Genomic DNA, 72,089 nt, shown 5'->3' on the forward strand with positions numbered 1-72,089 from the left:
AAACAGACAAACTAAACGGACTAAACAAAACACGGTGAGCAGATATTTTACTACTACTACTATTATTATTATTCATATTACCTCCGTCTCCAGTCCCGTTCTCCGCTCACCGAACACACAACCCCAAGTACGTGAAAACATGTTGCTCTTATGCAGCTGTACTGAGACTCGACTGCTAATCAATCATTCAATTGGAGTCGCGGTACAACTGCACGTGAATTAATAAAGTGAAATTCCCCGTGCTCACATATTATTACTTTTTACTTGCACGTGAAGTGCTGTGAAATCCTCATGCCTAAATAGAAATATACATTTTAAACACTCATGTTACACAGACCCGTTTATATCCCGTGTACCAATGACTATACACCAACATTAACACACAACATATAATACACACAGGGGCAGGCACTTTGCCACAGCAGCCCAGTCAGAGCCCCGACCTAAATCCAATCGAAAATTTGTGGCATTACTTGATTGCTGTAAATCAACGTTCCCCAAGGAACTTGACAGAGCTTGAACAGTTTTGTAAAGAGGAATGGTCAAATATTGCCAAATCTAGGTGTGCAAAGTTGGTAGAGACCTATCCAAACAAACTCACAGCTGTAATTGCTGCCAAAGGTGCTTCCAACAAGTATTAACTCAGGGGGGTAGAGACTTATCCAATTATGATCTTTCAGTTTTGTATTTTTAATATATAATCTCAATAAAAATATTTTTCCCCAGTGTGGAGTATGGTGTGTAGATAAGTGGGGAAAACATCCTCAATTAAATGCATGAAACTGATGCTCTGACTGAAAAAAGTTCAAGGGGGTGTAGACTTTCTATAGGCACTGTAGAATATTTTAATTAAATGCGGTACTGTATTAAATTATTTACGCCGCAACTGGAAGTAGCCTGAACAGACCACAGATGTTTTTTTGAGAAAACCACATTACTCATGGAATACTGAGGTAAATGCTTAGCAACACAAACTAGTTCTTCATAAAATCAGGATAAAACTATTATACTTTTTTTATTATTATTATTTAGTTTAACATATCTATATTATAATAGCATTTGAGCCCTCAGGAGCCTTCTCGCATTTGGCTCGGCCACGTAACTGCACGAAGCAGACATTACCGCTCCTTCAGGCTCAAATGCTTAATTTAAATCTCAAATCAGGAATTTTAATTTTAGTCACAACCTTCATCCATAAATAAAACACAATTATTGAAACAATTCTAGGATCAAATGTTAAAAATGTAAAATCCTGTTTTGAAACTGCTTGTAGATTCCTATTGCTCTTCTAAACTACTTTTAAAAGGTCTCTGGTTAGGTATCAAAATACTATGTCAAAGTAAGCAGACACTGCGCATGCGGCTCTGTTTTACCCAGTCAGAATCCTGGCCAGCGCAAGAGTCTGTGTGCTGAAAGAACGAGTAACGAGATGCTTCTGGGAAATGTAGTGGAGTAAAAAGTACAATATTTTCGAAACAAATTTACTTGAGTAAAAGTACAAGTGTCCCAAAAATAAAGTACTTAAGTACAGATCCCGAAAACAAATACTTAAGTAGTGTAACAGGGTATTTCTACTTTGATACTTTCCAGCCCTGATTATGAATTGAGCTTTCTACTCTACATCTGTGCATTAACTGGATATTTTACATTAATTTGTGGCCTGGAGATTTGTTTTACATCAAACTGGTTCTACAAGCCTGTAACCTAACTAAACAATTCTGATTAAATCTTGGCCTGCTGACAATTTAAAAAAAAATCTACATAATAAGTCTCTAATATGGATTTCAAGCAGGTTAAATAATAATAATAATAATAATAATAATAATAATAATAATAATAATAATAATAATAATCTGAATATTTACCATGCACCTCCTGAATTCCCAGCAGCTCTGAGTTTTTCTATCTGTGCGCTAGGAATCAGAATTCCATTAACTCTTTAGATTCTGTAAAACTGATGGTTCCCACAAAAATGTGTCATCATACTTGATTTGAGAAAATAATCTAAATCATGGGTTGTTGGAAATGATGCATATTTGTTTTGTTTGAAGCCACAAGAGGGTGCTACAGCACTTATTACAACTGCTTGTGTACAGCTATGGCCAAATGTTTTGCATCACCCTTGCATTTTAGGATTGAGACATCATTTTAAATTATATCTAACACTGCTTGGAAAAAACAACCTCTGATTGGTTAAACTGCATCACATGACAGTGCATATATATATATATATATATATATATATATATATATATATATATATATATATATATATATATATATATATATATATATATGTATATATATATATGTGTGTGTGTGTGTGTGTGTGTGTGTGTGTGTGTGTGTATATATATATATATATATATATATATATATATATATATATATATATATATACACACACACACACACACACTTTCACAGACCAAGAGCCAAGGAAATAAAATGTACAATGACAAAGCGCCAAAAAGTGCTTAATTTAGCATTGCACTGATATTTTTTATTACAATTACTATCACACACACTATTAAATGAAGCTTACCTTTATTTATTTTTTCCAGTGCATACGTAATATTGATATCCAAACAAATACATTTCACTAAATATAAAACCATAGTTTTGTTTTTGTTTCTTGTTTGGGTGAGTAGCTAAATATCGTTTATTTTCTTATACCACATACTGGCAGGATCTGTACTCAGTGTGACTTTTGGCATTCTTTTACTACGCACATTGTTCGGAACGCTGCTGTAGTTCAATGTCACTATTTAGATCTGTGATGGTTAAGTTCTACCATGTGATGTGAGAGCTGCAGGTCTGAAATTTGCTTTTGCAGTTGATTGTTGTTTGGACATAGGATAGTAATATCATCCCTAAGGCAAGTTCTCACAAACTCACCTTATGAGTAGGGTTAGGAGTAGGCTAGAGTCGCGGTCTCAGATTGTTTGGGAAATTTGGTCAACATTTGCGTCTGTTTATCCATTTGCATTTTACTGACAGCAGTCATTTTGACGGGTACATTTTAATCAGTTCTGATATGAAAATGAAATGCAAACTTTCAGACACAACTCAAAATAGGTATTCATGAACATAATATCTAACATTTGCATAGCAGAAACACAATATTTAAATAGAAATTAGCACACATAACGTATGACTATTGTGGCGGTTCTAGCGTTAACTTTTAAAGACAGAAGTTCAGAATCTTTTGGAAATTCTTTGTGAATGCGGGCATGGTTTGTAGTGAAATAACGCAAGTGCCCGGTTGCATAACACCTTAAGTGAAATTCTTCCTAGTTTACCCAAATGTTCTACTTAAGTAATATTTGTATTTATATATTCCCATTAAGTTAGTTAACCATTGCACAAAATGACTTTAGGGGATAACTAAGTGAAAATATTTAGATGTCCTATTGAGGCCCCTTAAAAAGGTATGGCAGCGTTTTTGGAAATTGGAGAGGACAGAGCCACACTTAGCTGAAGGATTTGCTGAGAGAAAATCCTTTGGATATAATGGATGACAAGCAATTAATAACAAACTATTGATTTGACCAAAGTACTGTCTTTTATATGTCTGTATAAGGCTGGAAGCAGTTTGACCACAAAAGAGCCTCATGCGGCTCTGGAGACACCGGTTGGCCACGCCGGATTTATTTATATATATATATATATATATAATTATATATATATATATATATTATACTTATATATATATATATATATATATATATATATATATATATATATATATATATACACACACACACACACACACACACACACACACACACACACACACACACATATATAGAAAGTCTACACCCCCTTGAACTTTTTCACATTTTGTTGTGTCAGTGCCTCAGAGTTTCATGCATTTAAATGAGGATTTTTTTTCCACTTATCTACACACCATACTCCACACTGTTAAGGGGAAAAAAGTTTTTATTGAGAAAAAAAATATATATATATATTAAATATAAAACTGAAAGATCATAATTGGATAAGTCTCCACAACCCCTGAGTAATACTTGGTGGGTGCACCTTTGGCAGCAATTACAGCTGTGAGTCTGTTGGGATAGGTCTCTACCAACTTTGCACACCTAGATTTGGCAATATTTGACCATTCTTCTTTACAAAACTGTTCAAGCTCTGTCAAGTTCCTTGGGGAGCGTTGATGGACAGCAATCTTCAAAAATCTGTGGCATGACTTGATTGGATTTAGGTCGGGGCTCTGACTGGGCCACTGAACGACACTGACCTTTTTGTTCCTTAGCAACTCAGGTTGTCGCGAACTTCCACCAGATGGCGATGTGTGGTCCGGTTCGTCCAGTTCCTCTACGGACAGGTTTGTACTCACAACTGCCCCCCGGTGGTCCTTCGCAAAATTGCATGGCCTACAGCACCCAGCCAACCTTTCCTGAAGGTAAACAATACTGCTGTGCAGATTAGTATTAGTTAGTGGTAGGGTTGCCACCTGGCCCCATAATTCCGGAACACTGTGAGTCAGAACAGGATTTTGAAGTTGCCTTTAAACTGAAGGAAATCAACATGTGAATTGAGCCCTAAACCTTTGCTAAATTGATTCTGGTGATTAATTATCTTGAGGTAGCATGACAATAATAGCTTTTAACAAATGAAATAAATAAATAAGTACATCATCAATATTTATTTATTTTATTAATAGTTTTAAAAATATATATTTTAAAGTTTCTTTATAGTTTCTAATAGTATATCACCTTCTCCCACTGAAATCATTAATACTGAGCAGCTGTTCACTATTCCTGACACCTGACAGCATGAACACTGGATCAGTGTTGTTATTTAATTGGGAGAGTCAATGTAAATTAGGGCTATATATTACTAATTAATAGGATATAAATAGCATCTTTTAAATATTGAGAACTGAAATATAATTTTGTACAAAATAAAAATAAATATCTTGAATAAACCTACACACGTTTATTCAAGATGCTTTTTTTTATTTTGTAAGATTTGTATTATCACAATGATTTGGAAAATTAAGAAGCAGTATAAATAAAGCAAGTGCTTAGTGCTCAATTTACGTGTTTATTGCTTTCAGTTTAAGGACAACTTAAAAACCATGTCCTGTCCCAAAGTGTTCCGGAATTATGGGGCTAGGTGGCAACCCTAGTTAGTGGTGTTGTAACAATGTGCAGTGTACTTTACATAACCCCCAACTCTCTTCTTTTACAGGTTCCACTTTTATCTGGACATACAAATAAAGTTTTTATTTTTTTAAATAACCCAGTTGACGCCCCTGAGTTTCTATTACGCTGTTCATTGCTTTCATATACACACACAGTTCGCATGCCTTGTTTGGAATGTCCCATCCTTTGTGGGCTTTTGTTAGTCATTAAGCACCCTGGCTTGAACCAGGTCCCTTGTTCTACTTTTAAACACACACAAGTCCCGTACCTCAATAACTCTGTGAATAAAGGGTAAACGATGCACTCACTATCCAGGTGCTGTCTGTATTGCTACGATGAAGTAGTCCCGTCTTGCGGTGATTGGAGTCTGCAGTGTTGCTTCGACGTATTACCACACTCTGCCATACCACTTTAATAACAAGTGCTGTATCCGCCCTGTAAAGCTGTATTTTTATTTGTATTCCTGTTTCACCACTGGTCAATGTAACAGACTCTGGCAGAGTGCAGCATTCCACTCTCATCTTGTATTTGTATCCCCATAGTCGTATTTATGGCTTTGTACCTGATCTCGCTCTCTCCTTCTCGCTATTGGAATCAAGCATTTTTTTTTTAAAGCTGCCACTGTACCAGTCAAGCAGTGTGGGGTTTACTCATTGCTGTTGGGAAATGTAGTCCCGGGCTGGCCTGTATTTTGCTTCTGTCCTGATTGAGTCTTCCTGACTACAGAGAGAACCACAAACTGCGTTTTCTTTGGGGTTACTCCCTGTACCTGCTGTTTATAACCCCATTCAGAACTCTTTTTATATCACAACCCTAACCCTAACCCTTTGGCAGCAATTACAGTTGTGAGTCTGTTGGGAAAGGTCTCTACCAACTTTGCATACTTAGATTTGGCATTATTTGACCATTATTCTTTACAAAACTGTTCAAGCTCTGTCAAGTTCCTTGGGGAGCATTGATGGACAGCAATCTTTAAGTCATGCCACACATTTTCAATTGGATTTAGGTCAGGGCTGTGACTGGGCCACTCAAGGACATTGACCGTTTTGTAATCCTTGCTTCAGCAGGATGCAGCAGAATCCCACTCTCACACCAAATGTGGCAGGCTGGTGAGTGGATAGAGACCCAGAGACAGTCTGGAGTTCAAAAAAATAACTATTTTATTATAAACACAAAAATGAAAGGGCACAAGGGCCAAAACAAAGCAATTTAAACACAAAATAAACAAAATAAAGCAAAAATACACTCACAAAAATAAAGGTTTCCAGGCTGGGTAATGCCTTCACTGGATTCAAAACATTCAAAAATCACAAACACCAACCTGCTTCCTCAGCTCCCTCCTCAATGAAAAGCAGAGGCCTCCTTTTATGTCAGGTGGCTGGGCGCTGATTGATCGTTAATTAAACTAATCATCTAATCAACCCCAGCCACCTGAACACAATGAACCAAGGCAGGTAGGGGAATTTAACCCCATCCCTGCCAATTTCTAAAGAGCAGAGCTGTGCTCTGCCACAATAAGTTATAAAACAGTTTGTGTAATATTATAGGCACATTTTTTTAGCCGTTGCCTCTGACTGGTTCCAGTTGGATTTGTAACTGGACTGGGGTGTTTACGTTTCAACTTGTGTAGCTTCAAATTTCTTATTCTTACTGTGATTGGCTGCAAAGACAACAGGGCTAGCCAGAGATTGTATGTTTGTTGGGTTGATTTTTCTTGTGTAGTTTCCTAGTAACTGAAGACATTATATTCTGGGAGATGTAGTTAGTGGAAGTTTTAGGGGAGGCGGGAGGGGAGGCAGACAAGCTGTGCAGCAAAATTGCAGAATTTTGCATTTTTGAGTGTGTTAGTTAAGTGTACCGTATTTTAAGAGGCAATTCATTAAAGTAGTACTGAAATCCAACTTTAAATAAAACCAGAAGCACATCATGTTAAGTCATAGTACAATAGATTATTGTTAAATGCATAACCCAGGTGCCTAAACGTTTTATGCAATTAAGCCAAGTATGCAATTACCAGTAACATATACAGTGTATTACATTTAATTGTATAGCTGGTAATTGAATACAATTGTGAAGCACATTTCTGATACAAATGTTCCCTGTAATGGCATTATTCTGGTTAAATGCATAAAACTGTTAGACACATGGGATATGCAATCAACAGGAATCTACGGCATGTGCATTTTCATAATAACCTGCTTAACATTTATTTTAAGTTAACAGGAATATGCAATTATAAGGTATGCAATTAACTAGTATGCATTATTATTCTTAAACGTCCAAATGAATTTTATATTACTGTATATCTGCACACCATGGCTAAATTGTTAATCACTGGCATAAAACAAGCTAGACAATAATGTTGGCAAGTTATGTACCTCTCATCAATAGCATTCATGTTGTTTTAGTGTTTTTCCTTCATACAATCAAATAGAAATAGATAAAGACATCTGCTAAATAAACTAATAATACTACTACTACTACTACTACTACTACTACTAATAATAATAATAATAATAATAATAATAATAATAATAATAATAATAATAATAAAATGTAATTTCCATCTCTGACATTACTGACAACTAAATTAACTTCCTGTGCAACAAGTATTATGGCACCTGTGCCCTCAGTAACATAACCCGTCTCTCGCCGTATTTGACAGACTTGTCAGAAATGGCGCCTTACACAGAACAGACACTGTGTGGGCCTACAGGCCCCAGTATCTGCTGCAGGAACTGGTCCTATAATGTTGCGTTCGCCAAAGCATTGTGATCTGTGGTCGCGGTTGTCTGGAAGAATGATGTCACAGCCCACCCATATTTTAAGTAAATAGATCTTAGAGAGGAAAAACTGATTTCAGACAGAAAATAAATCCTCTAGAAAATATTCTAAACTTATAAATGTACCTTTAAAAAAAGCCGCTGCCTATTTAGTACCTCCAGATTGCCCTGAGTAGAAACACAAACCTCTTCTGGTTATCACTAGTAACCCGCAGTAGCTGACCTGCCCCTAGTTACCGACTGCTATACATCCGGGTCTGCTCAGGCTAAGGCTGTGTGTCAGAGTGGTACGCTCGCAAAGATGGCAGTTATGGACAAAACCGGTTCCTCGTCTTCCACCTCAAGCATAAATAACAACACCCAGGAAATCCGAAACGGGGAAGATGATGACCTGTGGTACGTACAGTCATATGATGGCATGCATATTTTATTTTGCAGGAAAAGTGTAAAATGGGGTATATTGTGTAAACATATTATTTCCAAAGCTCTGGTTTATCTCTGCCAGGCTGATTTCCAAATCAATCAGAGTATACAAAATGACAGTTAACGTTCAGGAGGCTCTTTGTAAACAATATTTGTATATCAATTTCCACGTACAGGTCGGCTATTTTGAGTGAAGTTACAACGCACTCCCGCTCGAAATTGCCGTTAGGGAAAAATGTTTTCGTCATGGGTGAGTATTTGTGTAAAGACTTGATGGTGGCTTGCGTGTTCGAGTGGCCCTACTGTGTCATGTGTGCTTGCGCTGGGAGGGTCTGTGTTTGTTTCTGTTCTAGTGTTGTGTCTAGAGTGGGACTGACGATGATGATTGTGACTGGTGCTTTTGTTGTTATCCCATAAAATACTGTAGTACTTCTAAGATTTGATTATCTATTTTGCAAAGAGACCGCAAAGAACCAGTGTTGACCATCATCACAGACAATGTCGTTTGGTTTTCGAATAATCACTGTTTATTAGACTAGTTTAAAGTGTACAATTTCTCCTAATACTTAAGACCGTGCTCAAAAGCTATACTCCAGCACACACCAGAGCCCAGATATTTTGAATTTTGTATAAAATGGGGTATATTGTGTAAACATATTTTTCCTGTCATGTCGCAAAAAGCAGTTTGACACTGCATCTGTATTCCGTAACAGTATGAATTGTTTCTGGCGTTTTTTATTCTGAATGAATATGATATAAAGAAAGAATGAATATAATATAAAGAATTATATTTTTTTTTTTAACCTATCTGGAAGTCATGGCATAGTTGAGCCGAATAACAGTTGAAATCGGTGTACATCATAGTTATGCAATGTGTAAAATAAGTACATTTCGTAATAAGCAAAAACAAAAATAATAAATAGAATCTTGTTCAGCATATGTTTGCAAGACGGGAACAATTACGTTTCACAAGCATGGTATCAGCAGTGATGACTCGAGTGCATTCTGGAAAACCGTCATAGCTGTAGATTTCAACACCCAATTTGAATGAAGATTTAGCGTTAGCAATTACAGAGGAATGGTCGGGATATTTCAGTGCAATTTAAACACCTTGCAGTAGTGTGCATTAATGACACCATGGCTGCCCTGGCCTTATACAGTGTTTACTGGGGGAGTGGTTTGCAATTATTTGGGGAGTTGTAGATACTTTTTTTCTGCAAGTCCTTTTTGCGAAAAAAGATGCGCTTTTGAGTGAGATTCAAAGTGGTTTATGCGTTGGAAAACATGGGTTTGTGAGTTGTTGTCTTGCAAGTGCTTTTCCCTCAAATTTGGGGGAGGTGTCATGAATAATCCCACAAGTTCACCACCAGGAGCTAAATTCAAAAGTTAAGTTGCTTGCAAATCACTATGTTGCATGAAAATCATTTAAGACTGTTTACACTCCTCTTAATTATTTCACAGGAAGTATTTCAGGATATATATATATATATATATATATATATATATACACACATACACACACACACACACACACACACACACACACACACACACACACACACACACACACATTTGTTTCTGCGTGGGGGGTAGGGGTACAAGCAGGCATGAACATGTTTAAGCTCAACACCAACCCTAAATAAAATGTTGTTCCTGTTAATTGGAAGCAGTGGTATGTAAAACAGAAGCCAGTTTTCACTTTAGTGAAGTAGGCTACAATATTTATTTTCATTAAAAACTTGTTGTTTATTTATATGAATGTTCAGGCTTTCATATTGAAGCTTGTTGTGTACTACTCATTCAATCAAACCAAGTAATAGGAATTTGCTTGTATCGTTCAAGAAGTTTTTCGAATCAAGCAAGCTTATTTCTTTTGTGTATAAAAAGCGATAAGTCACAGTCCTTGTTTCGCAGCCAGTGTCAATTTTATGGCACGTAAATGGAAAAGTAATTAAATGCCCCTGGCAGTGGACTGTCTCTGTTTAGCGCACGCAGGAACTTGCAGAATGGATAAAACAGTGTTGAGAATTGTAAGAGAACATATTTGAGAACAAAACCTTTAATGACATGTTTAACTTTCATAGCTGAAGAGGTGCCGGGGCTATGCCTTGTCAAGCCCAAATAATGTGTCTTCATTTTGCTAAAAGTTTTGATGGTTATATACCTCGAGAGTTGCGGTTGACTTCCTGTGTTAATTTATTAATTTCCGCAGAGCTAATTGCAGTTTCTCCAATTAGATTTCGCTCACTTGCGAGTTTATGTAAAACATTTGCAGTGCAAGAAGTGTTGCGAGAAGATGAGAAAAGTCGCAAGACCTTTTAAATATTTGTTCCTAGGTTTTTCAAAAGTGAAGTGAATTTTACATTTTAGGGTATTATTTTTGCTGTTATTAAGGATCCCCCATCAGGGGAGCTTGTTTGAGTTTGTCAACCTACCGCCACTGCAACTACTACTGCGAATATCTCATAAATCATTTAAGCCGACAACTTCAAAATACAGGGAAACTGTGGGCAAAATTAAATGTGCTATTAACTTTGACTTGTGACCTAAGATGGCCACCACATTGTGTTTTGTGACTTTGGTTTACAGATGATAAAGATACTGGCTTCATTACTGGCTTTGTGATTCCTTAGGTCAAGTTCAGTCAAATCAAATGTAAACATGCACAATTAATTGCAGTCATCAACTGCATAGATTAACCATTTAACAGAACGTGTCATCAACCAAGTGAATAGAAGCATTGTTACTGTTTTAGTATCACTTTAGGGTCTTAGCAAGTTGTTGTATTCTAAGCAGTTGAATATGGTAGCAACCAAAGTGGTTGGCAACCAAATTCTTTTTGGCTTAGGAGCCATTGGTTCCCATTTCTTTTTCTTCTTTTCTTTTTTACTCTTTCTGTTATCTCCTACAGGAGAAGATGGGGTCGGTAAAACCGCTTTGCTAGCAAGGCTCCAGGGTATAGAAGAATATATGAAAGGAAGAGGACTAGAATACCTGTACTTTAATGTACATGATGAAGACATTGACGGTAAGTGTGTCATTTAAATACTGTACTGTTATGTAATGTTGTGTGTTTTGCTATTTTGCTAAATACTGAAAGTTATTCAGTTGGTGTACAGTAGGTGTACAGTAGTCCCTCGATAAACCTGTCATCTGAATACAGACATGGTGTCTGAAATAATGAGGTTTAAAAAAAAAAAGTTTGCACGCACACACATTTTTATAGTGTTTATTTTAAATGTGTAAATCATTGTGTTGAAATAACATTAATTTGTTCTGTGTGCCCATTACATTATGTGAAAATATAAATCTGTACAGTAGGCCAATACAGTAGTAAACTGAAATGAATACCTAGCCCACTTGTTTTTTACTATAGGCTACCAGCAACACAAAATAAATCATGCTGCGGCATTGCACACATTACAGTGCAATTCTAAAATGCCATAGTAAAATGAAACTAAAAGATTTTAATGCATTTTCTTTTTATACCATAGCCAACTTAGTACACAATTAACCAAAATCGATCACGGTACCATATTGACACGTTATGATAATATACAGCACCTTACATATATATTACTCACTTGCAGAGTTTTTTACTTTTTTATTTACTTATACATAGTATACAATGTACAAGTAAAACACATAGCCTACCTGTTACTTCTGTTTTCTGTTTGTATGAGTCAGACTTTCTTCTCATTGCAATAAGCTGTTAAAGACTTGATTCAGAATTGTGATTGACCTCTACATCTTGTTTTGAACCACTGGTGTCCGTCAGTTTTTGTGAAAGCTTCTTGTCATTTTCCAACTGTTCGATCACATTTAGTTTAAACTGTAGTATGAGATTATATGCCCTCTTCTAGTCGTGTTCTACATTTTGATGATTTAGTAGGCTGCTTGTATGTGTTACGTTTATTTTCGTCCTGTCTTTGGTGTCAGTATAACGTATATGTTGTGTCCAGCATATCCGAATGTATAGCATAAGTGTCTGTATTAACGAGGGACTACTGAATGTGATATTTGTTAACCACTCGACCATGGAGCTTGGATTTGTTTGATCTTAGAAGTGGATAGTATCTGGAAGGAACATTGTGTGCTGCAGGAAATGGTCTTAGTGTAGTTTCTTAGTTGCCCTGTACCCTTGCCAAATCCAGATCAATAAGAGTGTGAACCAGTTATTTAAAATGCATTTCTTACCTCCCATTAGCTTTGTTAACATTATTACTGGAAACCATTTCAGTGTGCTGAGAATCTTTTGGTTCCTATTTTGTTTAATGTTAATTCATAGATAAACTGCTTTATGGTATTCAGCTAGACTATTGATGGTCTATTTGAGCATACAGATTCTCAACAGTGTGCTTCACAAAATTATTTATTTGCAGTGCTTCACAATTCTTTCCTCAGATCATGCACGCTGTAATGCTTGGATTTTGGATGGTGACCTGTACCATAAGGGTCTCCTGAAATTTGCCTTATCAGCTAGCAACATAAAGGACACTTTAGCAGTACTGGTTGTAGACATGGCAAGACCCTGGACTGTCTTGGATTCTTTGCAGAAGTGGTCAAGTGTGCTCCGAGAGTATATTGATAAGCTGAAAATCCCCCCAGAGGAGATAAAGGAAATGGAGCACAGGTGTAAGTATGAGAAATTCCTATATTTGCATTACAGTGGAATTCAAATTGAAACAGTGTGTACAACCATTCACTGTATGTAAAACAAAGAATATTTATAGTGCTGACTTATGCTGCTTGCTTTACATGATTGCTTATAAAATACAATCAAATTCAACTCAACGATTGTATAGCTAAAATGAATTATATGAAACATCAGTTCTTATTTTACTCCTTCCCAAAATCAGCATATGCAATATTTTTTTTTTTTTTTTTTTTTTTTAAATGTCCATTTCTTTCATAAATCAGGATTTTCAATACATTTTTGGCGATTTGCATGCGAATGAAATAATGCTTGCTTATTGATTTGATCCAACTATCTTCCTGTGGCTGGGTTGCCGGGAGCTGATTCGCTGCCCTACACTAACAGGCATGTCAGTCAAACAGCGGATTGTTAAAAGATATCAAATCTGCATCAAAATAAACTGACAGATTCTGTCATGTGGGTGGGAGCAGACAGCGACCAATACAGGACGAGAAATTAACTGTCCAATAATAAACAGAACTAATACCTGAAATCTAAGTAAAAAATAATGTGTGTGAGTTTGTAGTTAATGTTACAGTGCTTTCTAATCAAGCTTTCAGCAGGTGAATTGGAGAGACGAGTATTTTAACAGTAGCAGATGTCTCTTGCAACTAATTGTAAACTATCCCCTCTTGTGTTTGCATTCAAGTAAAGGTATATCATTAATGTAGCAAATTAATTAATTTATATATATATATATATATATATATATATATATATATATATATATATATATATATATATATATATATATATATATATATAGCAAAAAGTAAACAAACTAGATCAGCGACCTCAATGGAACGCCATCTGGGACTACACTGCGTTGTGCTGCTTTAGAGTGAGCTAGAATCTCATGGGACAGAAAAATGACAAGCACGTCATTCTGAAATGTCTCGCTTAAACAACACCCAACTTAAAGAAAATGTTATTTAGTGATTTTTATATAGATTGGAATGTAATAAATGAGAACCAAAACAGTGAGTTTTTTTCCCCTTCACTTTACAACGCCATTTACATGTTTGTTTTATTTAAAGTGTTTAAAGTTACATTTCCGTTTTCGACAGCTGCAGAAAGGCACAAGTAAACTTCACGTTATTACTTTATGAAAACGTGTCGATCGCCACTTTGAAGAAACGGCAATGACAAGGAATGGTTGTACTATTTATTTCGGGAATAAACAAGACAACGTTTATCTTGAACTGCTCTTTGGCATCCTTTGTTTTGTAGTTTGTTTGTTTTTAAGTCCTACACAACTTATTCTTTACTCCTGGGATATTTTTCTAGTTTAACATGTTAGATATTGTAAGGTCTTGCTGTAATATAAATGCACACATGCAGGGGCCATGGCCACGCCCCCAGCCCCTGCTGCTATGCTATCTCTGCCTGCGTACAGAGCAATATAATGGCATTTACTACTTTCTGAAAAACGAACAACTCTTTAAATTGAGTGAATATCTGAACATGAAAATCTTGTGGTCGTCCCAGCACTAAAATTAATGTAATTCAGTAAAACTTTAACACCTACAGTTAAGGTAATGAAATACTGTAATTTAACATGACAGACTTTGAAAATCATCAAAGAATACAATTCAGTACAACATTGACACATTACAGAACATTAGCGATCATTAAACTTCAAAAATTCAGTAAAATGTTTCTATAATTTGATACTTGCTGTTAAGGCATTGTAATAATGTGCAGTTGAAATTAAATACAAGTTCTTAGCTGCTCAATAACATAGAGAACAAGGTGACTCTTAATTTGCTTAACTGCAACAAGTTAAAGCACACAGTTCTTCATCTAAGGTTTTGGTGGTCTGAATAATTCTGTAACTTTCATTTGTCTCAGTTTTCTGGTCCTTTTTTTGGCGGCTAATCTGTGTTCAGTCGATGGCACGGTGAGGAGGGAGGGGGTGTTGCGGAGCTTTGCATCTCCGCTTGGTGAAAAACTGGGATTTACATCGCAACTGAAAATAAGCCACAGATGCTTAAATGCAGTGGTAGTCATGACTGTACAGTAATACTGTATTGTAATGTCATTTTAATTCAAAGGCCATTGCACATAACATCGGAGGGCAGTTAAACTAGGCACCCTCACGAGACGATCGCTCCTCAAGCATACTGTAGTAAAATAGGATTTTGCAGCCTTGAGTAAACATAATCGTGATCATATAACAAGTTGCTTACCCACGAGGACTTTTGATATATTGTCCTCGGTGTTTGAGCACCATTGACATTTGTATACTGTATTTAAACTGCTGATGCATGGAGGCACGCTTTTGCTAACTGTAATGTGACGTGGCTGAGGGCAGTGTAAATGATCAGGCTGGGGTCTTGATTTTCATGGCTGATTTACTGCGACTACGGGTGGAGCACTAACTAAACAATACTTTGTGTGGTCCCTGTCTGACGTCAGGACAGACAAGACGTTTACCCAACTAAACAAATACAAATCAAAACAGTTCATACATTCCCCCCACAACTACAGATATACTGTGACTACTTTACTTATTTAAGAACATAAGAAAGTTTACAAACGAGAGGAGGCCATTCGGCCCATCTTGCTCGTTTGATTGTTAGTAGCTTATTGATCCCAATATCTCATCAAGCAGCTTCTTGAAGGATCCCAGGGTGTCAGCTTTAACAACATTACTGGGGAGTTGATTCCAGACCCTCACAATTCTCTGTGTAAAAAAGTGTCTCCTATTTTCTGTTCTGAATGCCCCTTTTTCTAAACTCCATTTGTGACCCCTGGTCCTTGTTTCTTTTTTCAGGCTGAAAAAGTCCCTTGGGTCGACACTGTCAATACCTTTTAGAATTTTGAATGCTTGAATTAGGTCGCCACGTAGTCTTCTTTGTTCAAGACTGAACAGATTCAATTCTTTTAGCCTGTCTGCATATGACATGCCTTTTAAGCCCGGAATAATTCTGGTCGCTCTTCTTTGCACTCTTTCTAGAGCAGCAATATCTTTTTTATAGCGAGGTGACCAGAACTGCACACAATATTCAAGATGAGGTCTTACTAGTGCATTGTACAGTTTTAACATTACTTCCCTTGATTTAAATTCAACACTTTTCACAATGTATCCGAGCATCTTGTTGGCCTTTTTTATAGCTTCCCCACATTGTCTAGATGAAGACATTTCAACAAAAACAAAAACTCCTAGGTCTTTTTCATAGATTCCTTCTCCAATTTCAATATCTCCCATATTATATTTATAATGTACATTTTTATTTCCTGCGTGCAGTACCTTACACTTTTCTCTATTAAATGTCATTTGCCATGTGTCTGCCCAGTTCTGAATCTTGTCTAGATCATTTTGAATGACCTTTGCTGCTGCAACAGTGTTTGCCACTCCTCCTACTTTTGTGTCGTCTGCAAATTTAACAAGTTTGCTTACTATACCAGAATCTAAATCATTAATGTAGATTAGGAATAGCAGAGGACCTAATACTGATCCCTGTGGTACACCGCTGGTTACCACACTCCATTCTGAGGTTTTTCCTCTAATCAGTACTTCTGGTTTTCTACATGTTAACCACTCCCTAATCCATGTACATGTGTTTCCTTGAATCCCAACTGCGTTCAGTTTGAGAATTAATCTTTTGTGCGGGACTTTGTCAAAAGCTTTCTGGAAATCTAAATAAACCATGTCATATGCTTTGCAATTATCCATTATCGATGTTGCATCCTCAAAAAAATCAAGCAAGTTAGTTAGGCATGATCTCACTTTCCTAAAACCATGTTGACTGTCTCCCAGTACCCTGTTACCATATAGGTAATTTTCCATTTTGGATCTTATTATAGTTTCCATAAGTTTGCATATAATAGAAGTCAGGCTTACTGGTCTGTAGTTACCTGGTTCAGTTTTGTTTCCCTTTTTGTGGATCGGTATTACGTTTGCAATTTTCCAGTCTGTCGGTACCACCCCTGTGTCAAGAGACTGCTGCATGATCTTGGTTAGCGGTTTGTAAATTACTTCTTTCATTTCTTTGAGTACTACTGGGAGGATCTCATCCGGCCCAGGGGATTTGTTTATTTTAAGAGCTCCTAGTCCCTTTAACACTTCTGCCTCAGTTATGCTAAAGTTATTTAAAACTGGATAGGAACTGGATGACATGTGGGGCATGTTGTCAGTATCTTCCTTTGTAAAAACTTGTGAAAAGTAATCATTTAATATATTTGCTATTTTTTTTCTTCATCTACGATTTTGCCATTTGTATCTCTTAAACATTTAATCTCCTCTTTGAATGTTTTCTTGCTGTTGTAATATTGGAAAAACATTTTGGAATTGGTTTTAGCTCCCTTAGCAATGTTCATTTCTATTTCTCTCTTGGCCTTTCTAACTTCCTTTTTGACTTGCATTTGCAGTTCTGTGTACTCTTTCTGCATACTTTCTTTTTGGTCCTTTTTTAATGCTCTGTAAAGTGCCATTTTTCGCTGAATATTTTTTTTAATTGATCTATTAAACCATTTTGGCAATTTAGTTTTACATTTAGATTTGTCTACTTTAGGGATATAATTGTTTTGCGCCTCTAGTACTACATTACATAAGAACAACCATCCTTCTTCTGTGGGTGTTTTCTCTATTTTACTCCAGTCTACTTCTGTTAGTCTCTGTTTCATACCTTCATAGTTTGCTTTTCTAAAATTGTAAACCTTAGCTTTAGTCATTACTTTTGGGGATTTAAAAAACACTTCAAATGAGACCATGTTGTGGTCTGAGTTTGCCAGTGGTTCTCTGACCTCTGTTTTAGTTATTCTATCTTCGTTATTTGAAAAGACTAAATCAAGGCATGCCTCCCCTCTAGTGGGTGCCTTGACAAATTGTGTCAAGGCACCCACTAGAGGGGAGGCATGTTATAGTATTTGCACAGTATAGTACTGGAACAAACAGATCTCTTACTGTTTGGTTTTTGTTTCTTTCTCTTCTGCTTCCGCAGTGCATGCACACTTCTACTTCCTTATTCCTCTAAACCCCCATGGGAACTCATGACATCTAGTGGTCAACCCATCACACTGCAGGGAACAAAGCTCTTATTCTCAAACCTAACATACTGATTCTGGAGCACTTCACAGTAATCATATCGATCTGCTTTTAAGAATCAACCGCTTATAAGAATCAAACCATCTGGGACGGATGTGAGTCTTATAAATGAAGTGCAATGTATAATATTACGTTGAACTACTGTACAAAGATGGTCCTACCATAAAAACAAAAAACAACAATTATTCTTATTTGCTTTATTGCTCACAAACAATATGGCTTTGAAGCAAGTAAGCACAGAAACAGACATACACACACACACACCCCCACTATGCTGCAGGTGGAATATACTTAACAAAAGGTCTGCATGCACATACTATATATTTCTAATCTTTTTCAAAATCTACCGATACGGCATTAATGTAAATAAAGAAGCCATAGTATTGTATACTTATATAGATTCACCTTTCCCAAAATTCAGTTAACAGATAGATAAATTGGTAGGTTGGGTTGAGGGGGGATGAAGACAGCACCGAGAAAGCCTAAGAGTCAAGAATAATTTACTTATTCATCAGTCACAAACACACATTGGAAGTGAGTGTATTTAACCATACGTTTAAAAAAATTTAAAAAAAAAAAACACTCTGAACTTATTGGCCACGTGTTTCTGTGTTTCTGGCAATTACCAGGCAGGCTACAATTAGCTGTCCAGGCATTTCTATGATCTATTCTCTAGCTACTGCATGCAGTATATTCATAATTGACCATTGAGATGCCAGGAACCAATGAGGTACAACAAGCTTGATAACATGCGAACTCAAGTTGTGCAGCAAAAATGCTTTGCATATTCTTAATGCATTAAATTAGAGTCCACTTCTTTCAAGCATTTCAGTTATATTTGTTCTGTGGTACTTCTTGATTATTGCTCTGATTTATGGATTTTGGTATTCCATATTTCTTTGATACTGCTTTGTAGCCATTTCCTTTGCTGTAACTTGCTGCCAGTGCTTTACTCAAACGTGAATCCAACTGCTGTGTTGCCAAAATGTTCTCCTTCAAAAGATGTTGGAAATAATTACCTTTTTTTCTAGCTATTGACTTTATAATGCAGCTTATGTTACTGTGTAATGGTTTTCAATTAATTAATGTTTTTTTTTTTTTAGTTGGTTCTATTAAATGTTTACAGACTTTTAATTGAAAGGTGCCAATTAACAAATATTTGAAATTGCTAAAGTACGTTTGTTTCATGATAAAGATTGTTTGTTAAACTACCAGAAATTCTGTATTTCAATCTTTGCCATATTAATTAGTGGCTAACGTTCACTAGGTGCTTGTTTTTTTTTTTTTTTTTTTTATTATTATATTGAGTGTAGGGTGCCAATACTTTTCTCTGTGACTACATATAAAGCTAAAATGAATAATCTGTGCCAACAAATACGCTTGGATATTTTTAAATATTATTTTCAGTGAATAAAATACATTCAGTAATAAAGCTGAATTGTGTTTTTTAGTTATGAACAAAAAGTCGCACAAAAGCACCTGACAATAATAAAAAATACATGTCCTGCTACATCAAAGAAAAGAAGCAATTGAACCTGACAGCGAGAATGAAACAGAAGTAGCACCCGAGACTTGTATTCTTGCACATATGTCTTCCTGATTTATGTCTGATGGGAGAGAAAGAATCATTGTAAGAATATGGCCTTAACTTGGCTACTACTTTTAGAATTTGGCTGTTTTTCAAATTAAAAAAATAAAAGGCTATTGTTTTTTTAGTGCCGAAATAAGCCCTAAAAAAAAAATGTAAGTTAGTAACACTGGTTACAAAAGATCTGTTTAATGATTATGAAGTCTAAATTAGGTACTGTAGAACCATCTAAATTGAGCCCAATTCCAAATCTTTAATTTTGCTTTTCCTGTAGTGCTGAGACAGTTCCAGGAGTATACAGACCCTGGCGAGGACCTTGGCACTCCTCAGAGACGAAACACATCCCTCCATGAAGAGGAAGATGAGACCGTCGTATTGCCTCTGGGTGAAAATACGCTTACACACAATCTAGGCGTTCCACTTCTGGTAATTTGCACAAAGGTGGGTGTGCCTTCTCTTAACCTCTTGTTCAGGGCGATGACTTTCTTTGTCAACATATCCTGATGACTAAAACTCATAAGTTTAACCCTTTGCAATCCTGTGTGGGACCCTGTCCGACATCATCAAAGACGTAAAGCACAGGTCTCCGTTTTTTCTCTGGAAAAAGCTAAGAAAGCCATTGAATGGTTAAGTGAGACTGATGGGAGCCGAATGAAACACAAAAAAAAGGGGGCGTGTGAGCAATAGAGCTAGCAGCTGCACCACATAGATAATGATGGACACAAACAATGGAGATAGCTGCTTCCGCATCCAATGCTCAAAGAATATCACATTTGCAGAGCTTTTTGAGATGTTATAGTAATAAAATAATGACTTGGATCGCATTATTGAGGAGTTTGATGATAAAACGGGTGATCAGGAGAGGATTCATCAGTATGCACGTCTATAAAAAGTTATGTGAAAAATACAGCAAATAAGGGATGAGGCTTGGCTGGAGATGCAGTATTGGTGTAGTTTTGCCATGCAATGTGTTTTAAACCTGTTTTATCCTGAAAAAAAAAATAAAATAAACAGCGCGTGTAAAATAAACAGTGCGTGTGAAAATTAATTGGACCCGACGTGCCTGACAAGCGCTGAATAAATGGACTGCAAAGAGTTAAAGCACTCGGGTAGCCTCTGTGGAGACCGTAGATTACATTGGTACTCTGAAGAGTAACCATTCACCTGTCCTACAGCGCTCCGCCCCTAGTGGATATAAGAAACGCTGCATTTGTTTTTAGTGGTTAATGAGGCAGAGTGCTACAGGCAGCATGTTAATAATAATAATAATAATAATAATAATAATAATAATAATAATAATAATAATTCTGGTCTACAGGTATACATGGAGGCGAGACATGATTGAGAGCTACATTGAGGCCCCAAGGGAATACATAAGATAATTGGTATTTCACATCATGCCAAGTTCCTCTTTAAGTGCACTAGCTAGAGGGTGCCTCTCGGTTTCAGCTGCAGTCTGATTTTTTTTTCATGTTGATTTTGCTTTGCATATCAACAGCTGGTTTCACAGACCACAATTCGCACTAATTTAGGACTACTTCCCAATAGCTAAAGTAAGAATGTCCAAGATAAAGCAAACCACCAGTCATTCTATTAACACCACTGTCCACTGTTCTATTTTTTTTTTTTTTTTTTTAACTTTTTTTTTTTTTTCTCTCCCTTTCCAGTGTGATGCTATTAGTGGTCTGGAAAAAGAACACGATTATAGAGATGAACACTTTGACTTTATTCAGTCACATATCAGACGGTTTTGCCTACAATGTATCCTTTTACCTTTGTGATTATCATTTTTTATAACTAATGCAATAACTTTAGTGCTCGTGACTGAACAAAAGCGTTGTCATGCATTTAAGCTGGTCTGTTTTATTATTTCTGCACCTGAAATCTCAAAATCCATTCAGACTTAAAACAACTGTGGAAACTGACCTTGAACTGCACTGCTGTCTGTCATTTTCTATTAGTTATGTGACTTTTCGGTTTCCTGATAACAGACCAAACACATTTTGTTAGGTTCAAATTTTGAACAGAGCTGTACTCTGTGATAGTTGCCAGAGAATTGCAGTAATCTACTTTATAATGCAATATGGTTTATATTGAAATATTATATGAGCCAGATCTGGACCTACTTATATTATTTTGTCTTTTTAAACTGACACAAATATTTTTAAGTAGCCTATTTATCATAACTTGTTTTAATTTTTTGTGTAGAATTGTTATATCCCTTAACTTGGAGCTTCAGATGGTGCAGCACTTGTATACACTTCAATAAAGGAAAATAAAAACATAGATTTGTTATACAAATACATTGTCTATAGATTATATGGATTTACTTTTAATTTTCCTGCTCAAGTTGTGGAAAAAGATGCAGTATTTATGTAAGTTTTGATTTAAAATGTACAGTAACGTATTATTATTATTATTATTATTATTATATATTATTATTATTATTATTATTATTATTATTTATTATTATTATTATTATTTTATCTGGGACCTCATCATCCTATGATAAAATAGGATAGGGGGTTTTGTACTATTTCCCGGAACATACACATAAATTGCCATGTATGTGTGTGTAACTGTATCTTCATGTCGTTTTCAGTGACATAGAAAAACATAAGTGTCGGACTGTATAATTTGTAAATAAGCTGTTTATACATTTATTTACGTCGTCTTGCAGCAGAATAAACTAGATATATCTATTTATATATATATATATATATATATATATATATATATATATATATATATATATATATATATATATATATTTAAGAAATTGTATACTTCATTCTGATACTATTTTGTCTTTAGTCCATCAGGTTGGGACAATGAAAAGAAGATTGGAATCTTGCATGAGAACTTTCAGACACTAAAAGCAGAGGACAGCTTTGAAGATGTGATAATTAAGCCACCTGTTAGAAAGGTAACTTCAGATTTAAAGTTTTTTTTTTCTGACAAATTTGTTTTTTAGGCATTCTTTTTTATTATTATTATTTTCATTGTTACCCATAGTCCCGGTTTTCTTGTAAATTCTTGGGCTTATAAACTGCTTACATATTTTGAGTGATACCAGCTGTGTACAGTATATATTACAGTAAGTGTCAGAATATTGGTCCATCTCAAGATTTACTGGTAAATGTTGTCATTTAACGGTAACAAATAAAACGGTAAATGTCCAAAATAATATCTTAATAATATAATAATCTTTATTTCTGACATTTACCAGGAAACCCAAAGAATAGCCAAGTGTCTGTTGAAAAAACAGGTCCCAAATGATTTAATTTGCATTTAACAGAACATTGTTTTTCATGAAAATTCTATGTATTTGGAGTACAATATCCTTAAACACCATTGTGAATTGTTGTATACGCAACTTTACCAGAATGAGGGTTGTTCTAAATAAGTGGATCACAGTAATGTTCAGTACCATGTTGAATTGCTCAATTGTGCATTACTGTAAGCTCATTAATGATTATTTTGTTAATGGAAAATGTGTATCTAGAAGTAAATATATTTTCCAACATTAATGATTGTTTTATAAATTGACAATTTATATGCAGGAATAAATTCATTCATTGGTATACATGCATTTACCAATAAGATTTGGTTTATCATAAGATTAACAGGTAAATGTCCGAAAAGCAATTTATTTCTACATAATTTCAGGCATTTACTGATAAAATTTAAGATTGACCAGATTTGGGCTTTTACCATAATTATCACATGTGCGCTGACATCCAATTCAGTGGAAGAATTGTATGTATTTGAATTTAAATAGGGTCCGAATTCAGTACTATTACTAATACTTCTTTCTCACTGAGCGATTTTCTTAGGTTTAAAAACACATTTTGTGACTGGTTTATTATATGTAATTCAGTCAATATTGGGCAGGGGGCATAAGAGACCAATAAAAGGTGTTACAGAAACTTAGTGTTGCAATATTATGTTTTTTTAGGCTCAGTAATTCAAGTTTAAAGTTGCAAAACATACCAGTATGTTCAAACTAGGGGTTAAGGAAATAAGCCCAAAAGATATCAACAACATTAAGGGAAATTTATGCCAGTTCAAGAAGTTCAACTGGTGATCAGCATTCAGTCTCCAGTTTTATAACGCTGAGCTGGACAGTAAATAGATATTTTAACAGTAGAAATTTTAACATCTCTGCTGACAGTGAGTTTAAAACTAACAATAACATATTCCTTATCAGTCATGAAAACTTTTAAAAAAGCAGGTCTTGGATTTGAAGCGTCTGCGGGAAACTGAGGCACTGTCCCCTCTCACCGCGGTCGGATCGATCTTCAACTTAATCTGGCACGATTTGGACGAGAGGGTGACTGACAAAAACATCTTTTGAGATCCAAAAATATGAAGACGGACTTGAATATGTGTGCCTGACATATAACGAAGACACACAAACTCACCCCAAGATCCAACTTCAGCCTCCATCTCAGTAGCTCCCCTGCCTTCCACAGTGTCATTTGAAACTCCGCCCATAATCAGCTTGAGCTCTCTCCTCTAGTTTCAAGTGAGGTGCCACTTTTGATGCAGAAATTCACAATAAACAGATGTGCAATTTATTTTTAATAAGTGAACAATACATTAAATGACATTACATTTGGGACTGTACTACACAGTGGTTGTATACACAATAAAAGTTTCTGGTTTTGTCTTAATTTAACATGTTTTCATTGTTTTTCCAAATGACAGGTAGCCGTGTTATAAGCGATATAAACCACTTTGGGCCATGCGGTTTCCGATGATATATACAACTTCTGGGGTGGTTAAAGGCCCTTGGCTTACATCTTGGGCTATATAGTGAAATAAGCTGATTGCAAAGCATTTAATCATAGCACACTTGACCATTGTTTAAAACGTGTTAATACATGTGTTTTGTTATATTTCTTTATTAACAGTTTGTTCATGAAAAAGAAATTGTAGCAGAAGATGATCAAGTGTTCCTTATAAAGCTGCAGGTAATAAAAATAATATCCCCCTGCCCTGTTTAGGTAGGGTTCTGTTTAACAAGTACAAATTACAAATGCACATTTTCTTGTAGAAATAAAATAATTTTAATGATATAAAACTAGCAAGAGATAGAATGATCTGGAGCCTTTGTTGTGAGTCCTCCCTGCTTACTTGATGTGTTTGATGGTAATGGTAAAGTGGACAAGGTCTGAGCTTATGTTACCAGCCACATTTGACTTTAGCCCAGTTGGAACACTGTGGTCATTATCTTGATACGGTAATCTATTTGATTTTGTATGTTTTGCTTCGTTCTCCCTTGTTTTGTATTCTAAATGTGCTTAAGATCCAATTGAAAGCTGCAGTTTTAATAAAAGCTATATCTTTTTTTTTTTTCTCCAGTCGCTACTAGCAAAACAGCCACCTGTTGCTGCTGGAAGACCAGTGGTCAGTATATTTTTCTTTAATGGTGAACCAAAGTATTATTTCACTAGTTTTCACCTCTATTGCGTAGACTTAAAGTAACTGTAGCTAACAAAACATAGTTATATACATTTTCTCTGCCATCACATCCATTCATTATGTAGGTCTCAAATGTGCAATTTCAAAATAAGCACAAGAAGGGTGTGGCTTGCAAAGAGAATTTCCCCCCAGCTAAAACATGTGTTACTTATTATAACAAAAAATAAATCATTTGGAACTATGTCGCTAATGAAAGTGCAGAATTGGTAGGATTTATGGAATTATTTTGTTAGCTACAATTATTGGTTTAGAACTAAACCAATAATTTGGTATGTAATTCAATTGAATATTTTTATTTTAAAGCATTCTGTGTTACTTACTACATGGTGGAGCAATCACGCAAATTCTGAATATTGGTTTTACTTTTAGGTTGTTATTGGCCCCTAGTTTGTGCTTTATGAATTTGGCACAATCTAAGTGTAATAGGATATTGCAGTTACTATGTTTTGAATTTACAAACCTTACTTAATACCTCAGAAATTGGATACTCTTTGTTTTGTCTATTAAGTGATATACAGTGTAATCGTAACCACGATCACTTCATGAGGATTTAAATACTTGTCTTGATTTTTATTAGGATGCTTCAAACAGAGTTCCTGGTTCTCCAAGAACACCAAACCGATCTAGCACCACAAATGTTGCCAGCGTGACACCTGTTCCAGCTGGAACTAAGAAAATTGACCCCAATATGAAAGGTATGTAAATAAAATCTAAACCCTATTTTTAAGTCCTGTGTTGTCAAGGGATATCAACTTTTTCACTATATCCCAGGGTTGTTCAATTTCATTACTAATGTTCTGTGGGCCTCGGTTCTTTTTCAGTGGTTTAATTCCCAGCTTGCCCTTTTACAGTCTAACACCCAATTCATTGATAATCCAGCTCTTATGCCTTACAAAAAAAGTCATAAATGCATTTTTGCCACTTGAAGTACTACATATTCCTAGATGATTAGGTGTGACATCAGAGGAAGGGTTTATTTAAAAAGGGTTTATAAATAAAAAGGGTTTATTTTTTTTTAAATAAAAAATGTTATGTTCTGAATAATGTTTTAAGGTACTGTGTTATATACCACCGGTCTTGTATGACTAGTAACCTTGAATTAAAATTGCATATAAAAAAGGAAAAAAAAAAATAAAAAAAAAATAAACATGTTGTAGGACTGACTACTCCTATATAAAAAGGACAATTTCACCCAAAACAAAGTGTGGTCCTATAGGACAGCGTTTACCTCCAAAGTCTATTTTAAATTATTGTGGGTTTTTTGTTTTTTGGATTGCAGCTGGAACTACAAGTGAAGGTGTCCTAGCAAACTTCTTCAACAGCTTGCTGAGTAAAAAGACAGGATCTCCTGGGAGTGGAGGCAGTGTTCCTGGGGGAGATGGAGGCAATCTGTCAGGCTCTGCAAAGAAATCAGGTAACATGGTTAGCTTTTTATCGTACCAAGTCAACCAAAAACAGCTCAAGTGTTTAAAATGTACTAACATGTTAAAAAATAGTTTGTAGTTTGTCAACAAAGTTGAGCATGCATGATTTGAGCGTGCAGATCATTGCATTATTTTCTGTTCTTTTTTCAGCTCCTAAAACTTTTCCTGTGATCATAATGCATGTCTTCCGTATGTGCATTTATTTTTTATATTGATATTATATTTATAATGAGTTTAATATAACTACATTCACACGTTCTTTTAGTTTTATTAAACTACATCTGCTTTGTCAAAGTCTAAATACTGTATATACTGATAGTGACGTTATCTCTATTTGTGGTTAATGATACATAAAAGGTTTATTTGTGGATGACCTTTTGCTTATTTTTTTCATGTGGGGGGTATTGTTTAGATACATTGCATGAGTGTCATTTTAAATTTAAAAAAGAGGAATCTGCTGCAAACATACAGGAAATTCCAGTTCAAGTACATGACCATTTTTCTAACATTTATTATATATGTATATATTTTTCAAGATATGCATTTATCAGGAATGTTTCACTTCTGAATTTGATGATGTATTTCAGAGATGAAAAATCTCCACTGATTGGCGGTTTTTCGCTTTTACTCAGTCCCTGATCCTGTTGTTTTTATTTATTATTATCTTTTTTAATCTTTCATTTTTTCAAGCTATTAACACATTTGTGACAGTTGGTGAGGTTCATATATATATATATATATATATATATATATATATATATATATATATATATATATATATATGTGTGTGTGTGTGTGTATTTTTTTTTTATTTTTTACATAAATTAACAATAAATAAGGCACAGTTTCATTAAGGCGGTTATTTTTACATTACGTACCCCTTTGGTGCTTGCAGATGGCTGACTGTCTTGACAAGTTGCTATTTCTTTGGTCCACAAACAAGTACTGTGAATCTAACAGTTGTGGTTCAGTTCTACAGTTAACATTGCAGGAAATGACGAAAATTATGGATTGAAAGGAAGGTGCTGGCGAACAATTAAGATACATATATATTTATTTTCTGTTTCATTTGTGGAGCGAGCAAGCAAAGGGGGGGGGGGGGGGGGGGGGGTGATCGTGGACATTGCTGACAAAGCCTGTAGACCCCCACTCTACCAGAATAATCCATACATTAGGCATATGTAGCTCACCTTCAAACCATGAGCACTGTCTCTGCCTTTATTATAAATACTTTCCGGTTAATAATATACTGACGATACACTTGCGTCTTATACAGTCGGCACTCGGATATCTGTTACCCAGATACACGTCAGTCGCGTTTTACCACCCTTGTATTAAGAATAAAGTCAATCCCCATTTGTTTTATGATACAAAGCCCATCTCTTCAGTGTTACAGTTTATCTGAATATCTGGCACAGCCTGCATGTTGTTTTTTTTTTTTTTTTTTTTTTTTTTTTTTTTCTCTTTCTAATGCCAAATCAGTCTGCCTTGTATTGTGCAGTTACACAGCGCTTCCTCCAGTTTCACCTGATGAAAATGCAGCCAGAACAAAGCAAACGAGACAAGCTAGGGTAATGTAACAGCTGATCATTAAACAGTTTTATTTATTTAAAATCTTTTTTTGCTTTTGTGCATTTTTGTTTGCAAGTGAACTGTGGCATTAGGGCCTTATCGAGCACTATATTCTACAGTTTTGAATACTGACTTGGGATATTGTTTTAATACTTTTTTTTTTTTTTTTTTTTTTTTTTTAAATATCTTGGTTTTGCAAAATAGCACTGCCTTTTACATTTTACGCATTTCTGTGCATGGATAACATTTAGATTTAATTTTGCTGTTAGGTCATAAATTTTACGTAGTTCTTTTTTCACCTTTAACAATTAAAAGGGAGTGACATTCTTATGTAAACAAGTTGCATTCGAGTTCCAAAGGAACAAGAACATTAAAAGAAAAGACATTCTGTACATCATTTATTTTAGCCCTTTATTTGGCTGGATACTTGCATCAGGTTTCACAGACCCTATTTTACCATCCTACCTCCTGTCTGAAAAAAAAAAAGCAATTACCTAATTTTGCTTGGCAGGTGTTGTTTTGTTTACTCTCAAGTATTAGCATCTTGGTTTGTGAAACCAGCAGTTACAGTTCACTTATTGTTTGGTATACATTCTAATTTCAGGTGTAATCTGAATCCATGGGTGAAAGTTTTCCATCTGTAGAAATCTGTCAAAATGGGTCCATGGAAATGTCATCAAAATTGGGGTGGGGGAGGAAGGTATATATATATATATATATATATATATATATATATATATATATATATATATATATATATATATATATATATTTTTTTTTTTTTTTTATCGTGGTAAACTAAAATGTTTTCGCACATACTTGATTTTTTTGACCTTTAACGGTTTTCTTTTTCTCCTGTTGAACTGTAACTTGATTGGGACCATAGGTGCCTACCCATAAGGCACAGGGGAGAATGTTTTTTGATCAGTGTTTGCACACTATTATTGTTTTGTTATGGTTTTGCCTTTTAAACGATTTACATTGTAATACAAAAACGGAGAGTCATTCTGAAGACGCCAGAAGTCTACTACTCGAACATTGGTTTGACCTATAGTCCGCACTCCACCATTTACAACAGCTAACATGGACAGCGGTTTGCAGTGTGTGGAGACAGCAGAAATGGTGAATTAAATATAGGCTAGGTGGTTTAGTTTGTTTTTATTCTCTATTAATTAAATATAGGCTAGGTAGTTGTTAGTTTTGTTTTTATTCTCTATTAGTTAAATGACATTCATTGAAAAAAAGGTAAGAGCGAACCATACAGTTATTTTATTTTTTAAATAAATTAAGTTTTAAGTTCAACACAAAGTTAAAATAAAATGTTGTTACTGTTATTAAGCACTAGTAATAATATGAAGCTGTGGTTTTTCAAAATAACAGAAGCCTGTTTTTACTTTAGTGAAGTAGACTAGACTGTTTTTTTTGTTTGTTTGTTTGTTTTTTTTTTTTTTTTTTTTTCCATTAAAAAATCATGTCGTTGTTCCTTTATTGAAATAAGCAAGTAAACAATACGTGTATCGATGCCCCGGAAGCAGCTTGCATTATTGTTAAGTTATTTTATTATGGGCAAACTTTGCCCACTAACTCAGTAGACCATATTTTGAAGCAAGCACAAAGTCAGACACACACTTTCTTAGAGGAGTACTAAAACAATAAACAACTCTTGACTGGTCCTTCCTGCAACTATGTTAATGCAGTTAAAAAATATATACTGCTGACATTGTTTTATTCAGCAAAACAAAAGCAAAAAATTCATCAGAATGAAGTCTTTTTTTATGTAGTAAAGCAGTGCTTCTGACATGGCAAGTATTGTGAACTGCCTTACTCGGGGAATACTTGCCTTCGAAGGAACAGTACTTGCTTCCGTTTGTTCTTTCCTTTAATAAACTGTATGTAGGAGTTCTAGGTGTAGCACTGTGCAGAGATGCCATTGGTCCTGGTTGTGCCATGTGGTGGTACTTGCATGTGTTTGTAATTAATGCATGCTCAGTAAGTGAAAATGTTATGCTGAAACAGTTTGCAATTACTAAAACCATAACATTTCAAAAACTATGTTTGTTAACTAGCTTCATGTATGACTTTGTCAGGTTGATCCATCTGGTAAAATCAAGTTTTAAGTAAATATATTTTAGAATTTCTTTTTGTACAGTCAAATTCAATTTTGCTTCTGAAAGGGGTCCAAAGTGGCTCAGAATGCATCTGAGGGCATGTACAACCACAGACCCTGGCCAAAAAATTGATTTTGCCACAGGTGTTTGTCAAAATGATCCATTGGCCACTTTCACCCATGTTACTCTTAACATCATTCAATTTGGGTTCCTGAGCAAAACATTCAACACAGCAGTGGATCCCAGATTCCTGCCATGTTTTTCAGCTTTTTTTTTTTTAGTTCTCCTCACTTTCATCTCTGGTATTTATCCAGGTGTATATAATTTTACAGTATACAATGAAGTCCTATATATGGCTTTCAAACCTTCTGTCTGTTTCCCTTCCTAAACTTTATTTTCTCTGTTTTGTTACATGGTACACGTTTTTTTCTGTTTCTTTTTTCTTCATATATGTCTGTAAGAAATCATGTGTCTTCCCATGCTCTCTCTTTATTTACTTTGTGCTTTTTGTGGTTTTCCTTCAACTGAGAGCTCTCATAGAAAACATCTCTGGGTGATAGAACTCTGTAATGTGGATGTCACAAAATGCATGTTTTACACAGGTACATGTAAAAATTCGAATATCACGGTGTAGGTATTCATTATTTCTATTTATAATTCTGATTCACTTTTGCAGCATGAGCACAAAAGAAAACTTGTATGTCTTTTTGTGGAACATTTTTAGTTATGATGTATTCTGAACTGTCATAGACACTGCTCCAAACAATTAAGGGTTAAATGCAAGTATTTAAACCTTACAGGTATTACAGTATATGCCTAGAAAGAGGTTCCCAGTTGTCCACCCTCTATATCAATCCGTTCGTCTATATAGTTTGTGATCACCTTGTACACTATTATGATTCCGTTATAGATTATACATACTGGAAAGGAGTATGTTGATGAGTGCCTATATAGACATACATTTATACACATCTCTGAATATCTAATAGTTTGAAGCCATTTCAGATTCATTGTGTGTGTGTGTGTATGTATGTATGTAAATGTGGATTCGTCTTCTGTGTGGTAACTTTCAGCTTTGACCTGGTACTGCTAATCCTTATAATAGGTCTGTGCTGCACGAGCAGCTGTCTGCTTATAAACCTGAAATAGAGTATCACTTTTCATAATGGTATCCTTGTCTAAAGCATATACATTCTAGTTAAATTGCTTATGCTAGGTTTCCCCTGTGCTTTTTCTTTATGTAACTCTTTTAAAATATCAGAGTACTATTCATAAAGCCTTTGTTTACTGGATAGCAATGTATTTATTGGCAAGCTAATGAATATGGCCTTTAAGTACTCTATACTTATGATTCTTATGATGGGAGGGGAGGGGGATTATAGTTTATATACGTACTAATGTGATTTCTGTGTTACATAAGTTGCCTTCTTTTGACCAAGTGCTGCAATTACGCTTTCTTTGAAAAATATTTTGTCTTCACGCAGTAGCTGCATGTCATCATGCAGCCAGAGTCTAAAAGGGAGCTGTATAATGCAGTTTGAATAGAAATACATAGATTGAAAGGGATATATTCAGTTTCTTCAAACAGCTGCCACATACACTAAGTTTGAATTTTTTCTTGTCCTAGGGCAAAGGCTTGGCTTAACAGATGTACAAGCAGAACTTGATCGAATTTCAAATAAACCAGAAATTGAAGTGTCATCCCCAACTAGCCCTACATCTCTGACTCCAGCAGATGGGGATGCATCTTGAAGACTGCACAAAATACTTAACCTGAGTCTGCCTCATCCTTTTCCTTTACTGTGGATCACAGAGCTGAACAATAAATCCAAACTTTGTGTAAAGGGAGAAGTAACCTTTTGAAATGCTCATATCTTTAATGTGTTGTCCAGAAGATAAGTGATAAAGTGACTGAAACCAAAACTACAGAAAATATCTAATTAAACTTGGACCTGCTGCCTGGCTTAACATTTTCCAGTGATTCTCCACATGAAATTGATGTTTGTTTGTTTATTTATTTATTTATTTTTATATATAAAGTACACTCTTCAAAAGGAGACTGTTTGCCGTATTCAAGCAGAACAGCAGTACATGTTACATACACAGTATTTGGCAGGTTTAAGTGCAACTGTCTTTTTGCATCATTGTGCACTTACCCGGTGCTTTTTGTTAAATTACTTTGACACTACATAGGAACAAAAAACAGTGTAATTATTGGCCATTTTGGCATTTGGGAAAACTCAAGATTAGATGTTTTGTTTGTAGGCACTAAATAAAACTAAATACATTTGGCAATATGTACGGTATTACAGTGGTTTATTAGCTACTCTGTAACAGAAAGGCCAGAGGTTAGCCTTATTTAACAAATGTACAGTTGTCACGCTTAAAATGGTAGGCCCCATAAGTTAAAATATTGTAGTGATGTTTCTATTGGTCAAGTCTATAACTCTTTAATAAAACTGTATTTGTTCTCAGCAGTCATCAGATTGAACTTTTTTTGTATTCATAACAATGTGGAATCCTATTTTCTGAAAAGTCTTATGATATTAAACCAAGGCAGCTTTGGTTAAAAGCAGTGAGGCAAGTCTGCTCTGACTATATGTCTTCTATAATGTATTTACTGAAATTGTTTGCTCTTAGAAAAAACATTACTTGTGTTTGTCACACTAGTTTCACGTCTAGTTTCCTCAGACCTGAGGGTAACCTGCTATTTTATTTTTTTCTATTTAATAAACTGTATTTTCTTGAGCTTAAGGGGTGAGTTAAGAAGTAAGTGTCTCTAAATTTCAAATTTCTACGTTCACTTTTTGGGGGCAAGGTATCCATTTAAATTGATAAGTTGATCTTACTTTAGTATTTCCAGCGATTAATAAAAACACTGTTTAATGCAATACAAACCACACCAGAATTTATTCACAACATGTTATCACAACATTTTAAATCTGAAGCATAACCATGTAGCACATGACTTGGAGTTTAACATTTTCTTTCATATTTTTAAACCAAAAATGATCTATCTTTTAAAGATATTGTTGCTTTGGCTTACATTTAAAGCATGCGTATAAAAACCCACTGAAAATCTTTTTTTTGTTTTTCCAAATAATGTACAACAAAATATCAAGTCTGTTTTTTTTGTTTTTAAATTGTAAATTAGAATACCAATATACCTTTGAGTGAATGCAGACTGTTTTCTGTGAGTTCAACAACCATCTGAGTGTAGATTCAGTTTACAGGAAGTTGAGACATAGATCTATCGAAATTTGGTCCAAAACACATAGTTCACATTACCACCTACTTGTCAAATTCTGTAACAATTGTATGCATGCTGTCAAGTTGTGTCATGCTTCCTCCGTTGTGGCATCTGGTCCTCACTGGAATCATTGCAGGACTGGCTTGCAATCTGTCTTTTTGTCCCCCTTGATTTTTTGCAAACTAACATTGGCTATTTCCACTTTAAAGTCTAGATACTCCATAACCTCTCTTTCTGTCCCTTTAACTGTCCATTTCTTGGTCCTAGCTTTTATCCTGTAGTAAGAAATGGTGTGGTCAAGCATGTCACGTGCACCCTGGACCCCCTCCTCACTCGCATCTTTCAAGCTGCTGATCCTGCATCTCCCTTCTCAACATCTCTCTCATCTCTGGCCTCTTTCCCTACCCCTTCAAACAAGCCTCAATCACCCCTCTCCTCAAAAAGCCTCACCTCCAGAACTACCATCCTGTCTCTTTTTTACCCTTCCTCTCTAAAACCATCAAGTGGGCAGTACACAGCCAACTCTGGTTTCCTGTCTAACCACTGCTGGACCCCCTCCAATCTGTTTTCCGGCTGCTCACTCCACTGAAACTGCCATCCTGTCACTAACTCCCTAAACTCTGCCCGCACTGCCTCTCCTCTGTCCTAATTCTCCTCGATCTCTCTGCTGCCTTAGACACTGTTGATTATTCTCCTATCCTCTCTCACTGACTTGGGAATCTCTGGCCTGGTTCTCCTACCTCTCTGACCGCACCTACCAGGTAACCTGGCGCTGCTCAACCTCCATACCTCACCCTCTCTCAACAGGAGTCCCCCCAAGGATCAGTCTTGGGTCCTGTTCTCTCTCTACACATGCTCCCTGGGCCCCCTCATTGCATCCTGTGGTTTCTCATACCATTTCTATGTTGATGATGCTCAGATATTCCACTCATTCCCCACCATCCCCTTCCGTATCTCTACCTGCCTCTGCTGTCACCTCTTGGATGCACTCGCATCACCTTAAACTCAACCTCTCGAAATATGACCTCCTTTTCTTCCCCTTCTCATCTTCCCCCTCCTCTGATCTCTCTATTTCCATTTCTCTGGAATCCACCACACTCTCTCCCTCCTCCTCAGCCAAGAACCTCAGAGTAACCCTGGACCGTTGCCTCTCCTACTCCCAGCACCTCTCCACATGTCGATTCTTCCTGAGCAACATTCGAAGAATCCGACCATTCCTCACCAATTACTCTACGCAGCTCCTCGTCCAAGCCCTGGTACTCTCCTGCCTAGACTACTGCAACTCCCTCCTGGCTGGCCTCCCTGTGTCTGCCACCCGTCCGCTCCAACTCATCCTGAACTCTACTGCTCGCCAGGTGTTCTCTCTGCCTCGCTTCTCCCACACTAATCCATTCCTCCGCTCACACCCGACCTCTCCGCTCTGCCTGCACTAGAAGACTAGAGCCCCCTCCTTCTCCACCCTCGCCCCACAGTGGTGGAACAACCTTCCTGTCAGGACTGACCAGTCCGACCATCTTCTGGCGCCAAGACACACTTCTTCAGACAACACCTGTAAAACTCAACTCTCCTAGTTTATACAGCACTGTCTTTAATGCACTTTAACTTGCGCTTATCTGCTCCCTATTTTACTGTATTTAATCCTGAACTTAACCCAATCTGTACTATTTTGTACCTGCACTCATATTTAACCCTGATGTAACTATCAACACTGTTATCTGCTCTTGAACTGCCCCTATATCAAATCGTACTGTGTTTTTTATTTGCTTTTATTAGGACTGAAGTCACTGTATTTTGTATCTTGTTCTTAATTGTACTGTAATTTTTGATATGTATTTTTTGTGTACAACTGTAAGTTACCCTGGGTAAGGGTGTCTGCTAAGAAATAAATAATAATAATAATAATAATGTTAACTCCTCACATTTTTAAATTGTATTGCCTTACAATCTCTGGACGATTGACCTTGATTTATTTATCATAAATTCAAATTTTTCTTCAGCTGTCAGGCCTAAAATGTAAACTAATGAAAAGCATCAGGAGGTTGTACATAAACTCAAAGGTTTAAGAAAAACTTGATATTAAACAGTAAATAAATAAATAAAAACCCAAGTAAAACATTAGTCCCAATATCCATTTTGATAATATATGCATATGGAGGAGTGAGACTTTTTGACTTTTAACTTCTTCGGAGAGAGTGAATTAAAAGCTATTAAAACCAGCCCTGGTGTCCTGCCTTTTCTGCACCAGCGCTGGAAACCCAGCACAGCATTGCTACATTGTTGTCAGAAGTGAAGGCGGGGCAAGTACCCTGACAGGCACTTGGAAGCTGTCGGGGAGAGTGTAGAAGTGCAAAAGTAGACTCGCCCAAATTAATGGCATAGGCAAAACTAGATTGGCCTTGGGCTATAAATAAGGCCTCCCTTGGGCTTTAATAAATTTACATGATAAATTTCACATTCATTACCGCGATCGGACTGTCTAATTTCATAATTATAGCCCGAATCACTTAATATGGCCCCTGCCATTTAGCACATAATTTCGATTCTGAGGAGGGAAGCAGCAGCATGACCTTATCTCCAGGTCGAAAGGTTCTAATTCGTGCATTTTTATTGTAATGCTGCTGTTGCCGGAGCTGATCTGATTTGAGGTTGTCCTGGGCCAAACGACCTACCAAATCCAGGCAATCTCAGATTGAGGATGTCTTGTCAGCTCCGAGGTGCCCCAAAAAAAGGGATATCATGTGCCAGCCTCATGACCTTGGGCCGACAAGACGGGGGAACCAATAATTGTGTTACACGCTGTCCTGTGCCCACGGCAAGGTTTACCCTATACAGTAATTCCCCCATGATACTGAAGTGTGGAAATACTAGTGCCCCAGCACCGTCAACATCCTTACCTTCAATGGATCGGACCTGTTCCCAAGCGTGCACTAGTGACGGGTCATTATGTTGCCCCCACACTATGTCGCTGGAGTACTACATGTCCAGTACATTGAGAGGGGCGGGAGTAGCATCTGCCCTAGATGGCCCAGTAACCATGCCCTCTCGGTCACGTTGCGTTCCGACTCCCTTTGAGTGGCGTTTGTTACCATCCGAGCGTTCTCCCACCAGACCCCAGCCTTGTCTCAATGATGCTCGCTCCCATTTTGCGGTCCTTCTCTCGTTATTTGTTTTTCTAGGACGGAAGATAGGAGAAAACATTTCAGCTTGAAAAGGAAACATATCACCAATTTGTTCCTGTAGGGGCCGGTGTTGTTGATAGTGCCAGCCCTACCCTTTCAATGAGCACGGTGTAACGCTCCTCCCTCCTTCTCTCTGCCTCCCGTATGCTATCCAGTGCCTCCAGCATTAATACTAGGTTCGTAATTTGTGATTAATGGGTGGGTCCAGGTTTTGGTTTGGTCCAGGCCTATGTACAGTTTAATGTGCAAAGAATTTAAAAAGTTTTGTCACAGGGAAACAAATGTTGCTTTTACATCAATGTGACTTTGATATGCCTTACTATCAAGCTAGCTTTACTGGGGATCCTAAAAAAGCATCAAAACAAATGTACCTGTAATGTGCAATGTATTCTTTTGTTCTCACAATGTCATTTGTGTCATCTGTCTACAGGTCATCTATTTGCAACAATGTTATTTACCAATCAATGTATTTACCGATGTGAACTGTTATAGAGGCTTGTTTGTTAAACTACACTTCTTGTAAGTGTGCTGAACACCTAGTTCTCTTACTAGTCATATGGAATATCCATAGGGACACTAGAGGACAATTCAGTACAGTTTCCTAGAGAATAGTCCTATAGAGGATCCTATAGGACATTGTAGAAGTCAGTCCTATAGATTATCCTAGCTTCCTAAAGTTGAATCCTTCAGCACCCTTTAGGACAGTGATATAGGATATCCTATATGCACAAGTCCAATGGGATATTCTATAGGACTTGTGCCCAATTTACTATAGGACTTTCTATAGGATTTCCTATAGTTTTTATTATTTTTTTATAGTATTCCTATAGGATATTTCCATAAGGGCAGGAATGTTTGTTTTTGTTTTACCCCCTTAACCCCCTAGAATGATTTTCAAATGTCATTTGAAACCAACAAAGTAAGAAAACAAGGGACTAATACTTTAATAATAATACACTATAATAGTACATCAATTAAATTAATATAAAAGTCAGATTACTAGTACTAGCAGTGGAAACAATACCATGTCAGAAACATTAACTTGATTTGTACATGCCAGTAGATAAAATGACACAGCCTTTGTATTATGCTGTAAACCAGTTGTACTGGTATGTTGTACTGTCCTATACCCAAAATGAAGTTCACCATCTTGTCAACGTAGCCAGCAATGCAGCACACCACATTATTTATACCGAGCTACACCTGTAAAGTCCCCTGGTCAATGACAAAACCACACTGCGTTTTTGTTTTGTTTTGTTTCGTTTTTACAGCCCTTCCCGTGAGAGTTAAGCAATTTCCTGCGTTGTTTTTGGAAACAGCAAAGTGGAGTTTAGTATTTGCCGATATATAACAATATCGTTATTAATTATTTGGTTACACATAATTGGCGTTTTTTTTTTTTTTTTTTTCTTGACAGTGACATGTGTCATTCTAAGGCCTCACATAATTCGACCAGCTAGATGCTGCGGAACCGACACACCCTCTATCATTTTGCGGAAGCAGCTCCAAGGGGAATTACGTTTTTATATAACCGTCTGGCTGCACTAGACAACTTCGAGAAGAAATTAAGAAAGTTGTCACAGCAGTCTATTTAACCACCGAAATCAGAAAAGTAAGCAGTTTTCTTTTACTTTATATATGATATTCAGTATATTGTCTTGCGTTTTCATTTTTTGAGACCATATAATTCAGTATATTAGCCTGTAGTAGTAAAGATTAATGTAAATATTGGTTATGCTTCTGTTATAAGAAGACACGTAGTTATTTAAGAGTGCAGTAGTTTAAGGACTCTAGAGTTATCATACTAGTATATCTGAGGAAATGTGTTTTGATAATCCCTTTATTTAAGTACTGTGTAAAGTTTTGATGACGGTTATTTGCAAGGACAAAAGATTCACTTTCGGTTTCACTAAAGGTCACCATTTTGAGAACGTGTCTTTGTCGGTTCTTTAACATAATTTCTTTTTCTTTCTTTTTTTCACATTGTAATATCATTTTCAATGTGGTTGCTGACAGGATGAGTGAAGCCAATGTATACGGTAATACCACAGAACCAGTAGAGCAGTCGAAGAGGTGGCTAACAGATGATCATTTGGACAAAAAAAGGGCTGTGATAAAGATTCTAGAAGTGGTAAGTAGTATATTGTTTTGTGACGCTGTGATGTAAAAAAACATATCTTATTATGAAAAATGCATAGCATGTGTTATAGTAATACAAAATGCGTAATAAAAAATAAATTTCGACATTATAGTGCATACGTATGTGTTGTGTTTGAAATACGGAGACTAGTTTTGTCTGGGGGGTGGGGTGGGGGACAGGGTTATGATTACATTGCAATTGTAAACGGAGCTAGCATAAAGTCAACTTCAGAGCAGGAAAGTTTGTTAGCTTCGGCAGCCTTTGTCAGTTAAATAAATTACAACTCATAACAAAGTTTCTATTCAGTAAATTTGACACTATCGCCTAAATTGCGAACGTTAACAACTCTGTCTAATGTAACTGGTTATTGTAATTTGATATTAAAGTTGTACTGTGAAACAATGCAGAGGGATACTTCGGGGCATTTAAAAGGGCTGTAAACCAGACAGATTCAGGGACCAATTTGGTTTATGCGTGGTGCAGTATGAATATCACAACCGTTCCCTACCACCAAAACTCTGCTGTTCTTCAAAACAGGAGAACGATGGACTTGAGGTGACTGATAATTTTTTGTTGATGGAATGCCTGACATGTAAAGCTGCATCTCCTTGTAGCAATACAGTTCCAATCATGCTGAGCAGAAGGCTTTTGATAGGTGGAGCTAGCTGGGAGGTGCATCAGTGCCTTTTGTTATATTTCCATTAGTATTTTATCAGTCAGTATTTTTGTATAGGGTCGTTAACGAGGGCCACCACAAAGCATTTTACAGGAAGAGAAAAAGAAAGAAAAGACAAATAATAGTATTTGTAATATTAACAACACCCATAAAACAATTACATGTATTTAAAATAAATGTTAAGTCAAATAATACTAAATAGTAGAATATGGCATATAGAGAAGAGAGAATATCATTTTAGATAACTGGGTACACCGGGCTATAAATATGTGATTTTAATTGAGATTTAAAAACATCAACCGAGGGAGCTTCCCTTACAATACTGGGCAAGTCATTCAATAATTTCAATGCAATAGCTGCACTTAAATCCAGTAAAACAAGCACCAAAGGCGAGCCCGTGTTAGTGGACATCATTTGTAACTTGAATTTGTACCGTCTCAGTGCTGTGATACAGCCTAAAACTGAAATGTCTCAGCATGTTGTGTGTGACAAGAAATCTGTTAAGTTGCTCCACCAGCACTTTCTAACACCTTAGATAAAAAAGGAAGATTGGATACAGGCCTATAGTTATTAAGCACATTGGGATCGAGGGTGGGCTTCTTGAGCAAAGGTTTTATTAGGGCCTACTGCTATCCTGAACGAATTAGGAAATAATATTTAAAACGGTGGTATTTATTTTTGGATATACTTCTTTTAAAAGTGTTCTAGAAATGATAACTAATGTACATGTTGTGAGTTTGTATTTAACTATAATGCCCAGCTCTTGTTCACCCGTCAATAAAAAAATGCTCTTAGGTTTGTTTAGATTCAGACAGACCAAGAATATTTGCATAATTAATTTTGTCCGTTGACATGTCTATTTGGTATACAGTTGCTCAGCTGATGTCAGACAAGCGATTCATAAACTCATCACAGCTTAGAGGAGTATTTTGTGTAACACACTCCCAATTATGGATTTGTTAATTTTGTTATGGACTGAAAGAGAAATCTTGAGTCGTTCATGTTTTTGTGAATAAGAGACCAATCTAGCAGAGACAACGCAGCCCTGTTTTTTTTTTTTTTTTTTTTTTAAAAGATTATCTTTCCAAGTTGGATAATGTACCTAAAGTCTGGTAGCTCGCCATCTGCATTCTAGTTTGCGACAGACACATTTGTGTATATGTGTTGTATCATTGAACCAAGGAGAGAATCTTTTTGTAGACAGTTTCTTAAGTTTATAGGGTGCAATAGTAGGGCTGCAACGAAGGGTACGTTTTGACCTTCGACGTTTTGGAACACATTACTGAAGGAAGGTTCGAACCTTCTGAAGGTACTAGTTTGCATAATCTACTGGTGATGTCACCATAGTTACTTGTTTATATTTGATTGAAAAGCCTATTTTACAGGCAAGCCATATGAATGGAATAAAACAAACATATGCAGTTTAAAAATACATTTATATAGAACAGTAATCATGTTTTTATAATTTAAATAAAAATACACATTGGTTATGCACACATAATTGATGCTGCTTGCACTTAAGCTTGTATTGCAGCAGAACTAACTGCAATGGACACATGCAAACAAACTTAATTTAATACAGTCACGTTTTACTACTACTACTATAGAATTGTGTCTTTATTAAAATGGTGTGGAAGGGCCAATAAAAGAGCTTTTGGTTTAAGTCCTGTGGCTGTCTGATCCATTAACCTATGCAAGCAAGAATACTACTACTACTATGACTAACCATAGCAAGAACAGCAACAACAACAATAATATGATTGTAAAGTGACCTCAGAGATTGGTTATACCTCCATGATATGAGACGCTTGCACAGTTTGCAGTCAACTTTTTTTTTTTGGTCATCTGGGCATTTACAAAAAAAATCCTAAACAGCAGAGGGGTTTTGAGACATTTCTTTCAGTACTGTTTGATCAATACAGCACTTTGCTGTCGAGATGTTGAATGAAGAAATTTGCCTCTGGCTAACACACACTGGAGGGGGGAGGGACGGACGGTGCTCAGTGTTTTCGAAATTAAAATTATTAGTGTTAGCGTATAATTTGTATGTTTCAAATATATTCATAGTACTTCTCTTGCACTGTCTTGTACACTAGGTATTCAGTACATATTTTACTGAAGCACTACAACCGCTATAGGTACCCCCCCCAGTGCTTTGGATAATATATCCTGCTCCATACATGGCAGCGGCACCATATAGAATTGCTAAGATTTGGTTGGATTTTAATACAACAACTTTTGTTAAAGTAATATTCATTATACAAATAAAAAGATTGAATTTTACATGCGAGTGACATTAAATGTGTGATTTATAGTATTCACACATTTTCAAAAAACACAGTGCGTGAATGGCATCTGATGAACCTTCGAAGGTTTGAAACAATCAAACAAAAAACTCCTGAATAGCAAAAAACCTTCTAACCTTTCAATACAGCCCTGTGCAATAGTTTCCAAGGTGTTTGTCAGAGTGGCATTATAGTTCTCTATCAACTCTTCGACCGCTCCAGAATGAGTACAATCTAAAACAGACAAAACTTCCAGGAACGTTTTAGAATTTGATAAATTTAGAGATCTAGTGTTAATACAGCGTGGTGGCTGTTTCATAGAGTCGGGTAATAGCATTTTAAAAGCAACCGCATAGTGATCTTGTCTTGATGTTTGCAATCATCCTGAGTAGTTCTGGGTTCCAGCATTGAGTTATTAGCATTTTCTTCAACATCTGCCATTAAACTGGTTTTAAGCTTGTCTGTTTTTCAGAAAAGTCCATCATTTGCCCAGTCACTGTTACATTTGTCCAGTTTCACTGATGGAATTAGAGGCGGTGATCATCAAGGAATGTCTCTACACCATATTCACAGGGTCAGATCCACATACTGCATATTCATTAGTTTTATTTGCTAGAGACTTTGGTTATTAGTTAGTACACTTTGCTGTGAACTCACAGGAAGATGGTTACTCATTGCAGTCTGTTTTTTTGATGACCTTATTAAGTGTCAGCCCACAGATTGAGAACTGGTGGCCTATTTGTGAGAGTTGAGGTCTTGAACAGATCCGACTTACCGTCCCTGTGACCTATTATAACATATTTTACGCTGTTGACTGGACACTGACAATTATGTTACATTCTCATTTGTTTAAATAGATAAACACATTAAAAATGAAATGCAGTTGAGAAAATCAGTTTACCTCTTGCCCCTTATTTTAACCAAAAGAATTAACTCGGTTTATTAGCATGCTTTAAAGGTTCTGACAAAGAATGTATTCTTAGCTGGCCAAACAACAGACCTGTTTAATTATGGCTCCATAAATAAAGTTACTGTTCCGTAAATAAATTCTCAGAATGGTAAAAATAAACAGGTTGCAAAACATCTTTAAGACAACAATAATGTTAATGTGTGACAATAAAATAAAATGCATATATATAGGGCTTACAATTGATTAAAATTTTTGATCTGTTAATTTATGAGCATTAGTTAATTAATTGGTAGATTAATCTGTGCACCTTTTTAATAGTTAACAATATTGTACAGGCTGGCCTGCATAGTAATACAAATAAAAATCTGTAGAATCTAAAAAATAAATAAATAAGCCCAATGAGAATTTGGTCTTTTTAAAAGCATTTTTATTATTTTTATTTTAGTAAATGTAACACATTTTCACAGAACAACCATTCTTTCGGGCCACTGTCAGTCACATACTAGTACATGAAAGCACAAGACAGCTGAGCTGTGTTTCCAACATCAGTCGTTTAATCTACCATTATAGCTATGTACTTGGTTTCCTTCTTGTACTTCTGCGTCTAGCAGAACCTGAAGCACCAAAGAGATTAAACCATTCGGAATCTTGTCACAGCAGAGTTAGAAACTCCTGCTCGCCCGAGGTGAAATAAATCAGATCAGAACTAGCTGATGTCTGTGTCTTAGTAGTCCTCTGGGCGAGTACTTAAAACAGATGTACATACTCTCACATTTAGTCTTGCATTAAAAAATGCAGGGAAGTCAGTTTTCTAATGGGGTGTAGCAGTGGTGAATAAGGATTCACAAGTAATGCTTAGAAAACAGTCGCTTGGAACTGAAACCTCCCTTCATCTCCCCTGCAATGCCAACCCCACTTAATGGCATTTTACGTTTGTGTTTTTCCTTGGTGCGGGATGTGAAGTTTATCGTTTGAATTTACTGAAACGCGTAAGTAAGTGTAAAGTCATTTTATAAAAATGTGGAGATTTATACTTGGTTACAACCCTGACTGAAGATGTCGTTAGCAAAGGGCGCCGGGAGTACTAATGAGGTCAAACAATAGGTCACGTTTTACTAAACATTTTAAAACTAAAAAACAAACAATTACCATAATGAACATTATTGTAGTATGTTAAAACATAACAACACAGTTTATTCATAATGAAGTTGAGTGAAAACAAAAAATACAAGGCTAATGACTCAAATGTGTCGCAACATTTAGTTTTTGGGTTGTACAGTAAAAACATTATTGTAGTTATTGAGTGTATTGTAAATAGTTAATTAAATTATACATGTATAAATTCTTAGGTTTTTTTTTTACTGTTAAATATGCATCTATGGTCTCCCTATATATTAATTTGAACAACTTACATTGTTGAAATAGTTGTTGTTGTTGATGTTTGGTTTCTGATGTTTTGTGAATTAGAGGGCAGATGCCCAACACATCTCAGAAGCTATATCTGAGATTTCAGGTCCTGTTGAGACTGCTCATAAATGTTGAATGTTTTTGTATTTTGTTTTGTCGTCATTGCCCCCAGGAATGATGTTGGCTGGTAAAATGTCTGCGTGGCTAGTGCATGGACAGGTTAATTTCAAGCCCTGCCTGGTTTTTAGTCCTGTGCGAATCATGCTTATGTTTTTCATACATCTCACTTAATATTGCAGGCAGACCACAGTGCTGAATATTTATCAAATTAGATTATTAACTTTTGTTCATTTGTTTTGGAAGCTGCAGTCTCTCGTTTTATTTAATTGTTTTACTATAATCTGATTCTTTGGAATTTCTTTATCCAAATGGTGTTTTTGCGTTTCTTTTTTTTTTTTTGCATTTACTAGAAATACCTATATGTATCATTTTTATACCACTGGCTCACAAAATAACTAAAATAGCCATACTGTACTGTAGCAGGGAGAGATCTGTGCTGACTCTGCTGGCGTGTTCATGGGCTGCAGGAAGAGGGCGGCAGTCACCCAACAACCGCCTGTGAGTCATGGCAGTGACACGGGGAGGTGGGAAAGTGGGTGTGTGGACTTTCCCCCTCTCTGAATGGCTGAGAGACGAGTCTTGGGAGATTGTTGGTCCTATAAAATAACGCTCTACTGTTTCCTCAGGGCTGCCCTTACAGACGCGCTGAGAGTGCGGAAACGCTGGTCGCGGACCGAGAACCGGCCGGGAGAGAAAAAGACACGAAAGTGTCACAGTGAGACAGTGAGAGCGGGGAACCCTTGGGCAGACCCCTTAAAAATATAACAGAGCAGGCTAGGTAGCCGGCAGCGTAGGACGGAGATCCGGGTCGCACGGGCAGCGGCGACCGGGATATTGCTGCAGAGTGCAGCACCTTTTATTTGTAGTTTTGTTATTGTGTTATTTTGTCCCTTGTTATTTTTGCCTTCTGTTTTCATTGTTATTTCTTTGAGCACCTGCAAGGCGCCGGTATTGTGTACCATCGCTTGGTATGCCCGTGGTTCTGTTTACCATCGTTGGTAAATCAGACCACGGACCCACAGCACCATCTGCGGGATAAACTGAAAAACAGCACCCCGAAAATAAATCTGGATTAATGTAAAGTTGTGGGGGGGTTTGCTTTTGTTTGTCTTGACATTTGCATGGATGAAATACATAATTTTATAATATTGTAAGCCAAAATTGTTTAATGATTGATAGTAACTTTTTTAACTTTTTTTTTTTTTTTTCTGGTAGGAACATTTATGAATTTAAAATTGTAGCATTACAAACAGGGTTTAAAATCCTATGTATGTACATCACACTTATATTTAACATGTATCTTAAAACCTTGGTTTGGGCATTCCCATAGTCTGCATGAGTTGTGGTGCATTTAATACCAGGGCGGTGCTCCACTTGCAAATTGTTTGAGAAACATTTGATAACACAGCCAGCTAGCACTGCACACATAGGGTAGTAAACTGTGTGCCTGTACTACTGACTGGAAATAACTTGACTCATGGTTTGCTTTCATTTTCATGAAAGCTTTTATTACTGGTATGTAAATCACTGTATACGATGGTTTACAAATACTTTAAATTACATTAAGATACAGGCTGAAGGGATTTCCATCAAAAGACTTTTGGTCCCTGATCTTAATGCATTATGGTAATAATATTTGAACTCTAGTACTTGTCTAGTGAAAATGACAGATTGCGCAAGCAGCTGATGCAATGCAAATGTTGCATCATTTTCTAATGTTGATGAGTAAGTAGATTCAAATGTAGTTGTAAAGAACCACTCGGAATGAATGTTATTAAAAATAACCATGGGGAGCAAGATGTGTGACAGACAGAGCCGGCTTTACCTCTTTGTGGGTCCTATGCGGTGGACAAATGGCCCCCCCCCCCCCTTTCAATGTTTAAAGGGGTTGGTAGCCTGGACAGTCTTGCGGTGTTTATTAGCGCTTGTTCTGGTTAGCAAGCAGTAGCAAAGCAGTCTAAAAATGACACTGCATAAACTAGATACAAAAAAATAACCTTTTGTCACACCTAAATAAATTCAGTAACTCTTGCCTTCAGAAATGAACTCGCTTTTTGTACAGTCAAAATTAGGTTTCTCTGGCTTTTGAACATGTGGGTTTTATTTAACAGTCAATCAATATGAACGAATTGTTCATATCCAATAAATAATTAATATTGCTTCTGTTCATCTAAAAAATATATGTAAATATGGTAAATGGCAATCTATGTTAGTAACACTAAAACTGAAAGGAAAAAAAAAAAAAACATTACATTTTCTGCCAGGGAAAGTTTGTCTTGAAATGCTTCTAAACATTAAAAAAAAAGTAAACTCAGAAATAAATGTATAAATTACACAACACGAGATTGCTGCATTTAAATGTCAGGTTCATGTATTAAGAAAGCAATATCACTTATTTGCTAATTTACCAAAAAAATTAAATAGAAATTTCAGTGGCACTTAGAAATCTAGTGCTTTTCTAGCAGTAGAACAAACATAGGGAAAATTTATAAATAAAAAAGTACTTGTCCGACAGGCAAAGTATAACAGCAAAACTTGTTGTCCCAGGCATCAGGCGACATGAATTGCACACCCCTGGTCTGACCTAATTAATCAGTAAATGTACTTTTGTTTCTCTACAGCTCTTGTCATTCATTGCATTTATATGTGAAGAGGTGGTCAACAACTGCTCTAACTGTGGAGCGCTCTACTTCTTTGAATTTGTCAGCTGCACAGCCTTCCTTTTTACCATTTTACTGCTGATCCTGCTTAAAACCACATTGTTCAAGTCAGTCGGAGTTAGCCACCTCCCATACGTGGTAAGAATTCTTTCACCAATATATACGTACCTTGCTTCTTTGATCATAATCACTTTGACAATGAAAACTGGGGGACAGTTGTGTAAATTTACATAACTGAAAAGGAAGAACAGTTGTGTAAATTTACATAACTGAAAAGGATGGGTTGAGTTTTCCCCAATTTGGAATGCCCAATTATTATTTTTATCCCAGTTCACTGCTGCAACCCCCTGGCAACTCAGGAAATGGAGCCAATCCGTCATTTTTCGCACTGCGGATCCACAGCGAAGCCACCAGACCTATAGTGCCAGAGGACAACACAGCTCTGAATGGCTCCACTGCAGCCCCACAGGTGCCCTATCAGCCACAGGGGTTGCTGGTGTGCGGTGAACCATGGATTGCCCTGCCAACCTAAACCCTCCCTACCTGGGTGGCACTCAGCCAATTGCGCACCCTCCATAGGAACTCCCGGTCATGCTCGGCAGTGACATAGCCTGTATTCGAAGCTGCGATCTCCAGGCTGTAGGGCGCATCCTGCACTCCTCGTGGAGCGCCTTTACTGGATGCGCCACTCAGGAACCCATGGTCTGTCCACCTGAGCACAGCTGTTAGATTAAAAATTATAATAATGAGCATTGTACAATAAACCTAGAATTTGAACGAGAAATTAAAAAACTTGTACTGGTGCACTGTATCAGTGAGTGACCCTGTTCTTTCAAAATGCATGCTTCATTTTTTTTGCACCTCAGTTTTATTTATACCCTATTTTATCAATCCATAGGATTTTTTATTTACTCTTGGAATAGCAGTTTTGTTCCTGATTGCCTCGTCTGCATTTGCTGCCAGCAATTATGGAACCAATCTGGAGAATGCTGCTTTTGTAAGTATACTTTTCATTTATGCTCATTTATTTATAGAGAATAGCAGCCCTATGGGGGGGATTGGTTACAACTTGTATGGGCTAGGAACCGAAGGGCAGTTTTCCAATATATTGCTGTTGTAAAACATGTAAACAATTAGATTTGTAGTGTTTTTGACATTTTTCATTGCATATTCTGTGGCATTTGGCATATTTCAGTGTGGCTACAGGGGAAATTCCTGTTTACTTTTCAGAAATGTAGTAATTGTTTAATTTGTTTTGGGCATAATGACATAGTGTATTGAGAAGTACAGTGCCATTCATTTTTAGTAAGACAGCAAATATGATATTGTAAGAAGGATAAGTAAATTATTGTGTTGAATAGTTTCTTGGTAGCTTTTATAATATTTAAATTGATATGTACATTTTCTTTTGCCATTGGTCTTGCTTTAAAATAAGACCCCTGTGTTTGCTTCAACATGAATTTTCTATTTCTATCAAGCCTTTTGATAGTTTCTGATTTTTATGTTTTAAAAGCATATCATATGAATTTTTTAACATGCAATGTACAGTAGAGGGTTAAGTAAATAAAACGTTTTACAAAATTTCTCACTTCTGTTGTGCAGGTCTTTGGATTTTTGGCAACACTTGCATTTTTGATCGATGTTGTCCTAATTTATAAGGACAAAGGATTTCCATGGAGCCCAAAGAATCACGCGCCTACCAGCAACCCTGAAAATAAAGAATCAGATGAGAAAGAGAAATTGAATTCCAACGGGAGTACAGCAAATAATGTTTAGGCAAGTTAAGGATTCATTTTCAGTGGAGAAGATATGCTTTTTTGGCCATTTTTTAAATTTGATTTTATTTGTTTTATTTTTTATCTCCAACACTACTGATTTAAGTAGATACGTGCATTACAGCAATGGAAAGATACAGCTGTGTCATCTAATTTTTCCATGTTTTTTTCCATGTTTTTTTTTAAAGAAGGCAATGTCCTGGGGTAAATGGGTTGGCTGGATCAGGAAGGCCAATGAGAAAGTTCCTTTATTGTTATTTTTATTTGAAACGTAGTTAAGGGATGGTCAAAGTTGGCCTTTCCAGCCCTGGTCTTCGTCCCAACCCTGTGCTAAATTGTTTAATTGAACCAATTAAACCTCCATCCAGCCCCTGAAGTAGTTAATTGTGTCATTTTACTATAAAAAAACAAATTGATTTTAAAATTCTGCTTTTGTAAAAATGTACATTTTATAACTACTGTATCAGAAAATAAAAACTAACTTCTGAAACTATGAGCATAATTGGCCAAAATTCCAGACATTACCACTATCCTGTTCTCTTTTTTTTTTATATGACTTGTACAATAGATCATTTGTGGGTGTTTGTAGACTACTTACAACATAATTCACTATATTCAAGAATTCTAGTGCACAAAAGATGAGAAAACTCCTACAAAGTAATGATATTTAAAAATTATTAGGAAGCATTTATAAAAGCTATATCATTTGTATTTGTTTTTATACTTGTGATTATCATGTCTTATGTATGCAATCTTCTCTTGTACACAGCTTTCCCCTGTTGATTTGTAGGGTGCATAACTGTAACAGAAATATTAGATAATATAAATTCATGGTTTTCTGTGTTTGAGGACAACATGTTAAATCTTTTTTCTTTCTTTTATGAGGGACTTCTTATATTTTGATACTGTATACATTTCTATTTTGGGGTAGTAACAGTGTGTTTATTTAGAATGGTTTCGTGAAACATAGTTATCTTTTATATCGTTATGAGTGATTAGGGCTTGGAGTTTTGGGGGTTTATTTTTGATCACATGACGTCCCTTTAAACTTATTTTGAGCCGATTCTGTTTCCTAATTAAACGTTAATAGCTCATCGCTGACCCTAACTGCACGTGTTTACAGAGTTGACCTGACAGATTTTCTTTTCACCATAAAATACCCAGTACGGAGTCTACACTGATATCAGGCATTTAAAATCTACTTGATTTGTAGCAAAGAAGAAAATAATATAAAACCTAGTCTTTAATTAGTAGTTTTCTTTTTGTTGGGATGCAGAGACAGCTGAACAACGACTAATTAACATTTAAACGAGGTAAAGATTTGGAAAGTAAAAACTGAAAAGTTTAAGCCTTAGGTAAAAACAATATTATAGTTGACTTACTGTTTAACTGTATTGTTTATGCAGATCTGTCAGAATGCAAAAGATCATAGTTAAATCCACGTGTACAAGAATACACAGTAGTTTGTACCATTTCTGTTGTGCCTTTTATGATTAAATAAATTAAATCAAAAATTATTTTTAAAAAATTATTATAGATTTCAGTGTTTTTTGTACATGAATATCCCACCAATGTTGTCTTCTTGTAAAGTTCTTGTATTAACAATTAGGTAAACACGGTAGATGCAATCTGTTTGGTAACTATTGTATTGGGTAGTCGTATCTTTTAAGTGAATCATTTTGTAATATATTTATGTTTTTTAAAATTACCGTATTTTTTATCTTCTTTAACTTTTGTCTTCAAACTGCTAATTGTATTAAAGAGTAATTGAGACACCTGAATGTGTGCATTGGTTTTTAATGTACAGTTGCAGACAAATTTTTGGCAAGTACCCCTGCTTTACTATTTTGTGTGCCCTTTTACTTCTTCAATATTTATGATACTTAACCAGTATGTTACATCTTGGTGAAAGTTTTTTTTAGGTCAGTCCAAACAATTCTATTGGATTAAGATCTGGTGATTGTGAAGACCACTCCAGAAGTTATATCTTCGTTTTTTCATAGATTCCTTCTTCAATTTCAGTATCTCCCATATGATATTTATAATGCACATTTTTATTTCCTGCATGCAGTACCTTACACTTGTCTCTATTAAATGTTATTTGCCATGTGTCTGCCCAGTTCTGAATCTTGTCTAGATCATTTTGAATGACCTTTGCTGCTGCAACAGTGTTTGCCACTCCTCCTATTTTTGTGTCATCTGCAAATTTAACAAGTTCTCTTACTATACCAGAATCTAAATCATTAATGTAGATTAGGAATAGCAGAGGACCTAATACTGATCCCTGTGGTACTCCACTGGTTACCTCACTCCATTCTGAGGTTTCTTCTCTAATGAGTACTTTCTGTTTTCTACATGTTAACCACTCCATAATCCATGTACATGTGTTTCCTTGAATTCCAACTGTGTTCAGTTTGAGAATTAATCTTTTATGCAGGACTTTGTCAAAAGCTTTCTGGAAATCTAAATAAACCATGTCATATGCTTTGCAATTATCCATTATCGGTGTTGCATCCTCAAAAAAATCGAGCAGGTTTGTTAGACACGATCTCCCTTCCCTAAAACCATGTGACTGTCTCCCAGGATACTGTTACCATATAGGTAATTTTCCATTTTGGATTTTATTATAGTTTCCTTAAGTCTGCATATAATAGAAGTCAGGCTTATTGGTCTGTAGTTACCTGGTCCAGTTTTGTTTCCTTTTTTGTGGATCTGTATTACGTTTGCAATTTTCCAGTCTGTCGGTACAACCCGTGTCAAAAGACTGTTGCATGATCTTGGTTAGCGGTTTGTAAATAACTTTTCATTTCTTTGAGTACTATTGGGATTTGTTTATTTTAAGAGCTCCTAGTCCCTTTAGCACTTCTGCCTCGATTATGCTAAAGTTATGTAAAACTGGATAGCCTGCGAGCAAATGGTATCATTATACTTTGTAGAATGTTTTGATACATGGCTGCATTCATTCGATCTTCAATCGCATGAAATGCAGTTATGCCCAGGACAACTGGAAGCTGCTAGAGATGGGAAGGTGCTGGCGGATGTTGATCAACGGCTTATTTTTCCATCGCTAACCTTCGACCAGACATTGTCTTGTGATCTGGGTCAACAATCCGAATCAACAATCTCCCTCCCAAACTGTGAGAGCACAGTATAACAGGAACAGTGCCCCGGACTGGATGGTTTGACAGTTCATTCCAGGGTCAGTTGGAAGTCAACAATACAAAAAGGGGGTGAAGCCACAATAATTGAAGTTGGCGCCTTAGTGCGGTAGGCGGTGTCAGTCATGGATTAGAGGAGACCTGATTTGAATCACTACCAAAGGGGCGTTACTAAAGGTATATCGGGATGTGATGAAGCAATCTGTTCCTTTTGTTATGGTTGCTAACGGAACGCTGACGAACCACAAACCAACCATGAGTGTTTTGCATTTGTTTTGTGTCTTACTTACTCACCATGTCCGATTTGTACTTATTAGATGGAAAACGCACAGGAGCTGTCACGGTGAAGCCAGCATTCAACCCGGATTACAATACTACACTGAGCACTATTTATCATGTATTCACCATTGGCACTGGAGCACCGTGAAAAGGACACGGAGCAGTGCCTGTACATTGCTTGTACTTGTTATTATTTTGGGACTGAAACCCAGTATTGTTTAGCTGTGCAGATACACATTGGTGTGTATTTGCCAGTACCATTATTTTATGGCCAGAAGAGCCAAATAAAGCTCTAATTAACCGTGAACATTGTTTGGACTGTCTGTGTTGTACACGGCATCACCTCTACACCTACGCACTACAGACCACTTTGCCACCGATGTACACTTCTTTCAAGCGTTTCAGTTGGATTTGTTCTGTTGTATTCTTGATTATTGCTCTGATTGTGGATTTTGTTATTCCATATTTCTTTGATACTGTTATGTAGCCATTTCCTTTGTTGCAATTTGCTACGAGTGCAATTTCTCAAACGCGAATCCAGCTCCTTTGTCTTGAACATCATCTGCTGTGTTGCCAAAACATTTTTCTTCAACATGATGTTGAAAATAATTCCCTTTTTCTGCCTATTGATTTTATAATGCAACTTCCTGAGTAATAGTTTTCAATCAATTAATATATTTTTAAATTAGGTCTATTCACTTTTTACACTTTTAATGTAAAGATGCCAAAATTTTGTCAGGAACTACTATAATGTCTGTATTTTTGTCATTAATTAGTGGCTAATATTTACTAATTGCTTGTATTTAACATGTTTTCTTGAATTATATTAAGTGTAGAGTGTGAATACTTTTGTCTGAAACTGTAGATGTGAACCAAACTTACTGACCATCAAATGCTGACTTCATTACACAAGAGAAATGCAACCAATTTAACAAAACAATACAACAAATCTAATATATGCATATACCCACAGCCAGTTGCTTTACTTTTGCTGGTTTGTTCTGACATCTAGTAACATAACAGCCAAAATGGTAACTCAATGAACATTTTTTAACATCAGTAGTGGTGGCATGAGGTCACAAGACGTTGTTGTGTGATCAAGCCGCCACAGTGTGCCACAGGACCTTCAGTGTGCTTTTCTTATGACGCCACAGTTTAGGAGATCTTTCAATAGGCATTTTGCTTCTGTACTTGTCTACACCCAATGGGCATATATTATAAAACAATAACACCTCAGTCAGGAGTAAAAAAAAAAAAAAAATTCATGCAATTCCTGACAAGTTCAAAACATAATAGCATGATAGCCATTTACTCATCAATTTGTAACTTACAACTACAGTTGGCTTGCTCCTTTTTTGTCGTTTTTCAGGTTTACTCTGGTTCTTTATTAAAGCATTCTACAACCTGTGGCAGGTGGTCTGTGAGCTAATGCTTCAATGTATTCCTTTCTTCTGACCAGCAGCTGACCAAATGCAGCTAGGGCAGAGATAAGAAAGCTACAAAAATAGAAATAAATGAAATCGTACCAGATGCTTTCCTGTTAATGCTATTCCTGTTTCCTGTCACAAACAACTCTTAAACTAAAAAGTGGCAAAACCTGTTGTATTATTGGTTTCGTGGTGTTCCAAAGGAGAACCCGAGTCAAATACATACATTAAAAGGTGTGATTTATTACGGCATTTTGTGAAACCCTGAAAAATAAATATTGAAAAAGAGCATGGCGACTTATAACCAATCTAATGATGACTAATGAGTCTGACCCACAATGATTTCCACAGAAAATTAAATGGTAATGATGAACAACAGCCGCTAGATGTCATATGTGGTTCATGAGATAATACTTACTTAAAGGCAAAAGCTAGTCAGTCTGAAACCATTCAAAAGGTGGATTTATTATGCTTCCAATCCCATGGCTGGGAAGCCTATTGTTGTTAAGATTATTATTGTTATTTTTCTTTCTGTTAACAAAACCTTTAAAGTTGCATAAAATGAAAACCGTTGTACAAATACTCTTGAATTTCACAGAGTTGTAGATGCCAACGGGAACTAATGTCTACAGCTGAATGAACTTGATTGGTCACATGGTTTGGCATCCATATTGGATTTTATGACAAATTTTGGACAAAACATCTTGTCAGAAACCACTTATTGTCAGAGTTCTGAATCTGGTTAGGGATTGTCCAAGATGGTGGCCATGTTGGATAACCTAACTAACACACAAATGTCTTCTCCAGAACAGCTAATCTGATCGAAACAAAACTTGGCATACATGATCCAAGTATGGTTTTCTTTCAAGTTTGCCCAAACTAAGTTGTGCAATAAAAAAAAAAAAAAAAAAAAAAAAAAAAAAACCTGTGGCTGCCGTGGGCCAATCAAATTTCAGCATTGCTCTAGTTGCATGCATTGCGCATAAAATGAACAGTTGAACAAAAACTTCAGAGTAGTGGATGCCTATGGGAATTAATGTATGCTCTATTAAAAATATACCTTGATATTGACCTTGACCTTTGACCTGTTCTTAAGGTCTAATGTAAAATTAGCTTATAACTCATTACAGAGTGTAAATAGGGTCATGGTTACTATGGAGCACAGACAGGAACCCTTATGGCTGCTATTCAAAAATTACCTTGATCGTGACCTTTGACCTCTCCTTAAGGTTAAATGTGTTGTTACTATTAAGGTCAAGTTTGTATAAAAAAAGGCCAATGGAAAGTGATGTCTACAACTGAGTGAATGGCAACCAATCAAAATGCTTACATTTCACAATAACTCCTTAGAAGTCATAAAATTGCTTGCAACTTCTAGTTATATTAACTACTGATATCCTCGACTCAGATTTGTCTTTCAATATTTTAAAATATTTACATTGTTAATCCTTTAAGCAGGTGGTTCTGATAGTTTTTTTTTTTTTTTTTTTTTTTTTTTTTTTAATGTAAAGCTACATAGCAAAGTTTCAGATGGGAAACTGAATATAATTTGATATACAGGACAATTCCATCACCGAAAGTCAAGGTGGTAACTCACATAAATGCCAATCTTCATTCAGTGGCACTTACCAATAGTATTCAAGCTAGGTACATTGAAACCTACCTCGTATTGCAGCCAGTGCTGTGCTGTTGAGTTTACCTCCTCTTCCTTCTCCTCGGCCTCCACCTCATTTCCAGCCTTATCTGGGGGGTTGGCCAAAAGATGCTGTGATACAGTATGGTTAGGGCAACTATTTAGATTCCTTAATAAAATGCTGTCCTGGCAATAGAATATACTTCTGATAATAGACACTATAGTTGAAATTGGGATATTCAAAGCTTAGAAATCTGTATCCTTCTCCAGCTTTATGACAATAAATAATTTTCAGTTTAATTTTCAGATAGCTCTTTACTTTTTCCCATGTTTACTTATTGATAATGACAGCAATCATCCTATACGTAACCCTTTTATACGCTCTAAGAATGTTCACCTATAATTCAGCATTTTGTAGACTTTTCTAGAATTAGGTTCTGCATTATAAAAGTAGAATTTCTAGCACCTTGTAGACAACACTATCATAGCATCAAAAGGTATGAATACTTTTGAATTGGCATTTTTGCAAAAAAAGTTGCTGAAATAAATAATTGTAGACATCTATTTCTTGTAACTTTTTTCATCCACAAAAGCAAAACTTCTGCTACAAAAATGTTTTCTACAATTCTTTATTTTTGAGAAATTTCTAGAAAAATGATAAATTTCCATAGGGGTATGTAAACTTTTGACAGGTACTCCTTTTCAAAATAACAAAGCACCTGTTAATGCATGTGTACATATATCTTTTGCAGGTGATACACATAAGTAGGGCTACTGTTTATCGGTTTTTATTCATTTAATTTATCAGTGCTATTTTTGAGTTAAATGTAAATCATTTTTCGGGGTTTTCGCTTTTTATACACAGTACTGTATGTCACAAGCATATTCTTCTGGGGTTTTTGTATGTTTAGGCATTTTCTTTTTACATTTTGTCCAATTTGCAATTCTATTTTTAATTCCACGAGTGTGTAAATACTACGTACTGTAATAAAGCTTTAAATCTCACGAACATCTCATTTTAAATCTCACATGCATGCTACAATCCTCCAATAGAAATGTTGGAAGTTGCTGCCACTTAGTAGTTGGGCTGGGTTTAAAATATTCAGAACGAATCAATGATAGATACAAGTCAGGAAAGAGGAGCATTGTCCAGCTGCACTGGTAAAGTATATAATATAAATATATAATATATATATATATATATATATATATATATATTTATATATCAGAGATATATATGAGTGTTGCTGAGACCCTAGCCTGATCTTCAGATTAGATCTGCTAAATTATTGGTGGAGCTGTTCCTTTCTGTGGTGTATAGCCACCAGTAATCCACTATTATCAGATATTCCACGCCATGAGACTAGCTCTGTCCCCTAGTAGAGCGCGCTGGGATCTCATGAGGAGCAAGTATTTCCTTTTGCTGTGAGTTCCTATGTTGTAAACAAATGTCACATTTGGGCACAGGGCGTTCAATATTACCTCACTTTCCGGGCCAGAACATTACTTCCGGGCCATTTCCCTGGTGTCCCTTAGCATTTCTTGTCTCATTGAACTTGGTATTATCAGCTTTTCATTCTTCATCAGCAATTCCCACTGAGCTCATCTCTGTGATTCTAGTATTCTCTTGCAGCTATTGGAGTATCTTCCTTATTATTAGGCCATCCATTATGAATAACTGTTTTGAGTGACATCAAGGTGCTGTCCTTCTCTGTCTGATTTCATTTCCTCCAGTTTGATTTGTTCACTTACAGGGAAGTTGGTTACTATCATATGGACTTGTGCTGTGAGTTCCACCACCAGTTTGTCCTCCACGCAGCATCATCCTTTAGCAATGCTCTGTAGATTGTGTCTGCCACATACATCTCTTTCCCAGGCTTGTGTGTCAATGCCAGCTGGCTGTAGTTTCAACAGTCTTTGTATTCTGGGTGTGGTGCTGCTTACTGGTCTCTTGAAGATAGACACAAGCGGTTTGTGGTCTGTTTCTATTTCTTGTTTGTTTGCCACAAATAAGCTGGTGGAGACTTTGACAACCAAACACTATGACCAGTGACTTCCTTCTTTTGCTGTGCATAATTGGCCTGTGCTTTTGTTAAGGCTTTTGGTGTATAAGCTACAGGCAAGTTGTTCTGCAGCAGTACAGCTCCTAGTCCTGTTTTGGAGGCATCAACTGATACTTCCACTGGCTGTGACACTTCATAGTATTTTAGTGAGGTGTCAGCATTGTTGAGTGATGTTTTCTTTACTGCATTTTGTGATTTTTCTCCCAGTGCCATGCAATGTCTTTCTGTAGTAGTTCTCTGAGTGAGTTTGTTAAGTTTGATAGGTGTGGAATGAACTTTCCCAGGTAAGTAAAAATTCCTAGAAATCTCTTTCCTATCCTTTGGTGTTTCCAGCTTGTATGTTGCTCGGATGTGGTTTCATTCCCTGCTGACTGAGTGTGTGTCCCAAGTACTTGATTCTTATTTTGCTTTTCTCAGCATTGAACTTTAGGTTAATTTGTCTTGCACTCTCGAATATCTGTCTGAAATCATGCTCCTTCTCATCTTTTCAAAGATTAGGAGATTGTCAGTGTTGGTTACAAATCCTTCCAAGTCTTCAAACAGCTGAGCAATGCTCTTGTGAAATACCTGTATCTTCCAAACAGAGTACTGAATGTGATGAAGTATGATGACTCTTCAGTAGCCACAGCTGGCATCAAGTGTGCTGAACCATGTAGATCCTGCTAGTTTGCTTGTTATTTCATCTACAGTGGGAATTTAAAAGTTTAAAATTTAACAATACTCAATGAAGTACATAAACAACAGGTGGATTGTAATGCGTGGATGTTATGCTTACAAGAGACATAAAACAATGCTTCGTGTGCCACAGCATACATGTATCAACAGTACACTACTATAGTAGACCCATCTACCCTTTCACTGGCCTTTTCAGTGAAATGTAATGGAAGGTGTTAACATGTAGGGTTTTACATATTGCATGTCCCATTTCTTTTCAGTTTTTTTCATGTGTTCCTTTCCAAAAATCTAATACTCATCGCTACATACCTCAACATGAATTCCACATTTCTGAGTACAAGGAATTCTGTTGTTTGTTAAAACACACATTCACAGCAAACATTGTGGGAATGCTAATACAGTTACTGAATATGCTACCAATCACAATCAATCAATCAATCAATGAATGTTTATTTTATATAGCACCTTTCATAGTGGACCACCATCACAAAGCGCTTCACAAGGTAGTGAGGAACAATTTATAATACATTAAATACAGTGAAATACAAGGCATAGCACATTAAATACAAACAGTAAGAAAAAATGCAAATACATTAAATACAGGCATTTTACTTTAAATACAACGCTAGGATGTGAATTCTAAACATTGTGGATGCGTGTGTCGTAAAGAAGCATACGAATACGATGGAGTGAAAAACCTGAAGTAGCAATCTAGACAACAGATAATAACAGATACCAGGCTTAGAGAGCACTAAAGGCAAGAATGAATGTCTGCTGCGTGCCAAATCCTGATAGGAGCAGGGAATTTTATGTAGAAACTATATAACCCATGTATGTGCCTGTGGCAGAGCAAAGCTCTGCTCTTTAGAAATTGGCAGGGATGGGGTTAACTTCCCCTACCTGCCTGGGTTTATTATGTTCAGGTGGCTGGGGTTGATTAGTTGATTAGGTTGATTAACGATCAATCAGCGCCCAGCCACCTGATATAAAAGGAGGCCTCTGCTTCTCATTTGGGGGAGAGGGAGCTGAGGAAGCAGGTTGGTGTTTGTTTTGTGGTTTTTGAATTTTCTAAATCCAGTGAAGGCATTGCCCAGCCTGGAAACTTTATTTTTGTGAGTTTTGTTTTTGCTTTATTTGTGTTTGAGTATCTGTTATTTTGCCCTTGTGCACTTTATTTTTGTTTATTTATAATAAAATAGTTATTTTTTTGAACTGCAGTCTGTCTCTGGGCCTCTATCCACTCGCCAGCCTGCCACAGTGCCTTACCCAGGCAGAATACACTAGTTACTGATGAAGTGACTGTTATTCTCCGGAGCGCTCTGTATTTTGATGACCACTGCAATAAACCTTTGAACAATCAAAAACAAAAACGGTGTGATCGATTGTCTCTGATCATCTCTGCACTTCATTTTGCGACCCTACAGAGAGATACTCTGGACCTGTGTGATGAAGGGCCTTGTAGGCAAGCAGGAGAATTTTGAAAGTAATCCTGAACTACAGGTAGCCAGTGCAGCTGGGCAAGACTGAGTTCCCAGTGTTATATTCGTATGGCCAGTCTTCGGGGAGAATTTGTCATGTGCTTAGTGATGTCATTGATGATGTCATATGTTAGGTCATATGTGATGTCAAGTGTGACAGGAAACATGCACATAAGGGTGCAGAGTTACGGTTGTGTGGCTACCTTAACTTGCAATTTTCTAACCTCTTGGACTTTGCCAATGAAACCTTAATGTTACTTTAACAAAGCTTTTTCGTTAAGTATGGAAGTCTACAAAATGATATGTAATTCAATTTGGCAATGTAGCATTATTCCACAGGCTTCATTTAACTCTGTGAAGCAAAATAACACTGTGTAACAATTTATTTATTTATTTTTTTGTTCTTGGGTAGTAAGTGTTATTTCCTAATTGCTTATGCCTCAAAAGTGTAGAAAATGGCTATTATTCCCCACAAACTTTGCTTTTGTGACCAGGACAGTGATATTTCAAAATATCACTATTTCCAATGGGAAAACGGGCAAATGTGTGTCTTTTCGTTCACATAAAATCAGAAAAAAACAACGTATGAATCCAAATCAAGAGAAAAATTAAGAACAAAAAAACAAACAAAAAAACAAGCCTAGCCAGTTTAACGTATTACAGGCATGTTACTAAAATATGTATTCCAAACAGATTATAGTACTTTAGAATGTAAGCTATATAAACTAGACACGAGTTTAAGAAAAACGTTTTTTTCTTTTTATTGTTTTGTAAATTCAGCGACAGCTGTAGCATCATGCATTGCATCTTGTTAATACTGTACTTTCTAACCTTCACTATCCCGGAAATCCCAGCCTAAATAATACTAATAATAACATCATCGTCATGCTCTGGGTCTTTTTTTTTTTTTTTTTTTTTTTTTTGCGCAGTGAATTTTCAGATGGGCGTACTTACAATGAATTTCCAAAACTGGTTCTCTGGTAGGATGGGACCAATAAATCCGATGCCAGTTAACACGAGCAGGAAACGAAGAGCATGCCCACTGCTTGTCTTATCTTATCCAGTATTTATATCCACGTATATCCATCTATATAATGAGTAATGGAATCGGTCGAAAAATAGATTTTTTTTTTATCTATTAGCGTAGCAGCCCTAGTACACACCGATGATTGTACCCATATTTGGAGAGAAAAGCATCTGTTCTGATTTCAGGCACGTTTATTGAGTTTGTGACTATCGAATAATTACAAAAATGTTAACGATACGATTATCACGAATATTCGTAATCACGATATATCGTACTATCGAAAAATCATTTCATCCCTACTGGAGAGAAATCCAATCCCAGCTACCTGCCCCGAAGTGGAAGAAGGGGAGGAGCGGCCGTCCCTGGAGGGGAGCAAAGGATCTGCACCAGCACCAAACAGGGAGAGCAGCTGGGACAACTACCTCAGTGCTGTTGAAGCCACATGTTTGTGCCTCATCTGCGGAGACTGGGGGCACTTTTTGATCAACACCCTTCCAAGAAGAGGACCGCTACCACAGCCTCGATCACCAATCCACCCACAGGAATCCATGTGGGGAAAGATGGGCATGAGGGGATGGGGTTGATGTTTTAAGGGGGGTGGCCGATGGCGGCCATGCGTGCTGCGCACACAAGGGGAGGAATATGGCAGTGTGGCAGGGAGAATGCCAGGAATATTGGGTGGCATGCAGGGGGTTAAATTCCTCCCTACAAAAAACCTGGAAAATGGAATGTGCCACAGGTGCATAAATCAGGGGTATTAGTTTAGAATTGTGATGGTGAAGGTATGGTGCTGTGTGGTGGTCGTTTACAATTGTAAATAAGTGTGACTGCGCTCTTAAACTACAGCTTTCTGGTTTCTGAGTCTCTCCGCTAACGCTACCCGCTCACACATGACAACTGGATCATACTCACACAGCTCTTGAGAAACTGGTTGACCTCTGTCTGGTGTCACTTGTCTCAACTCATAGGATGGCGTTTGTCTCCTTTCAGGTCAAAATCCTTATCATTTCTTTACATAAATATTCTGATGCTTTACCATACTGTTGCCTGGTTTCTTTAATATTGATGATGATGTGAAATAACCACTAGATGCAGTCCAAAATGTTAAAGTACTTCTCTAATGAGAGCAAGATGCTGTAAAACTTGAATGCAACTTAAATTAGAACAGTTTGCATAAATAACTAAAATAAATGACACCTAGAATGGTAAAACTTCTATAAGTATGTACATTTTTTTAAATAAACTTCTAACTAAGAGCTGCTTAAATAATCAAAGATCTTGCGGCATTAAAGAATTACAAGAAATAATTTTTAAGTGCAAACAGGCTTGATTTTTAATTGTGGCACCTTTTTAAAAAATACCAAAGAACACAAAGAATTATACCTGTGTGCAGTTATTCAATGGTAACACTTCATATAGTCCCAATAACATTAGTTACCTTTATCACGGTTGGTATTTGTGTTGTTATTTGGCCCTTTTAAAATCTACCATAAAGGTAGTGGTGCCACAATTACAGTGTAAACCGATGGTAAGTTAGTTACCAGAGAGAGTTCTTTAGAATATTCAAGGTCTATCACAATACACAGCAACAAGCTACAACTACAACTACACAGCTACAAGCTTTTCAAATCATCTGTTCATTAAGCTTATAATTACAGCTTGTTTCAATAATCTATTTTACTTCAATGTACTACTTAAACAGCAACACACTGTAAATCAAGGGTTTAAGAAGTAAACATAAATAGCATGTAACAGATTATAAACACATTTTAGTAAATGTATATACTTTACACATAAAATAAGTACTAAAATGTGTTTAGAATCTATTCCATAAGATTTATATTTAATTCTGTGCATCTTAAGTATTTACGTAATCAGGTTTTCATGTGTTTTGTTACAGTCATAAACAAATAAAAAACTAAAACAAGAAAGCCAGAAGATTATCCATATTATTTTTAATTTTCCTTTGTAAACAAACGTTCACATACAGTAATGCAGTGCTATTACTGCCAGTTGATGTCAGTATCGGTTCCCACTGTTCCATCTGTACAATTATTTAAATTTTCTTATAATTATTGTTGACTGAGAATGTGTGTTGTGATTTTTTTTTTATCTTAAAGTAGTTTATAAAGGCTTTCAACAATTATTAGTTCAGTTTAAAAATGAAAATAGATGCACCTCAAAATAGAGTTAGATTAACTGTAGGTATTTATCTATTTGTTCTAAGCCATCTATTTCTTCAAAGCACAAAGACATCAATGTATAGCCTGCAACAAATATTACAATTATTTGTATCTTTTCAGTTTTCAGACTTCAACATGGCTGATGCACAGAATATTTCAGGCAACTAAACTATTGAACCAACAGATGGCAGTGCAAATAAACCCTGCCTGATCGGCAGACAGTTACTACATTATTTACCTGACCCTTTTTGATTGGTGGAAAAATTTGACCAATTGAATGCAAAAGATTTTATATGGAAACTGACAGAAATTCAAATATCGGTGTGCTTCAGATCAGTACAGCTGTTCCCCCTTACATTCACATTTTTTTATTTGCATGAATTATGCACTGCACAATAACAGCAGTAAATAAAGCAAAAACAGTATTGACCAATGTATTCTGACTGGAAACCTACAGCCCCCAACACCATTCTCAAGTGTGTGTGGTTGGCAGCAAGCAACATATTCTGAGATGCATCGCTTAGCAACTGGGATAGCAACTCACATCAATATGGCAGACAATAAAACTAGGGTCTTTCAGACAAATAATAGAACTGGCAAAATTATTAACAAATTGTAAACATTATATTCATAATGGCTTACCGAAGAGGGATTTCAAAGAGAACATGTTTCTAGCTTTACAAGTGATATATTTCCCCAGTTAATTTTTTTCCCTTACCTTATAAACGTTTACCATGACAAATAATGTAATGTTGCAGTTCACAGCACTTTTAAGTGCATGTTGATTGACAATATTGTAACCAGTAATATATCAAGGAAAATATATAATGAATGAGTTGGATGTACATGGCTATAGTTTTTCTAAGCCGGCAATTAATATTTAAGACACCTTCAGTTTATTGTCTGGGATAACACTATCCTGGTTAATCAATGACACTCTGTGACTGGTCAATGAAGTGTTGTGCCCTTTACCGAACATGAAGGCTGCAACACTGTAAATTATATATAATACAGATTATTCATACATATACTCCCCTGTGTACTATATGTTATGATTCTAAATCCATAAGACTACTACAACTACAACTGCAATTAATAATAATAATAATAATAATAATAATAATAATAATAATAATAATATATAATAATTATTATTATTATTATTATTATTAAAGCAGTACCTATTAGGAAAAGCATTGTCACAAGTCCATCTTTTCGTCTTTTGGTTCTATGCTTGTATTTTGTACATACATTCGGAAAGAACAAATAGTTCAAAGCTAACACTACATAAAATGTGGCTACTGCTTCCTGATACCAAATCACTCTAGTGGTCTAGATGCAATCAGAACATGTCACCTACAACAATAGTTTATCTGCTTATTTGTATCTGAAATGTGTGCATATTCTTAACAAGTAAAGAACCAAAATATTGTCAATAACCAGTTAATAATGTTAATAAAAACAAATTGATTAAGAAGCATTGGGTTGCATTCCTCTAGAGTCAGTTGCATGAGAACCCAGTCATTTAATTGGATGTTCTTTTGTTGTGTTTGGTTTCATATTTCAAAACATGTATGTCCTTCTTCTGCAGTTACCTGTTTATGAGTCAATAAACCTACAAATGTAGCAAAAGCAATTTCATGCCTTGCAGCTATTTTAGAGCCATTAGTTGTAATTCCTAGGAAAACTATGGCCATGTATCATTTAGCCATTATATCCAAACTGTACTGCACAATGGATTTTATACACTTCTGATAAATTGGGGGTATAAACATTGGTTTCTCTCGAACTGCATGGGCTCCTAAAACAACCAAGAGACACGGTAGGATTTTCGAAAAACTGTGTTATTGTATCGAACTTGTGGTATAGTAACGAGAGCTTTAGTAGCAAGTGATTTTCAGACTAAGTCTGTTAATTAAATCAATCCGAAAAATAACAAAAAAAGCGCCCCCCATCGCAATCCGAGTACTCACTCTTCTGGTAAAAGGAGAAAGAGGGAGGAAACAGGAGAAGAGAGAGGAAAGAGAGGCTAATATTGAATGCTTTGAAATTGAGTCGACGAGGTTGTTAATGAATGCATTTCTCGTTAACAAGAGTAATTTTCGTAGGTCACTTAGGTGAGACCTTTCTCTCCATTATACACGGTTTAAGCTAGTTTGACCAGACTTTGCTACAAACAACTGTGATAAAGAGATAAAGAATCTGAGCTGTAAATCTCCCTCCCGACCAGAAAGGGCGCTATGTAAGGTTGGTGTTACAGTTCCCCATAGATGGGTCGGCTCGATGGTGGGCGGAAACAGGAAGTTGGCCATCTTGGTGGAAAGATATATATATATATATATATATATATATATATATATATATATATATATATATATATATATATAAAAAAAGAGCTGTTTAGCTGGTTTAATTTACTGTAAAATTAACTTTTAAGCAAACATCTGTAATCCATAATCCATAATCCAAAGACAACTATAAGAAAAGTACTCAAGTACACTGAAGAAGAACCAACTGGAGAGTTGATTTCTGCAACATAAGCTTACACAGTACAGAGCACAGAGATAATTACCATTTCAAATCAGTACGCCTGTACAGCTGGCCTATTAAAGACATCTGAGTGGGTACCTACAATACCGTGACAGGCAATGCACAGGAAGGAAACATATATCTAAACTCTTACAGGTTTATGGGTCTCTTCTTTGACACCTTTTATAAAATGAGGATCACGTAGTCCTTGAAATGTAATTGAGAAAGTGAATTAAACTTGCTGAATTGTTTCTTTTTTATGTCTTCCACAGTCTAGAGTAGCAGAATTGAAAGTGGCTATAAAGGTTTAATATTTGATGGTGCTCTCTGATGGTTCTGTGACTATTTTTTATTTCTTAATCCATGGGTTACAGATAAGTACATTTGGAGAAAGGAAGATAATACCATGGGAGTTAATGTAGCGATCCGTGTACTGTAATTCCAGCTGTGAATATGTGTTTATCTGCTGTGTGTTTCCCTCCCTGCTGTATTCCGCCGCTGCTTTGTTTACCTTTGTGTGTGTGTGTGTGTGTGTGTGTGTGTGTTTGTATTCCCTTGTGTAATGTAATCTGCCTGCCTGCTTGTCTTCCTCTGGTCTGTTACCATTGGTTGTTATCTGTCTGTCCCCACTGGCTGTTTTTTGTCTGTGCTGATTGGTCCTAGTGTGCAGCTGAGGACCAATGGGATGTGAGTGAGTTCCGTACCCTGATCTGAATAAGGGGTGGGGCTAAATGTATAAAAAGGGCTGTACCCAGCAAACAACTGTATCCTGAGAAGCTGGCAGAGCTGTGGACTCTGGTGAAATAAACCTTTAAAAAGAAACAAGTGTCTCTCAAGTTTTCTGCCTCCTGTGAAACGCTATATTAATTAAAGTGATCTTAGAGAAAGTATTGCAGTTGAAAGGGAGTGTGTTATTATTAGGAAAATGTGAAAGGCCAAAATGCTGTGAGCCAAAGAAAAAGCAGAGTTTGGTATTTTTTTCCAGACCTAAAATAAAATACAACAGCTATGTTGACAACAAAAATAGAGGTAACACGCTATGATAATAGCGCTGTTGTTCCTGTTATTATTTATGTCATTGGTTTACAATAAACTTCTAAGTGCTGCACCAGTGGGTGTAATTTTATGGTAATTAGGGATGGACAATGTAAATACTTTAGATGTCATGCATCATTAGAACCTGTAATGAATCTCCTCCTAGCGGCTGATGGGTTCATAATATTGACATTAGCATATGACTATGGTGCCAACTCAGTGGCACCCTATGGGAATGAAGCGTTGAAAAGAAACAAGCGTCTTTCAAGTATTTTGCCTCCTGTGAAGTGCTACATTATCATTCAGAAGCAGGATTCACAAGCAGGAGCACTTAGGAAATGGAAAGACGAGTGCCGTGCTGGAGCAGCTGTTCCAGTGTGAGAGGGAGATCGCCAAGATGGACAGCTAGGGAGATTGCCTAGAGAGCAGCATTCACCGGTGGCAGAGGTTCGGGAAGGGGTTCACAACCATCGCTAGCCCCCTGCACCGCCTCCTGGACAAGGATCGGCACTTCCAAAGATGCCTTTGCCCAGCTGCAGCATGCTCTGACCAGCACTCCTGTACTCACCCCCCCCCCCCCCCCCCTCCCCCCCTTGTGTCAGCCCCCTTCACTCTGGACACCGATACACCGGATCTGTCCTGAACAAAGAAAACGGGTTGTGTCGTACTACAGCAGTGCTCTCAGTAAAGTGGACCGCAATTACTGTGTGACCAAGAGGGATCTACTGGCAGTAGTGGAAGCAATCAAACCCTACGGCCCCTACCTCTGTGGCCGCTGGCTTGTGCTCTGCACTAATCACAGAGGCAGCGGCGAGTACAGGAGTGCTGGTTTGTAATTGCCATATGTAATTACATGGTTATTACAATGAAATCACATGGCTATCTGTGCTTACTGAATATTGTAATGTAGAAAAAACTATAGCTAGACACTGCTGCTCTATTAATACTATTGGAATTCTTTTCCCACCTTATCTTGCTTTCAAGTACAGAGCAATTCAATCATGGAAGCTGTGTGGCACAATCTGGCACGCACTATTTTCTCCCTCAACAAGCATCTGCTACAGAAATGCGTCATGCCAAAAAACCACAGGGAGGGGGTATTTTATATATATATATATATATATATATATATATATATATATATATATATATATACACACACACACACACACACACACACACACACAGTATAGGGATAGATATAGAAATATATGATTCTGAGAATGTGTTGTTTGTTTTTGTTATTTGTTTTTAACACACTTAAAGCTGCTATCCACCAGACATGATGCGTCATGCGAAACTGTACAAAATGAATAGACCCTGTACTTTTGATAAGTATCTTTCACACCACAGGTGGCGTGACAGGCGCTGCAGGAGCTGGCAACACGAAATAAATAGGATTGAATTCTGTTTTTTGCGATTTGTCAACTAGAATATTGAGCAATCAGAGAACAGCTTCAATGCACATGGTCCAGCAGGGTGAAGCAGTATCCAAAAGGACAGAGGAAACACTACCCAGAGCTTTATGACAAAGGTCATCACAATAATAAACGTACAGATTTAAAAGACAATATATGAGAGTCCATTCCGAAGGATCTGGATCAGCCTGGTATGTATGATTTATTACCACATATGTTGAAATACCGTCAGAAAAGACCTAATGTCCACATCATTTTGACAAATATGTACCAGGTTTGATCATAGTTTGATCAATAGCGATTTTTAACAGTTGTATAGATCAGGCATTTTTCAAATTTGTTGCATTGCCGCTTCTGGTGTGTGGTCATGTCGCTGCGAAAGTGTTAAACCAATTAAAAAATTGCATTGCGTGTGGTGTGTGGCAGCTTTTTAAATAGACAATAGTAAAAGGTTATGTATCACTTGAATTCCATGCACTTTGCTGTGACTGTCAAAAAATCCAGAGACATGATGTATATGCGTGAGTCATTTTGAGTGTCTGGTGTCTGGTTACAGATTTAGCTTTTTCTACTGTGTAATTACTAAGCAGTCAACATAAAACTCCCTACTAAAACTCAAGCTTAAAGAAGGGTGGGCTTGTGAAGCAGCAAACTGTTCACTAGCTCCTATCAATGCCAGGGTCCAAAGGGATTGCATGCGTCAGATAGGCACCCTCTTTTCAGTTCAGTTTTCAACACAGCTCTAAAACCAGTGCTAAGCTGGAAGGCATAATAAGACCAACTGATACACAGGTAGTAGTGAGAAAAATTAAAGACTTTAGAAACTTTTTACCAATTACAGCGTCATATCAATACATGAAAAGTACAACTAAAGTATTTAAAGATGCAGCGTCCCAATCAATTTCAAGCTTACACTATAGTATAATCAGTTTGTGTCTGCTTACTAAATTCTTCCTTCTGTGCAATTATCAGAAAACCTTTTCTAAAATGCTCTTTGTAAGACTTAAACTGTTTTACACTATTATCTAGAGAGGTGACAGTGTATAAGGCAATATACTTCTTAAATACAGCAAAATCTGGAAGATCAAAATCTGTAACGGTCTGTGACGGGGTGCCTGTCCCCCTCTATTTTTGTATTATGATTTATAGTTTGTATTTTGTATATTTTGAGGTTTGGAAACTAGCTATGTATTAGTTAAAATGCAGTTGCATTAGTGTTTGGTTAGGATGGGGTTAATTCCCCATCCAGAGATCATTGGTCAGGTGCAGGTGGTTAGGAGTTTATTGATTGTCAATTGTGCAATTAACTCCTACCCACCTGCTATATAAGCCCAGCTCCAGGCTCATTAAGGTTGGTTGGAGTTAGAAGAAAGAACATAGACTGGGTTTGGAGAGTGTGAAGAGTTTGAAGGAGCTATGCAGCATTGTTAGAAAACTACTACTACCTTTGTTTTGTTGAGGTATTCATTCTGTTTACTTTCTGTATTGTAGCTCTGTTTTGTTTGGCCCTTGTGCTGTTTCATTTTGTGTTTTGAAAAGTCTTTATTTTGTCTAATAAAAAACCTGCACAGCCATGTAGTGTTTTGCCCTGCATTCCTGCCTTCGGTGTTCTGGAACCTGACATCATGCACATCATCACATCAGCCATCTTGCCACACTGTCACACTGCCTTTTCCACTCCTCCCCCTTTAACCTCAGTGATCGATAAGATCTGAGTCACAACACCAATTTAACAGGATGGAGACTGGGAGTGAATCGCTGACCAAACACAATGTAAGCTAACATCTTAACCACTATGCAGACTCGCCTACAGCACAGGTATAGAGCTTTATTAACCTACAGGGGTCCAGCTTCAAAACAGCAGTGCATCTCACAACACCGGCTACAACCTTCTCCGTTCTGTATAACAAAAACTGTAAACCCTAATAAAGAGAAAATTGATATATCGTAGAAAGAGTTAAAAGCGTACAACAAGCAATGCCAGACAACATGTCTGCCAACTCCCTTTAGGTGCAGTTTTGGTTTCTGATCAAATCTGTCAGGTCAACAAATACTTGATACAGTTGCTTATTTTTAATATAACTTTTTTTCTCCAGCAAGAGATTACTTAAATGTTACATTTTGAACACATCTAATTGATTTAGTTAGAACGCTTGACCTTTGGGTCAGCTGATCAATAACCCTTTGGCTTTAACAAATGTCATCACAACAGAGCATCTCTATATTAAAGGTGCACATTCCGTAATTATATAATATCCATAGAATGTTCATAAAATTTACTTCAGAGGGTAAGTAGTCTCTGAGTGGCTATTATTGCAACTACTCATTGTATTTCTTTCAGATTTGGACATACTCTGAGGTGCTTTGACCTGAATTGCTAGATTCTTTTTCACCATGGATATTTGTAACGTAGGCTAGATCAGTGTCTATTTAGCTTTAAGAGCCAGCATTAACTAGAGATTTGTGTTGTTGACAATACGTAGTACCTGTGCACCATACTGTGGGGTAGATGTATGAAGATGGGCCAGTCGCAACGCAAGCATACCGCGGTTTTGTATTTTTGTTCCAACAGTTTGCGAAGCATACTGCATGTACTAAGATATATGTTAATGAGAGAGACGCGTCATCACAGCAAGATCTCTAGTACTGCAAGAGTTGTGCGACATTTTTTTTCGAATAAATCATGAAAGGAAGTTTAATCCCATCAGATTCTATAGTGGGGCCCCCACCTTCACCCCCAAATAAAAAATGTGTTTCTATCAAAAAGCTTTTCATAATCATACAGAAGCCCCTTGCTAAACAGGACATATTTGTCCGACATAAGGTGGTGTCGGGTTTTAAAAGACCAGTGTGTTTTGGTTAGGCTAAACTTTACACAAATATAAATCTGTAGACAGTATACAGTACAGTACAATGTGAATAAAAGATAATTTTAAATTGAAAGTAAATGATTTTAGTGTTATTATTATTATTATTATTATTATTATTATTATTATTATTATTTATTTATTATTATTATTATTATTATTATTATTATTATATTATTATTATTATATTTAACTTGGCCTACTTAACAGTCTAGACCAACATTTCCAGTGGTGTGCTGTGAGACATGAACAGGTGTGCCATGGAATTTTGGTAAAGTAAAAAAAAAAATTGGGAAAGTCACACATGAGAAAAATAAATAAATGAATAAATGAAACTTATCATTTATATAAATTAGTTTTGTGGACGGAACCAAAGTGTGTTCTATCGTGTACTATTTTGGTGTACAAGCGTGAGATGGATGTTACGCTCTCATGACTGTGTTCACGTGGTAATTGGAATCGTGTGTTGAGCAGAGTTTTCTCGGGTTAATATAAGTATCCTATAAGCCAAATGTATACGGTCAGTTTTTATTTAAGTTAGTCAGGGGCGCAGTGCTAAATTGTACACAATTACAAACCACCTGCACATTAATAGAATAGGTGTGTTTCCTATTCCTATACAGATGCTCAGAATGAACTGGAGAGGTTAGCAGCACATGTGTGCAGTCTATTGCTCCTAACATGTTCGGGAAAGCAGAAATGTCACAGAAATGTGTTTTCAAGGATTGTAAGTGCACCCTGTTTTTAAGGAACATAGGAATTTAGGTGTTTGCCTCAATGCATTGAGCACAACTGGCAAAGCACTAGAAAAAATTGACTGAGAAATGCCAGCAACAATTGTGACTGTTTAAAACGTGCTTGCAAAAGTTCTTAACAAATTGATGCAATTGTAAGTATTGCAATTGCTGGCAGCTTTAGTACAGCTCATTACAATATTTGAGAACCCTCATTTCCACCCCATTTTTGCAAATATTTGTAGGAATGCCCATAATTACATATTCATCTGAGGCACTAACAGCAGTGCGCATGTTTAATATATTTCACCCTAGACTCGTTTGCAACTGGTTTGCGACTATTGCGACAGTGGCAACACATTAGTACCTCTACACCTGTTTCTCTTCACTAGATGGTGTCGGCTCTTACCGCTATACAAGCACTTTGCTGATCTAGCCTATGCTACATGTATCAATGGTAAAAGACAATCATTGTTAACATGGCTTTATGTATGTTGGCTATATCTTATTTTGTATTTGTTTTCCATATAAAACAGATTATTTCCACTCAACTGTATTGAGAAGGGGGTCATACAAATTCCTGTTTTTGTTGAATAATTTGACATCTGTCATCTTATTTATCTAGGTGTAAAGTAAATTCATGTTTAATTTATTTTTATTTTCAGGAGAGTGAGCACCGGCTGTATTTGAATAGTTAATGAAATGTGTTTTTAGCAATAAATAAATAAATAAATAAATAATAATAATTATAATAATAATAATTTATATTTGTGTGTGGGTGAAATCATTTGACAGACACTTACTTTTTGCTTTTAAAATTGTTTCTATCATACTGGAACTGTAACGAGTACTTGTGCTTACTAAAAGTAACCACTGTAAATT

The 72,089-nt window shown here is 36.3% G+C and overlaps 2 protein-coding genes across 3 annotated transcripts; both read left to right on the forward strand.

Moving 5' to 3' along the window:
* Positions 1–8,195: 8,195 nt before the first annotated feature.
* dync1li1 (dynein, cytoplasmic 1, light intermediate chain 1) lies at positions 8,196–32,773 on the forward strand. 2 transcript variants are annotated; one of them, XM_041245097.1, is made up of 13 exons: positions 8,196–8,347; positions 8,551–8,624; positions 11,286–11,402; positions 12,779–13,009; positions 19,983–20,149; positions 21,376–21,469; positions 21,948–22,083; positions 22,523–22,634; positions 24,625–24,684; positions 25,076–25,120; positions 25,773–25,890; positions 26,475–26,609; positions 31,927–32,773. In XM_041245097.1, exons 1-13 carry the CDS (start codon positions 8,253–8,255, stop codon positions 32,049–32,051), a joined length of 1,509 nt encoding a protein of 502 aa, XP_041101031.1. In that variant the 5' UTR covers positions 8,196–8,252; the 3' UTR covers positions 32,052–32,773. The 2 variants fall into 2 exon arrangements, with proteins under 2 accessions (XP_041101031.1, XP_041101032.1); XM_041245098.1 differs by lacking the exon at positions 8,551–8,624 and having other exon boundaries at positions 8,248–8,347.
* Positions 32,774–38,053: 5,280 nt separating this feature from the next.
* Positions 38,054–48,879, forward strand: cmtm6 (CKLF-like MARVEL transmembrane domain containing 6). The gene is made up of 5 exons (XM_041245099.1): positions 38,054–38,340; positions 38,745–38,859; positions 46,888–47,064; positions 47,825–47,923; positions 48,529–48,879. Exons 2-5 carry the CDS (start codon positions 38,746–38,748, stop codon positions 48,700–48,702), a joined length of 564 nt encoding a protein of 187 aa, XP_041101033.1. The 5' UTR covers positions 38,054–38,340; position 38,745; the 3' UTR covers positions 48,703–48,879.
* The last annotated feature ends 23,210 nt before the right edge of the window (positions 48,880–72,089 follow it).

This window comes from Polyodon spathula, chromosome 3 (genome assembly GCF_017654505.1).
Source record: "Polyodon spathula isolate WHYD16114869_AA chromosome 3, ASM1765450v1, whole genome shotgun sequence".
NCBI lineage: Eukaryota > Metazoa > Chordata > Actinopteri > Acipenseriformes > Polyodontidae > Polyodon > Polyodon spathula.

What these genes read in the sequence shown, in the direction of transcription:
- dync1li1 (XM_041245097.1), top strand. Translation starts at nt 8,253, where the DNA reads ATGGCAGTTATGGACAAAACCGGTTCCTCGTCTTCCACCTCAAGCATA. An exon ending in ACATGATGAAGACATTGACG is followed by an intron (nt 11,403 to 12,778) that starts GTAAGTGTGTCA and finishes TTCTTTCCTCAG; the next exon opens with ATCATGCACGCTGTAATGCT. An exon ending in AAAGGAAATGGAGCACAGGT is followed by an intron (nt 13,010 to 19,982) that starts GTAAGTATGAGA and finishes CTTTTCCTGTAG; the next exon opens with TGCTGAGACAGTTCCAGGAG.
- cmtm6 (XM_041245099.1), top strand. Translation starts at nt 38,746, where the DNA reads ATGAGTGAAGCCAATGTATACGGTAATACCACAGAACCAGTAGAGCAG. An exon ending in TTAGCCACCTCCCATACGTG is followed by an intron (nt 47,065 to 47,824) that starts GTAAGAATTCTT and finishes ATCAATCCATAG; the next exon opens with GATTTTTTATTTACTCTTGG. An exon ending in ATCTGGAGAATGCTGCTTTT is followed by an intron (nt 47,924 to 48,528) that starts GTAAGTATACTT and finishes TCTGTTGTGCAG; the next exon opens with GTCTTTGGATTTTTGGCAAC.